Below are 72,089 nucleotides of genomic sequence, written 5' to 3'. Positions count from 1 at the left end.
TGTCTTTGCCCTCAAAATACTTAATATGAGTTACAACTTAATATGCTTGCAAGTCAATTTTATCTCCACCCATTACCCACCGGTTGCATAAAGACTCGGACTAAGGGTTTGCTGAGGCTTAGGTTTGTGTGCGGATTAGGCATATTTAGTGACTCAGGTGGATGAAACTCAGTTAAACAACCCAATATACAGACTCATAGCTACAAACGAACTATTTACACAATAGACCGCTATTTACAACTGAATACAGAACTGATAACTTCTTTTTGGCTTTTTGCTGATTTTATTTTTTGATTTTTATTTTTTTTACTATCAATAAAACAACTAATACATATGACTCTGACATTTACGTATTTACAACTCATCTGACTAAATACAACTCGACCTATATGCAACTCGATAACAAATGAATTTCATCACACGGGTGAAAATATAAGTAAAGGCCAAGGCTGAATCGGTGTGTAATGTTGATTCAGTAAGTGAAAAGGTAAAAGGTTCAAATAGGCTACTAAAGGATAATGTCGGTTAAGGAATTTTATTTAGTAGGGAATTATGTACGAAACGGGTTTCTAAAGTCCTAATCTTCATACATGTGGTGGTAATAAGCTCTCAATAAGCATATAACAAGCAAGTTCTAATTCTATAAAACATACCGGTTTCCCTCAAATAATGACAAGACATATTTTATATCTATTATAGAATATGTGCATTAAGTATGGGGCTAATCTCTCAATATGTTTGGAAATAAGGGCTGCCGATATGAAACATGTATACCCGTCCCTTGACTCGTTATCCCTGCCTAAACGATTCCATTTTCAACTTCTCATTTTAAAAACATTTGTCGAGAAAACTATTGAGAAGCTGAAAAACCAACCATGAACAAAAACCTCTAACTTGGCATTAATAGCAATAATTAACAGTTAATAACTTAGGTTTCTGAATATTCTTCGAGATACTATCGGGCTAAAAATTTCAATTTTCCCCCATCCCCACACTTAAGGTTGACATTGTCCTCCATTTTAAAATTTTAAAACAATTAATGAACATTTGAGAGACGGGGTTGAAATTGACTGTTTAACAACTGAAAACTAGGGGCACTAATATGATGGACTTAAAGCAAAATTATACAATTATAATTCTAACAGCCAAACAAAAAAAATTACAAAATAATCTTTGAAACTGAAATCACCTGATAATAATGGCAATGCAATGCTAATCTCGGCTCACAAACCCTCAACACACTCGCGATACACGTCTCCACCAATGACCAATACCGACTAACCAAATCTGCACAAATCTCGAGACATGTTTAAGAAACCACTCAAAAGTGCAAGACATAGGTCTTTTAAAAGTTATAAATAATATAGAAAATTATTACCAAACTGAATTAGTTAGTTTCATAAAAAATTTTGTTAAACAAATTAAAAGTGATTAAAGACCTAACTCACTTTCGCTGGAATCACGGTTGCATTTAGCTTATGCAACAAGCCCTTTAAACCCCCCGGTAGCCTGGGTGGACGAGTAAGGTCTCGTGCGTGTTTATAGTGAACAACACCCACAAAGTTCCAAATGCAACACAACTATATACAAATATAATAAACCAAACACATCAGACATTCATCACAAGATATTTATACAAATTTTACCCAACCGGTTACCCATACACGTGTTCCCAAGTGCAATATAAATAATACAGACAATGCTTATAAAAACAAAATAAAAGGAAAAAAACCCAAAACTGTAACGGGCGTCTGTATTCAGCTACTCCTCCATCTGAGCAATCACACCTGCTAGCTGCTTCGCCTGTGGCTCTCCACCTACAGGGCCAAGATGATCAGCTGCGTGCCCCGCACCTCCTGCCTCTGGTCCTCCAGCCTGCTGATGCTGTAATGAGGATGGGATCCGTACCTGCAGATGAGTAAATAGAATGCGAAAATAATCATCCTAGCGGGCCATGTGGGCATGCATCTCTGTTTGCATCGCCATCTACTGCTGATGTAGAATCTCGAGTGTGACTGGTGGCTGTTGTGGCTGGTGGAAGGGTACTGCTGCTGGGGTCTCATGATATGGGGGACAAAGGTGGGCAATCGATGAGTAGGTATGCCCATCTGAAGCGCGACAGCCGCGTCTGTCCCCGGAGGTGGTGGTGCATGAGGGCCCCGTCGGTATAAATGGTATAAAAGTTCATAAAAACAAAGTTCATAAAAACAAGGCTTGGGTTTTCGAGAATTTAAGCGTTATTTAACAAAATACGGTTAAATAAAGTAAGCATAACATGAAATGGGTTTTACATGAAACCAGACCTTTGATGCTTAGTTTTACTCAAACTTTTTTATGTTTTACATAGGGGAGTTGGTTTAGTGCTAGTGTGCACGATCCCGCTGATGTAAGCATCAAGATCCGAGTTTTAAGATTTGTTCAGTTTAGTCGGTTCGGGACTTGATAAAGTAGCAAATCCACGTCCAACTTACCAAACATTTTAAATATATGAATAACTTTAATAAAATCAGTAGCTTAAACAAGTTTGATGATTTTTATCAATTAAAGTCCCAAACTTGGGTTTAAGTGAGTGTAAGTTGGCCCGATATCGGTATAAAACCAAGTTTGGTTCCGACACACCATAATCTTAGAAATATAAATTATATAAAGTGCAACATGAGTTAAAAAGGTTTGGAAAGATTTTTGTGATTTGAACGGTGACTGGCTCGTTAAGACGAGTAGTTCGACTTTTACTCGGTTTTTACCCGAAACTTGGTTTAAGCCATGTTTTGTTCGAACACTTCCAAAATCTTAAGTAACACGAGTAATATAAAATAAAACATAACAAAAAAAAAATAAGTTGAACTTTTGGTGGTTTGAACATTAACTAACTTGTTAAAACAAGTGTTCGGTTTTACTCGAAACTTGGGTTCAAGCTAAGGTTTGTTCTGCGCTTCCATATCAAACATATAATGAATAAAATATGAATAAAAAACTTAGATCTAAAGTGTTCACGCAATATGGTTGCTTAAAAGTTAATTAAAGTGCTTAAACGAGTGTTTGGTTTGGTTCTGTCCATGACTCGGTATGAAACCGAGGATGGTTACCACATGTCCAACACTATCGAACTAAAATATAAAGGAAATCAGATGTAGAAGGTTTCATGCAATATGGTTGCTTAAAAGTTAATTAAAGTGTTTAAATGAGTGTTCGGTTTGGTTCGGTCATTGACTCGTTATGAGACTGAGGATGGTTGCCACATGTCCAAAACCATAGAACTAAAATAACTTAAAATTTTCAGATCTAAACTCAAACAAGAAAGTTAAGCGAGTAAACTCCTAAAAAACAACCCAAACGGGCCTAAAATGCATACATACGTGTTTGAAGGTCCAAAAATCTTAAACAAAGATGAAAATGATTTTTTTTAACATAAATTAACTTAGAATAATTGAAAATATCAAAAACATATACCGTAAACGGGTTGAAATGCAAGAATCGGTTCCGTTAACTTTTAAAGTCAAACTTAAGCACATCTAGTTAGAACAACTTGCATGATCAAACACTTTGGGAGAAGGAGATGAAAATGAGTAGGAGAAAATGGATGAGATAGCGGGTATTTATGGGGGAGGATTAAGGTTTTAGGGGGTTGGATAAAACCTTTACCCAATGAATAACTGATACACTTTGATGCTTTATTAAAAGAAACTAGTTTTTTTACCTGCGCGATGCGGCAGGTTCACATCATTAGTTCTTAATGAATCTAGTTAATAAGAAAAGATCAAATGCATAATGCAGACGATAATACAAACACGGTTTTCTGTTTCCAGAAACGAATAAGCTTTTGCTCCCTCTCATCATAAGTTACCTTTCCAAGTTGTACTAAAAGAAATATAGCTGCTATCATTTGTGATCACCAATGTCATCCTTTACGTTTATTCTTCTTTCAATGTATTAAAACCATGAACCATAAACTCCATTTAACATTGCAAAACAAAACCGGCCTTCCAAAATGAATATTTTCCTTTTATCAAAAAAATACGGATAATATGAGCCTAAGCTAACCTTTTAAATCATAACTGTTCATTGCGACCTAGTTAACATGAAGATGGCGACACATATTGGCATGGAAGAAAGAGATCGAGTGGCCCGACTTTGTGAACCAAAAGCCATTGATTTGATGCAGTCACCGCATTTAAGATCTTACCTAAGTTTATGTCGATTAGATTATAGCTATGCCTGACTAAAACTTGTGACGGGAAAATCCACTAAATAACCTCCAAGAATATAAACACAACAGAAGACGTCAGTCGAATCAACTAAAACTGGTGAAGAAGGTAATCTAAATTTTACATTAATTGCATTCTCAGAAACTGGATTTGAACACTTAGACTGAGTTTAGTTTAGCATAAAACATCCGGGATAACAACAAAAGCTAGTACAATTAAAGAGTGATTATGCTAATCTGCAAGAGAAGATGAATCATCAATTTGTTACCCGGAAAGCTTGTAAAAATTAGTAGAATACTTTGATCACCAAGCAATTTCTTACACATCTAAATCAAAATAAAAATCATAGAAATTCGAGGTATTTTTTTTTTAATTTTCTGGTATTATCTAACTTGATTTAAAGCAAAGAAGCAGAGAATATAGTAATAAAACTGTAGCCATAACGTCAATTGGAGAATCTAAAGCAGTAGCGTGCAGAAATAGGGTCATGAATGAACCTGGAGTGTTCAGAAGCCCTAATCAGAGTAAAGTTACACCCTTCAAAAAAAGAGCCTCGGCAAGAGCGAGACACCTACAACGTCTCCTTTGGAGACCACCGTGAAACACCAACCGCAATCTACCAAATAACGAAAGGAAGAAGACGATTTCAATCACTGAAGATTAAGAGAGAAGAGAATAATCAACCAAGAAGATCAAGAAGAATATAGATGGCTGTTTCAGAAAGATCTCGAGAAAGAAACGTGGCATTACTGATAAAATGAAAAGACACCTAACATCATTGCAATGAGCACTTGTACCAAAAGCTCTTTAACTTGTAAAAAGGATGAATAGTAAGTTTTGTGAGAGCCACCGACATCACATCTTAAATATATATATATAATGAGTTTTGATTTAAATAAATTATAACAAGAGATAAAACATGTTTGGAGGGTTCTAGAATAATTATAAGTTGAGTCTTGGTAGGTTTGGATGGTTACAACACGAGTTCGGGCCTTAAACGAACCAAAAACCATTAAAAAAACTGATATTTTTTGCTGAAACAAGCTGGGGCTGCTGCACTGTGGGCTGAGGCTAGCCCTTTGTGCCACGTGAGGTGGGGGTTCTTGGCCAAAATTTGTTTTTTTGGCAATTTTAGTCCCTGTAGTTTGTTTTAGGTCGTTTTGAGCATAAAATAAGCATTTTAAACACCGTTAAAGACTTTGGAACTAAACGACAAGTATGAAACATGATTATAACAAAAAATTCTTTGTTTTATTATTATCCAATGATCCGAAAGCTAAAACGGGTCGGGTTTACAATACAAAACGAGTACAAATGTGCACCGAAAATAACGAATGTCACATCCTGTATCTCCATCGCCATCCCCCCTTTTCCAATAATAACAATCCATGCACTCACAACTCCCCATGCACCCTTTGTCCATATACTACACAAAATTCCACTTTCCAAAGCTTGTGTGACCCTCAAATACCTAACTCTCAAACCCCACTTTCACCTATTTTATATACGTCTCCTGGTCCACATATTCCATCTAGCCCAACACATTCACATTTAGACCCACAACACTCACCCCACTCGAGTCCATCAACTAAAAAACCACTACTATCAGCCCAAGTGCCAACACCGCCCCAATTCATCCCATTCTGCCATCAACCTCGCAATCTCAATCAAACAATTTTTCATCCCAACCCACTGCCTCCACTCATCACATGCATACCCGATCAAAGTCTGGAATTTACAAAACCAAACATTTTTCTGATTTCACAGAACTCTCTCATAATACCCTACGCCATGCTCTTCTCACCACTCACATACCTAAGGGTGTTAAAATGGCCTTCAAAAACAACAACTGGGTCTCGGCCATGAAGGATGAATTAAAGGCCCTTCAGACCAATGACACATGGGAACTCATTAAACATCCTATCAATTCAAATGTTGTTAGATAAAAGTGGATTTATCGAATCAAGTATAAAGCCTATGGTTCTCTTGACATTTACAAAGCCCGCCTAGTTGCTCAAGGTTTTACACAGGTTCCCGGTCTTGATTTTTCACACACTTTTAGTCCAGTTGTAAAGGCATCCACAATTCATGTGGTTCTTAGTGTCGCCACAATCTACAATTGGCCACTTCACCAAGTTGATGTAAATAATGCTTTCCTAAAGGAGCATCTAACCGAAACCATCAACATGAAACAACCACCGGGTTTTGTGGACTCGAACTTTCCGAATCACGTGTGTCGGCTCAAACGAGCCTTATATGGTCTCAAACAAGCATCGCGAGCTTGGTTTCAACGGTTAAGCACTTTTCTCATTACCCTCGAATTTCAATGTAGTCGAGCCGATCCGTCGCTTTTTGTTCAAAAAGTTTTAATCTATCTACTTGTTTATGTAGATGATATAACAATTACTGGAAATAACTCAACAGTTATCACCAACTTCACAACCAGACTACACCAAAAATTTAAAATAAAGGACTTGGGCATTTTGAACTACTTTCTTGGCTTTGAAGTTATCTCCAACTCATCCGGACTTTTTCATAGTCAAGCCAAGTATGCATATGATATTCTCCTTCGAGCAAGTCTCCTTGATGCTAAACCCATCTTCACACCTCTTTCAACAACCAATATGTTTATCTATACTGGTACACCTTTTCATGATCCTACACTTTAGCGTTCACTAGTTGGTGCTCTTCGCTACCTCACTATTACTCGACCGGACCTATCATATGCTGTAAACCAAGCCAGTTAGTTTCTACAAAACCCGACTATCGCACACTCCCAACTCGTTAAAAGAATCCTTCGCTATGTTAAAGGAACTCTTTCCTATGGCCTAACGTTTGATCGCCCGATAAAAACATCATTAGTTGGTTACTCCGATGCTGATTGGGCTCGATGTAATGAAACGAGAAAATCTACTTATGGGTACTCAGTTTATCTAGGGGCAACTTGGTCTCTTGGAGTGCTAAGAAACAACCAACAGTTGCTTGGTCCAGCTGTGAATCTAAGTATCATTTTTGTGGCTTACATCGTAGCTGAAATCATCTGGTTAACTCACTTACTTCGTGAGCTGCATGCACTTCCGCCTAATCGACCAACTCTCTTGTGTGACAATAAGAGTGCTTCATTTCTAAGTCAAAATCTAGTGTCACACAAACGTGCTAAACACATTAATATTGACTATCATTTCATTAGGGAATTGGTCTCCGCCGGTCGTTTACACACCAAATTTATACCTACCAGTTCCAAGTAGCCGACATATTCACCAAAAGTTTACCACGACCACTGTATGAACACTTCTGAACTAAACTTCCTATTGGACCGCTACCTGTTCGTTTGAAAGGGGGGGGGGGGGGGGTAACAGACGCTAAAGTTAAAGTTCAAAATTCAAATGTTGTTGACTAGTTATTTTAGTTAGTTCTTGGATTTTTGTAAAGGAGTAATTCGCTCCTATTATTTTGGGATCTCTTGTGTATAATCAGTATATTTTTAATGAGAATAATCAAGCCTTTTGACTCTTTCACTAACTGATCCTGATTGACTAATATTGGCACTAATTGCTCTAATTGATCTTGATTGTTGATTATTGATAGCATTGGGCATAACTATCCATATTTCCTTCGATTGAAATTATTTGGTGTTTTTAACTGATATTGTCCCTAACTCGCACTTACTAGAACAAATTACCCATGACAGACCGTTATCGATCCGAATTAATCATCATCGACCTCATTGACTAGTATGCCATGTTTATCTAATGAGACGTATTGTGTGATACATTGTGTTAATGTGCATATTAGATGAGAGCCCTTGTATGTGGTTTGGTGTTAGGTTCTTGAAGTCATTGTGGGTTGGGAATATGTGGACTTTCAGGAGTGGATTTGTAGAATGGTAGTTGTTGAGTCAGATATTTACAAAGAAAGATTGGAATCTTTTCAACCTCCTCAAAGAATCGGCTAAGTATGGACTACGAGAAGCTTGGACCATCGAACATGGTTTTACTACCTCGAGCACGATGTCTTATGGCTATAAGACTATCTTCTGAAAATTCTTCTAAGTGTTGAAGGCTTCGAGTAAGCTACACTTCATCAAGCAAGAATGTTTTTCATCGAGTAAGGATTGCCAATCGAGCAAACATCTTGATCAATCCAGCTTAAACCAAGTGTTCCGAGCACAGTTGTGGGTCGAGTATGGATTCAATAAAGAATGATATCAAATTTTCTAAGTATAGATGATATAAGGCTAAATATATATAAATTCCTTGAATATTTAATATAATATTTTATTAGTTTTTGTATATTACTTATTCATTTGAATATTTTAGGTTCCGGGTTACAATCATGTCGAAAAGAGGGCGAAAATAAGCAAAATGGGAGAAGGCCTGTCGCGCGGCACTTTGGGCTCAGTTTTCTAGAATCTTCTACAAATATTAAGTCTATAGGTTAAGATTTCAAGAATCTTCTACTAGTTTTAAGTTTATGGGCCTTGAAAGCCTATATAAACACCCATAAACATAACCCTAATCATAACCTGAATAACCTAAAAGCCACATCCAATTTTGGGGAGTTCCAAAGCCTAGGAGTGCATGTTTTGGACGTTTTGGAGGCTTGGAATCATTCGGTGGCGTGCTTATCGATCAAGAACGAAGACCCCTTGTTTTATGACCTTTAATCTTTCGTTTCTTTTGTTTTCCACCATGATTTCATTTTTTATTATTTTGGTTTACTTTAACATGCTAGGATAAACTTTATAGACTGCCTAGGCTTATGATGAACCTTTGTTGATGTTTGATTTTGACTTGGGATTTATTTATCGTTATATTTTTATAAACTAGTAAAAGGTTTAAGTATATTAAATTGATGCATATGTGTGCTTAGGATTGTATGTTGAGTTTTATTATTCCATAGTTGCCTTGATTATTGTTTGTCATTATGATAGGTTGCTATTAGGTCATCTACTTTGTGTTTTTAACTATTTTTTGATTGATTTCGAATAAGAGCATAGGAATAATATTATTTAATTAAATAAGCCTAAGTGTGCCGCTAACTTAAATAGCAGTAAGGTGCTAGGTTATTGATAGGTCTTTGTTGATCAGGATTGCAAGATTTAGTTCTTCTTAAGGAGTCCGTCTAGGTTTGAATGATAAACTTTGTCTATCGAGTCAATTGAATATATTATACTACCTTTGATTTCCGCGCTGTAAGGTAGGATTTCGTATAAAGGAACTAAGTCATAAATAATTAGTGACCGTAAGGAAACTTGATTTTTAATATTGGCATGCGTTAAAACTTATTAGAAATCCATAGGTGTCTCTTGAGAAGGGTCAGGGGTCCTGTTCGGGTTTTCTCTTAAGCGTCTATTTTACGATCCCAGTTCCATAACTAAATTTTTTCTCGGTTAATTGATAATTGAAACTTAGGGGATTCTAGCCTAGGTGGTTGTTTGTCATCATCTGAATTAAGTCCAAGTTCTAACTTTAGTCGTCTTTAGTTTTCTTAAGTAGTTTAAATTAGTTTATTAGTAAAACCCCCCTTAAACAAATAATAAATAAATAGTCGTGTCTGTAATTGAGTCTAATTTAGCTAGTTTACGTAATTAAAAGAGTCTCATGGGTTCGATATCCGGACTTACTTAGCTATACTAGATTCGATCGGTTCACTTGCCGGTTAGTAGTTTAGTTAAGTTTAAGAGTCTAAAATTTATTACTTAGTGTCTAGACTAGCGTAATTTTAGTTAATAATATTAAACTCCTTTTAGCACATCAAGTTTTTTGCGCCGTTGCCAGGGACTCTTGGCTATTGCGTTATTGGCTTTGATTAGATTTGTCTGCTACATACGTACTACTTGTTTTGTTTTGTTTTGTTTTTGAGTCATAGGAGTCTAATTAATTTTAAGTCTAGTTTATTTTATTTATTCTTAGTTTTTATTTTCATATTTGCATATAGTCTATTGATTTGGTCTTGTGTGTTTTTCAGGTTTATGCCACATCTTCGTTCGCAAGGACCATCTCCATTAAAGTCAAAAGCCAGTTCATCATCACCGATCATCATAGATTCTCCACCAAAGTCATCACCAGACAGTTCACCGCCGTCGAGTCCCAGAACCATTTCCGATATTCAAATGGCCGACTACCAAACCGTTTACCAAGAAGCTTTCGAGGGTTTCGCTGGAGATCACTCGCCCATCATCACCCTCGTAATCGAAACCCTAATTCCTGGCAGGTTCCATCTTATGTCATAACCAATCTCACCCAGAATAACCTATTCCATGGCCGTGACGATGAGGATGCACCAGCACACATCAACCGTCTTTCCCATGTGCTCAGAACGTTCAATTTGCAAGGTGCTAATGAAGACGCCATTTTTCTCCATTTGTTCCCATTTTCACTTGCATGTCATGTCGCCACTTGGCTCGATTCGCAACCTGCTGGAGCATTCACTACTTGGGAGGCGTTGCGTACCGCTTTCTTGAAGAAATACTTCCCGCCTGCCAAAGCATCTCTTCTCCGAGATCAGATTCATTCTTTCCATATGGAGCCGGACGCGCCGTACTATCAAGCTTGGGAGTGTTTTCAGGGATTACTGGCTCGTTGTTCACATCATGGTCTTACTCTGTGGGCCCTTGTTGAGAAGTTTTACAATGGACTGACATATGAGATTCAGGCTCGTTTCGACACTGCTGCTGGAGGTAATTTAATGGATAAGAAAAGTGTAGTTGAGTGTAATGAGTTGTTTAAGAGTTTTGCCCAATTCGAGTTTGCTAAAAAGCCACGTAACGGGAATCCAAATCCCATCACTAGTACACCCTCATTCGTCCGAGGTGTGCACTAGGTTAATCTGGATACTAGTGTGGCGACTGCCTTAGAGAGTCTAGCCAGTGAGATTAAAAAACTTAAGGCTAAGATAGATATGTATGAGTGGTGTAGAGGAGGGCATGGAACTTTAGATTGTCTGTTGATGAGTCAGGAGCAGGTAGAGTTCATAGGAGGGTAGAATAGGGTTCCTAATGCATTTAATAGAAATAATAATTCAAACAACTATAAAAAGAATAACTATAATTTGCATTCCTCCGGTGCACCCCCTAGTTTCCAATCAAATTCAAATCTTAACCAGGGACAGGATCAGTCATTTAGTGGGGATCAATGTAGTTATGGTGGGAATAATGGACAGGACTTCGGTGGTAGTATGGGTAGGTTATAAGAAATGATGAAACAAATACTAGTTAGAGCTCAAGAAACTTATAAGAGAATTGTCGATCATGATTTAATAATTAGGAATCACCAGTCCACAATTCTAGATCTTCAGAGAACCATAGGTGATATAGCCCGATGTTTAGATGAGAGAACCCCAGGTCAGTTTTCGGGTTCCATTCAGAAAAATCCGGCAGCCCAGATAAATGCCATTTCTACTCCTAGTGGTAGGGTTTTAGGTCCGAAGAGAGAGAGAGAGATTGAGGTAGAGGAGAGTGATGAGTTAGTGGATGAGCAGATAGTGATGGATACTCCTAGGAGGGTGCAACCTAGGCTAGGCCCAACAAGTACCACACCTACCAGTGAGCCCATAGTTAGAGGGAGTGAGGAGAATAAACCGAGAGAGGTTAGGCCTTCACCGCTTATAGATCATGCTCGTGTCCCGTATCCAGCCCGTCTTAAGAATCAGAAATTTAGTAGAGAGTACGCGAATTTCTTAGATATGTTTAGGCAGCTTAGAATTAATCTTTCGTTTATCGAGGCCCTGCAACATATGCCAAAATGTGCCAAGTTTTTGAAAGATCGTTTTAAACGAAAGGAAAGTCTGGAGGGGCTTCAACTGTTCCACTAAATGGAGAGTGTTCGGCAGTAGTTCTCAATAAGGTACCTGAAAAATTACCCGATCCCGGTGTTTTCACTGTTCCATGTTTGTTCGGTAGGGATACCTCGTGCCAAGCGTTAGCGGACCTAGGAGCTGGCATAAACTTAATGTCATATTCGTTGTTTGAGAAGCTAGGCCTAGGAGAACTCACCCCAACCCGTATGTCGTTATCATTAGCTGACCGTTCAGTAAAGTACCCTAGGGGATCGTAGAAAACTTGCTCGTGAAGGTTGATAATTTAGTTTTCCCGTAGATTTTGTGGTTTTAGATATGGAGGCCGATAAGAGAGTTCCTATTATTTTAGGTCGTCCATTCTTGCGTACTGCTAGGGCACTTGTAGACGTTTTTGATGGTAAGATCACTCTTAGAGCTGGCGACGATAGTGTCACTTATGTTGCTAAATCCATGAGACACCCGAGTGGTCAAGATGGTCTCATTGATCCGTGTCGTCCCATTTATGCGATTGTGTCTTTTATTCCAGACATGGATCCATGTCTTGAGCACCCCCATCCGGTCAGAGTTCGTTTGGAGGTGAGAAAGGTCACGAGTTCTTGAGAGTCGATGGAGTTTAATAGAGAGAGAGGTGGTGGTATGCAAAAGTTTGTGGAGTTTGGAAAAGTTGGAGATAAGAGGAATAAGATTGAAGAATGGTCGTATCGTGATGCAGTTTCTTGAAGAACCATGGAGTTTGACCGAGGTGGAGGAAGCTCCACTTGGGCAGCTGATTAGATCACACAGTAGAGTGTCTTGAGTGAAAACTCAAGTGTAGAGTTTGTATAGTTATTCCATCTTTATTTTTGAGTCTTGTCGTGTCACTAACGTAGTTTTTTGTAGTTCTTCTTTGTTTTTGTTTTTAAGTTTTTGCAGGATTGAGAGAGCTAGAAAAATGACCCCTATAATGTATAATGCAAAATTCAAGTGTGGGGATGGAGCAACCGAACTGTATACCTTTTATTATTTGCTGCTATTTATTCATGTTTTATTTCTTGGTTGGGTTGGTTGGTCTGGTGAAATACTTTGAATGTTTAACATCTATCAAATTGATAAGATATTTTTAGGTAATGTTTGTTGTTTTTTGCCGCTTCCGTTCGTGTGTGAGAGAAGCAGATACCGTTTGATGAGCATGTTCCAATGTGGAGGGCATTCATGGATGAGGACTTTGGCATCATATTTCCATGCGCATATTACCAGCTATGTCTTTTCCATTATCTATCTTGCTTATTTATTTTTGTTTATTTATTTATTTATTTTAGGTTTTTAGTTTTTTGTATTTTGATTTCATTTTATTTTTCGTCCTTATCCTTGCATTGAGGACAATGCAAAATTTAAGTGTGGGGATAGGACATTTGAGTTAGGACATTTGATTCATAGTTAAACAAAAAAAATGTTTTGAAAAATGTTCCTTGATCTCTTTTTGCACATAAATGGGAGATGAGGATAATTATCGGGAATCGGTTTTTTTAAACAACTAATAATATGAGATAATATTAAAGAAAGCGTAATTAGCTTGGGATGTGTCGGTAGGCCCAAATAGTCTTGAAAGGTTTCCTATTGCATATTCTTAATAAACCTAAATAAATCTTAGATTTTGTGGGTTCTCATCCTAGGGGGACAGTGAAGCTGAAATTCGATAAGGTATAGAGAGTATTACCATAAGCTGATTACCCTAAGGTGGTGATAATTGAATGCACTTTAAAATTAGTACGCCACTCCGTTTTATGAAAATAAATAAAGAGTGGTGGCACCCCGCAAATGTCCAATTTTATACGAGCTTTAGTCTTTAATTATATATATCTATAGGTTAAAGATGCCTAAGTGCACAATGAATAAATAAATAAATAAAAAAGAAAAGAAAACGTGTGAAAAGTTATGTAATGAAAAATGCTAAAGAAGCATTCTCAAAAATAGAAAAAGAGGCCAAAGTGCACATACTAGACGAGACTGAGAGTTTACGTGTTACCAAGGGGATGACGACTCTGAGGATACACTATTGGGGCTCGAAAGTTTCCAGTCAATAAATATTTTCTTAGGGCATATATAGGACAAAGTCCAATAATATTTAGAGCATGCTCGTACGACCTCACGTGACCTATCGTCCATAATTCCATCTAAGTGTATTTTCTTCTTACCATTAAGGGGGTTATTATCTTACGGTGATATGTTGAACCAGTTTGTTTCAACTCGATTATTTTAATTATCTTTACTATTCTTGAGATGGGGTAGGTGGATCTTAACTCCAAAGGTGTGAGAGCCACAGGTTTTTGATATCACATGAACTTATATGCTTAATGTGCGTGGGGGCTTGATAGGCTGGTGTGCGTCAGAACTTATATGTTTAAGTGGACAACAATATCGGCAATCGCGGTTTTTACGTTTATCTGAACTTTAAGATAACCTAATATGTTTTTAAGATCGTGTTTCTTCGATTCTAATCCCATTGCAATTAGACTTTTTCAGGGACGAAAAAGAGATAAGCGTGGGGATATTTGATATAAGGCTAAATATATATAAATCCCTTGTATATTTAATATAATATTTTATTAGTTTTCATTTGGTTTTTATTAGAATTTGTATATTACTAATTCATTTGAATATTTTAGGTTCCGGGTTACAATCATGTCGAAAAGAAGGCGAAAATAAGCAAAATGGGAGAAGGCCCGTCGCGCGGCACTTTGGGCTCAGTTTTCTAGAATCTTCTACAAATATTAAGTCTATAGGCTAAGATTTCTAGAATCTTCTGCTAGTTTTAAGTTTATGGGCCTTGAAAGTCTATATAAACACCCATAAACTTAACACTAATCATAACCTGAATAACCTGAAAGCCACATCCAATTTTGGGGAGTTCCAAGGCCTAGGAGTGCATCTTTTGGACGTTTTGGAGGCTTGGAATCATTCAGTGGCGTGCTTATCGATTAAGAATGAAGACCCCGGGTTTTATCACCTTTAATCTTTCGTTTCTTTTGTTTTCCACCATGATTTCGTTTTTTATTGTTTTGTTTTACTTTAACATGCTAGGCTAAACTTTATAGACTGCCTAGGTTTATGATGAACCTTTGTTGATGTTTGATTTTGACTTGGGATTTATTTATCGTTATGGTTTTATGAACTAGTAAAAGGTTTAAGTATATTAAATTGATGTATATGTGTGCTTAGGATTGTATGTTGAGTTTTATTATTCCATAGTTGCCTTGATTATTGTTTGTCATTATGATAGGTTGCTATTAGGTCATCTACTTTGTGTTTTTGACTATTTTATGATTTATTTCGAATAAGATCATAGGAATAATATTATTTAATTAAATAAACCTAAGTGTGCTGCTAACTTAAATAGCTGTAAGGTGCTAGGTTATTGATAGGTTTTTGTTGATCAGGATTGCTAGATATAGTTCTTCATAAGGGGTCTGTGTAGGTTTGATTGATTAACTTTGTCTATCGAGTCAATTGAATATATTAGAGTGCCTTTGATTTCTGCGCTGTAAAGTAGGATTTCGTATTAAGGAACTAAGTCACAAATAATTAGGTGACCGTAAGGAAACTTGATTTTTAATACTGGTGTGCGTCAAAACTTATTAGAAATCCATAGGTGTCTCTTGAGAAGGGTCAGGGGTCCTGTTCGGGTTTTCTCTTAAGCGTCTATTTTACGATCCCAGTTCTATAACTAAATATTTTCCCGGTTAATTGATAACTGAATCTTAGGGGATTCTAGCCTAGGTGGTTGTTTATCATCATCTGAATTAAGTCCAAGTTCTAACTTTAGTCATCTTAGTTTTCTTATGTAGTTTAAATTAGTTTAAAATTAGTTTATTAGTAAAACCCCCCTTAAACAAATAATAAATAAATAGTCGTGTCTGTAATTGAGTCTAATTTAGCTAGTTTACGTAATTAAAAGAGTCTCGTGGGTTCAATATCCCGACTTACTTATCTGTACTAGAGTCGACCGGTTCACTTGCCGGTTAGTAGTTTAGTTAAGTTTAAGAGTCGAGAATTTATTACTTAGTGTCTAGACTAGCGTAATTTTAGTTAATAATATTAAACTACTTTTAGCACATCAATAGACTTCGAGCATGGTTCAGTCCCGAGCAAGCTTTACATCCGAGTATGTTGAAGATTGTTCTCAATAAGTCACTAAGGCAGGATTGAAGATATCTAGAAGAACACGCTTGCTCAAGGGACTTATTCGAGCAAACCAAGGATTAGTCAAGAATATTTAAGTCTACTGGAGGAGAATATTTTCAATCTGAAAATATTCTAAGTAAAGTCTGCTCGAAGACTTGCATCAAGCATGCTGTGCATATCAAGTCTGCTCGACCAAGACATGTCATACTCGAAGACTTGTTTACACTTGTATTTATTTTGTCATTCATTGTGTAATCATTAGGGTATTCTAGAAGAAATGTCAGTGCCTACAAATAGTGTCCTTTGTTTGCATTTTATAAAAAATGCGTGGATAAGGAACAGAATACGAGAGCACAAACACCTGAGCGAATATTCCTTTGTGTATTCTCGTACCGCTGGTGCCTTCACGAAACCATAGACATTCCTTTCACTAAATCACTGTTCCATTAAGGATGTATTTAATATAGTGAATCTTTGTCTTTGATTATTTTTTTACTGATTATTTATTACCGTTCAAACCTTCATTCCCATCCCTTGAATATACTGATTCCGCTGGGATATTGAAGAGGCCTTTAAGTTTATTAGATATGGTGCATTCTTTTCAGCCTACATAGGTTTGCACCAGGTCCCCTGACAAGTGGTATCGTAGCCATTAAGATTTGAACATTTACAAATCTTTACAATATTTGAACTTAGCTGGAGAACCATTAAGATTGCAAGATCCAAACATTTACAAAAGAATAAAGGTAGAAAGGAGTTAGTTTAATGAAAATGAAGAATGGGATATTCTTCCCTGGTTATTGAATGCTGATATTGAAATAATGGAAGTACATCCGTCCACAGGACAAAGCGATGTTGAATCTGAGGAGAGTGACAGTGATGAAGAATCTGAAGATGATGATGATCAAAATGATGGTAATGATGGTGCTGGTAATGAAAATGTGTTGTTGAACCACAGGCAGATCAGGTGATACATGATCCAGATGTTGCACAGATTGGCAATGAAGCACATATTGATGTAGAAATGGGTCATGGAGTGGAAGTAAATGAACCAATTGTTGAACCAATAGTCATGAGATGGTGGTGTTTGTTAATCTAAAACTAGAAGTGAAAATTGAAAATATTGAGGTTAATGATGAATCAAATGCACGGGCTGAAGAACCAAATGAAGAACTGATGTTCGGGTATTTTGTATATATATTAGTGTGTTAATTATGTAGTTTTGTTTAGTATATTGTTAGAACTTTGGTACTTCGTACGTGCTTGAATCCCCGGGTGTGACTTGTCTTTGTTAATTGTTTGAAAGTTGTTTACTTGTTTAATCAATATTAAAACCAAACTGTTTGCTAGTGTGATCAGCACTTCGTTAATTGAATCACTTCATAATGTTAGGAATCATTTTCACTGCACACTGACCATATACTCCTCGTGGTTCGACACCCTACTTACCCTAGCTTGCGTAGGTGATTAGGACACTGATTTACTTGTGTTTTACTAGATAGCGACAGTCTAGCATCAAAATGGCGTCGTTTCCGGGGAGTTAGTGCGCTTAGTGTTTTTGTGATTAATTGATTTCTTAGTTAATTTAGTTTAATTTAGTTGTTATTTTTATTTTTAGTTTAGTTTTATTTTCCCATTTTACGCGGGGTGTGTTGTTTGTGCAGGTAACAGGTTTATGCACACCCGCTGTTCAGCAAGAGGTTCTCCACTAATTTACGAGCTAGAAATTGAACGTGTAGCTCGGCAGAACCGAGCTCAGATCAAACAACCAGAGATGGAAGTTCGAAACAAGAACCATAATCAAAACCAAAACTCACCACCCGAGATCAATGTTTTCCAACCCGAACAAAATCCACAAAATAACCAAAACCTACCTAATACCCAAAATCCACCAAACAATGACCAGATGCTACCTATCAATACAAACCAACAACCATAAAATTCAACCCGACAATCCAGAAACCGAAACCGAAACTATGACAGACCCGGTCCATCAGCCCCGAACAATACCCCTCGCCACTAACAGCCGATTATTCAAGATTATGATCACGTTAGTATTCATACTGAAGATGAAGAAGAGGGAGATGAGGAAGAACAAGAACCGAGGAATGATGGTAGTAATGGGGATGATTGGAGGATTAGAAGGAATGACGGGTTTGGGCCGAGAAATTCAGATAAAGGTATACGGATTGAGGAGGTTGAAGAGGTGGAAGAACCGGTTAGGGTGAGAGGTAACAGGTGCAGAAACAAAAACACAGACAGAGGTGGTATTGGAAGATATCGGGAGGAACGAAGACAGCCGATTCAGGTTAACCGGGGAGGTTTTGAGGAGCCAAGGGTCAGACGAAGGAATTATGGGCTGCCGGCTCAGGGTGTTAATAGTCGGTTCAGACCGGCTATTTCAGATGGTGCCTCACCGATTGTCCCACAGGCTCATGTACAGGGACAACTGACATTCAAATCCCGTCCGTCTTACATTAACATAGTTCCTCATTTTCACGGACTGGGATATGAAAACCCGTATTCACACTTGTCAGATTTTTCAGCTATTTGCGGGTCTATCGGTGACGGTACATACGATCAGGATGAGGTTCGGTTGCGGTTGTTCCAGTTTTCATTAAAAGACAAAGCCAAACATTGGTTCAACTCACTACCGATGCACAGTATTGAGAACTGGGGTGAGATGCAGTAGGTTTTCCTTAACGAGTATTATTCGCAGTCGAAGACAAACGAAGCCCGGATCGAGATTCGTCAATTTTCATAGTTACCGGGTGAGTTATTTCATGAGACATTTACTCGTTTTAAGGAAATGATTAGAAAGTGCCCGCACCATCAGATAGAGTTGTGGGAGTTAGTTAAGAGTTTTGTTGACGGGTTGACATATGAGGATAGGAAGTATTTGAAGGCATCATGTAATGGTCAACTGTTAAACCAACCCGAGGAAGATGATTGGGATTTCCTCGAATTTATGTGCCAAGATTCAAAAGCCGAAGCCTCTGCTGAAAGAAGAAGAAAACACTTGACAACCAAATCAGTAACATCAACAGCGAGTGAATCTGAACGTATAGCAGCTTTGGAACGAGAATTGGCAATGTTGAAGAATGATAAGGGTAAAAAGGAGGTTGGTAAAGTCAGGGTAAATTTCCCAGTTTGTGAAGATTGTGGGGAACTGGGACACATAGCAGATGATTGCCCCGAGTATAAAGACGAAGAAGAGCCCGAAGAAGTTAATTATGCTTGTAGGGATTTCAAAGGTCAGTGGTTTAATTCAAACACCTATCACCCCCGCCTGAGGAACCACCCGAATTTCAGATACGGGAACGCCTCGAGTCAGTCGAACCCGAACTTTCAGGGCTCCAGTCAGAACCGACAGCAGAACAACTATCGCCAGGACGGTTATCAGCAGGGTTCATACATTCAGAATAGCAGTTGGGGTATAACAGAGACGGTTACCAGGGTAACAGTCTATTGGGTAATCAGAATCAGGACCAGCAAAAGGGTAATTCAGGTAATTCAGATGAGTCGGTACACTCGAAGTTAGATGCGTTGTTGAAGTTGGTGACAGATAATCAGAAAGAGACGCAGAAACGGTTCGAGTTGAGAGATAAGTCTTCAGAGGCGATGTCGAAGCAGATTAGTCAACTCACAGCAGATGTGGTGAGATTTCAGAAAAACGCGGGTCAGTTACCGAGCGATACCACAGTAAACCCACAGCACTTCAGTTCAAGTTCAAAAAAGGGAAACAATGTGCACATCAATGCGGTAAGTATTTTACCTCATTTTGAAATTACTTGTGTTGAATTTCATTCACCACCACAGTTTATTGAGGCGGTGGTGAAAGATGTTAGTGATGAGAATGATTGTGTTGGTCAAAATGAAACAATTTTTCAAAATGAATTGAAACTAAATACAGATGAATTGTCTTTTTGTGAAAATTTCACTTGTGAAAAATGTTTAAATAGTAAATTGACCAACAGGAGAGATGAGGAGGTGGAGGATAATACCACCTCAAGTAAACTCCAAGACCCGGGAGTGCCATTTTTATTAATTCAAATTTGGGAATTTAAAACTGATCGAGCACTTCTAGATCTTGGAGCATGTGTTAGTATCATGCCCGGTAGTTTATATGATTAGTATGAATTTGGCCCGCTAGAAAGGGTGAACACCACCGTGGTGTTGGCGGATCAAACTCATACAGTTCCTCGGGGCATGGTTACTAATGTAATGGTTCAGGTGGATGAATTTTGCTACCCAGTTGACTTTCTTGTACTTGATTATGCTAAAGGAAATAATACACAATCTGCAGTCATACTGGGTAGGCCATTCCTTGCCACAACACATGCGGTAATTGATTGTGCTAAGGGAGTTTTGGGAATTAAGTGTGGAGACCGTGATAAACGGTTACCATTGTTTGAAAATGCTACTAACCCTTTTATTCACAAGTATGAATCTTTGAGCAAGGATCACACACAAGAGAAATATTTTGTGATTGATAGGAATGAGCTAAATGGTAGCATGGAGGTGAAAGGACAGAATGAGATATTGCATGGAGTTAGAGATGGTGAGGAAGTAACAACAAGAAAGGGAAAGAAAACGAAAATGAAAGAGGTAAAGAAACCACCTGACTGTGATGCGAAATAGAGGTTGGCAAGGTTTGGGCCAGATTATGGCGTGCCAAAAAGTTGGAAGCAACCTCTTGAGGAGGAGCTTTTATGTAACGAGAAAGATGCAAGGAAATGGGCCAGCCGCCCACCTTGAATGTCATAAAGTTGTCAAAAGGGTGGTAATTGTGCATTTTGTATATTTTTAGTTTGTATTTGTTTTTTGTTTTTACATTACTAATTGTATTTCAAGCGTACCATCATAGCAAAAGATAAGTGTGGGGATACCGCAAGGAAAAAGTTGGGATTTTGATGTGTGCGGTAAAGTTATGTCACAAAACGAGGTTCCATTTAAGCTACCCAAAGTGCTTTCGTGTTATTTTTTGCTGTGGTTAATCCAGGTACGTCTATATTTTGTTGTATTGGAACTTTGTGGGTGTAGTTCACTAGAAACCCTCACGAGACCTCACTCGTCCACCCGAGCTACCGGGGGGTTTAAAGGGCTTGTTTCATACGCTAAATGCAACCGTGATTCCTACGAAAGTGAGTTAGATCTTTTAACATTTTAACTCATTTAACAAAATTTATTATGAAACTTAACTAATTCTGCTTGGTAATAATTTTAATGAACTAATACTTCATTTTTTTCAAAACTCTTAAAAGACCTATGTCTTACACATGGTGAGAAGCTTGCTTCTACACTTTTTGAGATTTTGCAGATTCAGTTTTAGTCTTTGGAGAAGACGAGTTTTCACGAGGGTTTGCGAGCCATTTTTTTTAGTATTGCCTTATCAGCCATATCAGGTGATTTCAGTTTCATAATCTATTTTGTTATTTTAGTTTACGTGTTGAGAGTGTAATTGTAGATTTTTGTGTTAGAACTATCACAATAGAGCCCGATTTTTAAATTGTTAAACATTAATTTCAACCTCGTCCCTCAAATGTTCGTTAATTGTTTTAAAATTTTAACATTGAGGACAATGTCAACCTCAAGTGTGGGGATGGGGAAAATTGAAAAATTTTAGCCCGATAGTACCTCGAACAGTATTCAGAAACTTAAGTTATTAACTGTCACTTATTGCTATTAATGCCAAGTTAGAGGTTTTTGGTCATGGTTGGTTTTTCAGCTTCTCGATAGTTTTCCCGACAAATGTTTTTAAAATGAGAAGTTGAAAATGGAATCGTTTGGTCAGGGATAACGAGTCAAGGGGACAGGTATACATGTTTCATATCGGCAGCCCTTATTTCTAGACATATTGTGAGATTAGCCCTTATACTTAATACACATATTATATAGTAAATATAAAACATGTCTTGTCATTTATTGAGGGAACCCGGTATGCTTTACAGAATTAGAACTTGCTTGTCACATGCTTTTCGAGATCTTAATACCACCACCTGCATGGAGATTAGGACTTTAGAAAACCCGTTCCATACATATTTTCCTCACTAAATAAACTCCTTACTTGACATTAACCCCTAGGAGCCCGTTTGGACCTTATCCTTGTTCGTTTGCTAAACTGAACATTACACACCATTGCAGCCTTGGCCTTTATTTTATTTTAACCCGTGTGATGAAATCTAGTTCCTTATCGAGTCGTATATATATATCGAGTTGTATTTAGTTAGACGAATTGTAAAGCTGTAAAGTTCTGAGCTGTAATTATCAATTATTGGTACAAAAAAAAAGAAAAAAAATTGAAAAATCAGCAAAAAGACAAAAAGAAGTTATCTGTTTAGTTTATTCAGTTGTAAATAGCAGTGATTGTGTAATTAGTTCGTTTGTATTCGTGAGTCTGTTTATTGGTTTGTTTAACTGGTTTCATCCACCTGAGTCACTAAATAAGACTGATCCGCACCCGAACCTAAGCCTCAGCAAAACCTTAGTCCGAGTCTTTATACAACCGGTGGTTAATGGGTGGAGATAAGACTGACCTGTAAGCGTATTAAGTTGTAACTCATATTAGGTATTTTGAGAGGAGAGACATATACTAGCACATCTTTTGCTAGTCCAGATATTAAACCGAGTGGAGTGTTGATAGTGTGAGTGGTATGAACATGTATGCCATAACCGAAAACAAAGTACACTTGTCTGGGCGATTCTAGAGTTTTATTGTAGCATTAACTTTATTTGTGGGTTGTCAATCTAGAAAGTGTCAGTCTGAGAAACTGGGTATGACCTTAAACCTTGCTAGTATTAATGGTGATAATTGATATACCTATGATGGAGGTTGATGTTTGCTTTAGAGTTTTGCTTGAGGGCAAGCAAAATATAAGTGTGGGGATGTGATGTTCTGGTATTTTGTATATATATTAGTGTGCTAATTATGTAGTTTTTTTTGTATATTGTTAGAACTTTGGTACTTCATACGTGCTTTTGTATTTCAGGTCATTGATCGTTAAAGATGCTAAATTGGAGACTTGTACAAGCATGGAATGATATCTCGGGATGGCCAGAGCATAACTTGAAGTCTTAGGAAGTGTTAGAAAGATTCAGGAAGAGTTTGGATGAGAAACCTAAAGCCGATGCTAAAACTGAACAAGATGGGTTCACAAAAAGCGACCAGGAAGTAAAACGAGCATATCCTGGGCTAGAAAAGAGTTACGGGACCCATAATCTCTGAATTTTGGGTTTCTCGACGAGAGGAATCCAAATATGAGGTTATCTTCCATTGCGTAGCGCGATGGAATGGTCATATGGCCATCGCGCTACGCGATGGTCCCCATAGTCGGGAAAGTTAGGGTTTGATGTTTTATTTCGTTTTGACGACCCTAGAGAGGGGAATTCACTTTCCATGCGATTTTTAGAGCAGCAAGGAGGGCCACCATCACTTCCAATCATCTCAGGGCATCATACATGTTCTACCACATCATAACCGAAGCCCCAGAGATGCCGAGACGCGGCTAGATCCTTCGAGTCATGCCTGGGATGTAGAGTATTGTATCTTTCAGTTTTTCTCATGTTAAGAACGAATTATTTGTAACCATCTTTGATTAATCTATGAGTATTGATATCTAGTATTATTGTGAACTCATTCAGTTTAGGTTTATTTCGATCAAAACGATTATTGTGCTAGTTGCTATGATAATTGCTTATAGGATTGTTTTGACTAGTTGAATATGATGAAGCATACGTTTACCCTTAATTGAGTCACACTGGCAGGGACCGTTTGATAACCAGTGTCGTGTGTTAGCGAGCGTGGATGCCTAAGGTTTATCTAGTTAGTCAGTCTGTGTTGATCATTGATTGTTAATCTGTTAAGTTGCATGAGATAGCTGTTTGCTTACTTGCTTGAATCCCTGGGTGTGACTTGTCTTTGTTAATTGTTTGAAAGTTGTTTACTTGTTTAATCAATATTAAAACCAAACTGTTTGCTAGTGTGATCAGCACTTTGTTAATTGAATCACTTCATAATGTTAGGAATCATTCTCACTGCACACTGGCCATATACTCCTCGTGGTTCGACACCCTACTTTCCCTAGCTTGCTTAGGTGATTAGGACACTGATTTACTTGTTTTTTTACTAGATAGCGATAGTCTAGCATCAAGAACCAAGTATGAGTGCTAGTGATGTGGCAAACGTGCAAATGGATGATGACGTTTTTATTGATAATGTGATCTTTGATGTAACTGGAAACATCCAAAGGTTCACACCACCAGATTCCCTAGATCCACTTGCAGACAAAGATGATACATCCTAACAAGGGTCGGAACCAGCCCATGATTCGGTGCAATCATCCCTAGCCACTACTAAACCACTTCTCTCAAGCCCTGGACCTATTCAAGATACAACAATCACAACACCTCCAATCTAACCAATCCAGGAACCCATAGAAGAAAAATATTTACCAACACCTTCAATTTCACCAAACCATGAACCTATTCAAGATGCATCTATACCTACACCTCCCACATCACCAATCACAGTACAAATTCAATCCCCATCACAAACATACAAATTTCCATCACCTGAAACATCTTCTAACCAACCGTAATCTGACCTTGAATTTAGATCTACACAAGAAACACTCACATCCTCTCCAACACACTTACATGAATACATTTTAGTTGGAACTTTCGAGCTTGAACTTGAGAACATTATGTTGAAGGAGAAGAATACCTACTAGGAATTGAGGAACAAATCTAAGAAGCTACTCTGCAACAAGCCCTATTGAAGACTCAATCCCTGGAGCACTCTGAGGTTGAGAAGACCTCAGATGCACCAAAATAGGGGAGAATGATAAGAAGCAGATGCTATAGAGTTGATTGGAAAGACATATGATGTTACAAGCAGTGAGAGTGTAGAAGTAGGAACCTCAAATGCTTTGAATTTAATAAATGAAGAATATGAGAAAGATGTGGAAGAAAGGGATGCTATAGAAGAGGGGGAGTCTGAAGAAGAAGAATAAGAAGAAGAAGAAGAAGAAGAAGAAGAAGAAGAAGAAGAAACCCCTGAACAGATTGAGAAAGAAGAAGAAACCCCTGAACAGATTGAGAAAAGAAAACAAAAAGGAAAAGGGGTTGCTCAAAATGAAGAAGATTTGCACCCAAAAGCTACTCCAAGAGTAGTATCTGGAGATGAAATATTAGAGAAAAATGATGTGATTGATCAAGATGTAGCTGAAGCAAAATCTGTTAGAATAGTAATAGAGATCATAAATGAAAAAAGGGCTAAAATGGATGTTGAAGAAGAAGAGGAGACACATCAGAAAGTTCTTGAAACGTTGATAAACTTGAAGAGAAAAGAGTAAGAAGATGAGAAATTAAGGAAAATGTCTGATGAAAGCATAGGGGCTGCCATGGAACAAGTAAAGAAGAGTCATTCTGAAGTCCCTCAAACTGAAACAAGTCCTGCAATACCAGAACAACAAGAAAAATCAGGAGGACTTAGTTTTGGATTACTGAAAAAGTTGGCCGTTTTGAATATTTACAACATTTTGAAGAATCCAGAAAGACATGCTCCTGAACTTGTGGCTACTGCAAGGAAAACCCAAAAGGAGATACAAAACAGAAGCAGTGAGCCTTAAGCTGAAAATATATCAAAGCCAAGAATTGAAGAAATAGTTGATGATGAGCCTTCTAAAGAAGTCACTGAACCAACTGTCACTGAACCATGTGTGATTGAAGAACATGAGCCTAAGGCTAGAGAGTCAGTTAAAAGAAAAGAAACTTCAGAGAAAGAGACTCCTAGGGACAAAAGACAGAAAACAATCAAGAAGGTTAAAGGTATATACAAGGAGAGAAAAACCAAAAGTTATTAATGAGCCTCAGGTTATTCAGATTGAAGAACCTATGACTGGGGCTCTACAAGACTTAGATGAACATGCAGAGATTGAGGAAGATGAGGACAGACTGAAAACTAATCCTAAAATCTTATTTTTGATGCAATGTTGTTTGAGATTTGAAAATCTCAAGGAGATGACTGAAGATGAAATTGAATAGATGGCAAAATTGAAGGTTAAGGAGAAGAAAGAAGGGCTAGAAAGGGAAGAGAAAAGAGATGAAGAAAACAAAGACTATATTTTAAGCCTGAATTATGAAGAAAGACATATAGAGATGATGACAAGGGAAAGTAGAACAACAGTAGCAGAGGAATGGAGAAGAGACACACAAAGAGCCTTCCTTCTGAATGCTGGACATCCTCCTTCTTACCTAAATCGTCAACCGTTTGAAGATTTTGACAGAATGTACAGACAAGCTATAGTTGATGATACTGCAAAATTTGTACAGAAGTAAGAAGAAAAGATGCACAAGGAAAGAAAGAATATGAAGATCTGAAAAAAAGAAGCACAAAGATATCAAGTTCCTACAATTGCATGGATATAAGTATGACCACATCAAGGACTTAACAATTGATAAATTGAAAGAAGTTGTAAAGAAAGTAAAAGAGTCTCACAAGCATGAGAAATGTGCCATGGACTGTGATAGAAAGAAGAATGAAAAAGGAGAAACAAGAAAAGGAGAGAGTAGCGGCTGAGAAGAGGAAAGAATAAGCAATTGAACGGTTCGATGACCCTAACAGAGTAAAGACTTTGAAGGATATTCTATTAAAGAAGGGGATGACAGAAACTAAGTTTGACAGCCTGCCTCATGAACAACTACTAGATATTTATCATAGAGAGCAGAGGCTGTATCTGGAGATTGAAAGGAAATTACTGGAAGAAAGGAGAAGAAGAGAAGAAATGGAGAAGGTTGAAATGATAAGTATTCTATGCAGAAGAGGTGCACAAATGGGAGATCTAATATTGCAAAATGAAGAAGTGATCAGAAGATTATATGAAGAATCTGAAAGAAAGCATGGGAAGATGATATCTACAACAAGGTCTAGTGGACTTGTTGTTAGATATGGTGTTGAGAGGCAGAAAGCTCCACAGAGAAATCTAAATCTGCCAACACACTTGTACTTTGACATAATATCAAGAACTCTGAGAGTCATAACTGAAGATGGTCAAGAGACATAGATAATATTCAGGAGTGACTTCAGAAGTTTCACAAGAGAACAATTAGAAAAGATGGCTCAGCTGGAATTACATGACAATCAACACAGGAGTAGAATAGCTGGCCAACAAAGAAATGATCTCTCTAAGTACTTAAAGGAACAATTTGAAAAAGGATTTCCACTCCTTACCAAAAACAAAGAGAATCATAACAGAAGCTGAGAAGGAAATGAGGAAGAGAAGAGTTAGAGATGTCAGACTATCAAAACTCTCCCTCGAGGAAACCAAAAAGAAGATAACACAAATGGATAGTAGCTCGAGCTCTGTTAGAAGAACATTGAAAGAAATCCTAGAAATGGGGAGAGAGATGGAGGTGCCTAATTCTGATGTGCAACAAGATGGGTAAATTGTTCATCTTACTTACAATAGGCAGAGTGATTCAGTGTCACTCAAAAACTCTCTGGGAAGAACAATTGCTATTGTTAAATATAATGAGAAGTTAGAGTTCATGCACATCCAAGATCTGTAGGACATAGTGAATATAAATGTGCCTATACATTCTGAGGATGGTGTGGAGTTGGAAATGTTCCAACAAAGGGCTGCAGTAGTAAGACTTGGCAAGATAAATGAAGCTGAAAGGAGCCAAGGCAGAAGATAGCAGGAATGGGAGTCAAAAGGATGATCTGATCACCCTTGTTTATCTTTTGCATTTTACGTTTTATGTATTTTGATTTTGGTTTGTAATTTGAATAAAATGTAAATTTGATGTGTAATGCCCGAGTGGCAAAATTCCCATTATGTAATGTAATGACTTTTTCTTAAATTGACTATCTTTAGAAAATTGATACATTTGTAACTATATGCAGGTATGTTTTGGTGCATCTAAGCTTGTTCCAATCTATGGGGAGATTGTTGAGTCGGATATGTACAAATGAACATTGGAATCTTCTCAACCTCCTCAAAGAGTCGGCTAAGTATGGACTACGAGCAAGCTTGGACTATCGAGTATGGTTTTACTACCTCGAGCACGATGTCTTATGGCTGGCTATAAGACTATCTTCTGAAAATTCTTCTAAGTGTTGAAGGCTTCGAGCAAGCTACACTTCATCAAGCAAGAATGTTCTTCATCGAGTATGGATTGCCAATCTGATGTGCGTCGGATAACCCTATAACAATGACCCTCACAACTAAGCTTTAAATATAAAACGAAAACCCTAAAACCACACACAACCGACAAGTGTACCGATCGCAAGTAGTATAGACCTAGGATTAAAGTCTAAATCAAACTTTACTATAACAATTAAAGTCTATCAATCAAACAATCCAATAAACTAATCAAACACTAACAATAATCATCATTCCTAGGTAGAACCGACAAGTTTAGCCTAGCATACTTTTTGGACAGCAGCAAATACTCAATAAAAACATCATATAACTCATCTCAATAATCAATTCAAGCATTCAATGATCAACAATAATCATAAACAAGTTAATCCTTAAAGCAATTTCAAAATAATTCAACAATTGATCAAGAACAATGAAAGTGATGAACAAAGTTTAACAAGAAAGGATATAAGATGGTTTTCGGGCTGCTCCTTGGCTGTGAAATTGATGATGAACGATCCCGAGGCTTGGTTCTTGTGTCTTCTTCCTTCCCTAGCCGCCAAAACACTCAAACCCTAGCCGACAAAAAGCTTTTTTTCTTTCTTCTTCCTGATCACTGTTCCGATCGGACCAGGTCTCCACCTTAGGGTTTTATTTTTTTTTTATATTATAATTGGTAAAAAACTTGGGCTTGTCTAACATGTAATCGGGCCGGGCCTTGTGTTGTTTCATGAAATCTCATGCGTATAAGGCTCGTAAACTGCTCAAGAAGCTCGGTTTCTTCAATCTTTCACCCATAGCCTACAAGATATAGATTAATATGTAAAACCTATATAAAACAAGTAAAAACACATAAAATATAATATAAAAACATGGATAAAGAGTGCGGAGAATACGTGTGTTTTACAACACATCAAATATCCCCACACTTAAGACTTTTTTGTCCCCGAAAAAAAATACTACACAGGATCATAACCGAGTTTAACCGACCACTCTTGGTTTTATCTATTTATTATTATTATTATTCATATATATATATATTTTTTCTTTTAAAAGTAATAGAGCAAGTGACTATTTTTTTCAAAAATTTCAAGGGACTATTTTTTTCAAAATTTTTATTTTTTTTTTTCAAAATTTTCTTCAACTAAGTAAAATAAATCCCATCCCCACACTTAGAATGAAATCGTCCTCGATGAGAACAAGGAAAAGAAATAAAATAAAATAAAAATAAAACAGAAAATAGAAAGATAGTATACAAGACTAAAACAAAGAACGGGTTACTCCCCTGGTTTGTGTGCAGAATCTTCAATAGCTGAGTAGTAAACAAGCGACCGTATAGCATTTCATTCGCAGCAGCAACCTCGGGAGAACCTGTTCCAAGACGCCATCGTAGCTACCATGCGCATAATATAACCTGCAAAAGCTCAAAATCGCTCGCATGTAGCGGCGTACACAATGGAAAGCAGAAACATAAAGAAATAAACGTATTTTTGTGTTTTTGGTTTTTTTATAAATTTATTATTATTATTATTATTATTTTATTTTTATTTTTTAATAAAGGAACACCCCTTAAATCGACCGACTGGAATGGAGATTGAGTACGAGCGGTTTCATTTTGGAATATCCTGAAAAAGACAAAAAACATATAAAACAGATAGCACACACAAATACATAAATACAAACTCTACAACTCGTGTAGTGTCCCGAGTGATGCATCCAGCACGTCTAAGTCTCGGTGAGCAAGTCAAGGTAGAATACCTCGACAGTCTGATCAGCCATCGCCTCGCCAATGTAGTGCTTCAGTCTATGACTGTTCACCTTAAATTTCCCGCCTTTATCCTCTATCTCGACAGCGCCATACGGGTAAACCTCAGTGACCGTGAACGGTCCCGACCATCGGGATCTCAACTTTCCCGGGAATAACCTCAACCGGGAGTTATACAATAAAACCAAATCCCTACACTTGAACTGCTTGTTACCCTTCAACTTCCTATCGTGCAGTTCCTTCCTCCGCTCCTTATACCTAAATAACTGCGCGTAAGCGTGATCTCTCAGCTCCTCTAACTCGTGCAACTGGTGGAAACGAGTGCTCTCAGCGGCAGACATATCAAAATTGACCCTCTGTAGGGCCCACGAAGCACGGTGCTCCAACTCAACAGGCAGGTGGCAGGCCTTCCCATAAATCATCTAAAACGGTGTGGAACCGGTTGGAGTTTTGTAGGCTATACGGAAGGCCCACAACGCATCATCCAACTTGTCGGACCAATCCCGACGATTCAAACCAACCATTTTCTCAAGAATACGTTTGATCCCCCGGTTACTCACTTCTACCTGCCCACTAGTCTGTGGGTGGTAGGCGGTTGCAAGCCGATGGGTGACCCCATAGCATCGCAACGCCTTCTCCATCTACGCATTGCAAAAATGAGTACCTCTATCACTGATCAATGCCTTCGGGACACCAAAACGAGCAAAAAGGCTCTTGAGAAAACAGAGTACAACTCGGGCATCATTAGTGGGTAAGGCTTTGGCCTCAACCCACTTCGAAACATAATCAACCACCACGAGTATGTACTTATTTCCATGAGAAGATGGAAACGGTCCCATGAAATCAATGCCCCAAACATCGAAAACCTCACAAACCTGAATGGCATTTTGGGGCATTTCATTTCGCGACGAAATGTTGCCGACACGCTGGCAACTATCACAACTCCTCACAAACGCGTGCGCATCCTTAAAAATCGAAGGCCAATAAAAACCGCAATCAAATACCTTTTTCGCTGTCAAACTCGCACCGTGGTGACCTCCTGTCGGTCCAACATAGCAATGGCTCAAAATCTGCCATCCCTCCTTAACGTCCACGCACCTCCTGATCAACTGGTCAGCACTTATACGGAAAAGATACGGGTCGTCCCAAAGGTAAAACTTAACATCAACAAAGAATTTCTTCTTTTGCTGGTAAGACATCTTCGGGTAGTACCCGTCCGCAAGATTGTTCGCGAAGTCAGCGAACCATGGAAAACCCTCATCCTAAGCCGAAACAAACATGAGACTCTCTGTCGGAAAGTGGTCATTAATCCTGACCCCCGGCTCTCCTAACTCAGCCCCCTCAAGACGTGAAAGATGATCGGCCGCCACATTCTCGGCCCCCTTTTTATCACGGATTTCGATATCAAACTCTTGAAGCAAAAGGATCCATCGGATAAGACGTGGCTTAGCATCCGGTTTGCTAAAGAGATAGCGAATGGCAGAATGATCCGTGTACACAATCGTCTTGGACAAATCAAGATAGGACCTGAATTTATCGAATGCAAACACAACAGCTAAAAGCTCTTTCTCGGTGGTGGTGTAACTCTCCTGCGCACCATTCAAGGTCCAACTAGCATAGTAAATCGGATGGAAGTGTTTATCCTTCCGCTATCCAAGAACCGCTCCTATTGCGAAGTCGCTCGCATCACACATCAACTCAAAGGGAAGCGACCAGTCGGGAGCAATCATGATCGGGGCGTTAACGAGTTTGTCTTTTAAAAGATCAAACTCCTCGATACACTGCTCAGAAAACAAAAATGGGGCATCCTTCTCCAAAAGTTTGGTCATGGGTCTCGCAATCTTAGAAAAATCTTTGATGAACCGACGGTAGAACCCAGCGTGACCCAAGAAACTCCGGACGGATCTCACAGAAGTGGGTGGGGGAAGATTAGAAATGGTCTTGACCTTCGCTCGGTCGACCTCTATTCCCGCACTTGAAATACGATGCCCAAAACAATGCCCTCACGTACCATGAAGTGACACTTCTCCCAGTTAAGGACTAGGTTGGGGTCAACGCATCAGGCCAACATCCTCTCAAGGTTGGAGAGACACTGATCGAAAGAGCTCCCAAACACAGAAAAATCATCCATGAACATCTCCATGGAGTCTTCGATCATGTCATGAAATATAGCCACCATGCACCTCTGAAATGTGGCTGGAGCGTTACACAGTCCGAACAGCATACGTCTATAGGCAAACGTGCCGTATGGGCAAGTAAACGTGGTTTTCTCCAGGTCATCGGGAGCAATCGGAATCTGAAAGTACCCGAAGAAAACATCCAAGAAGCATTAGTACTGCTGACCTGCCAAACGCTCCAATATCTGATCGATGAAAGGTAAAGGAAAGTGGTCTTTCCTTATGGCATCATTCAGTCTGCGGTAATCAATGCAGACTCTCCAACCAGTCACAGTCCTAGTGGGAATGTGCTCGTTCCTCTCATTGGTGACGACAGTCATGCCACCCTTTTTAGGAACCACTTGGACTGGACTAACCCACGAACTATCAGAAATGGGGAAGATGATCCCTGCGTCAAGGAGTTTGATAATCTCCTTCTTCACGACCTCCTGCATCTTCGGATTACGCCGCCGCTTCAGCTAAATGACAATCCTAAAATTATCCTCCATGAGGATTTTATGCGTGCAAAATGAAGGGTTGATACCCTTAATGTCAATAATCTTCAATGCAATGGCCTCCTTGTGCTCTCGAAGCACCCTCAACAATCTCTCTCTCTCGACCTCCGTCAAAGCAGATGCAATAATAACCGGAAACTTCCTCTCCTCATCCAAAAACACATAATCCAAATGGGCGGGCAAATCCTTAAGCTCTAAGGAAGGAGGGAGGCTCTCAACAGAAGGTCGATCCATTAGATCGTCTCGTACGATCCCAGCAGACACTTCAGACTCAAGGGTATGTGACTCGGTGTCCTCTTCCGTTGACTGATAGGTCATGGCAACCATTTCAATCTCCGGAATGTACCTATCGAGAATCTGAGTGTCGGAGGCAGATCCTCCACACATCTCGCTGAAAAACTCCCCAACATGCTCCATGATGGTATCAATAAAGTACAAGGAGTCATCAGCAGCCTTGGGGTGTTTAAGTGACTATCGAACGTCAAAGGTGATGTTCTCATCCCCAACTCCCAAAATCAACTTAACCTCGCAGACGTCGATCAACGCCTGTGCAGTGGCAAGGAATGGTCGGCCAATAATAAGCGGTACACTATCATCGTCGTTCATGTCCAGAATGACAAAGTCCACCGGGAAGATGAACTTGTCGACACGAACAAGCAAGTTCTCGACCACCCCTCAAGGGTATTTAACAGAATGATCAGCAAGCTGGATACTCATCCTGGTAGGCCTCAGTTCGCCTAAGCCCAGCTTGCGATACACAGAATACGGCATGAGATTAATGCTGGCACCAAGATCAGTCAGCGCATGAATAACCGTATCATCACTCAAGATGCAGGGAATCGTGAAACTCCCTGGATCGGCCATCTTCTCTGGTAACTTCCTCTGTAAGACAGTAGAACAACGAGCACTCAAAGGGATGGAAGCTACCTCAGCCAACTTCTACTTATTCGAAAGAATATCCTTAAGGAACTTCGCGTGTTTCGGCATCTGAGTCAGTGCCTCAAGGAATGGAATATTAAGGTGAAGCTGATTCAAAAGATCAAGGAATTTGGAGTTCTGCTCCTCATCTCTATCTCTACGGAGTCTCCCGGGGTATGGTACTCTAGGTTTGTAGACTCTCGGCGGCTCGCTCGGTAGCTGCTGTCTCTCGGCCTGTGCTGAACTCCCTGGGCTGCTCCTCTAATGCACCTAGGCCGGCGGAGACTCCATCTGAATCTCCTAATCCACCTGCTCCTCTGTATCAACAACTGCAGGCTCCTCGACTATTCTCCATCTAGACCTCTCCTGAATCACGGGCTCATCTCGTGCCCCTGCACCGCTCCTCATTGTCACAGCTTTCGCGAATCCCTTCGGGTTTTGCCCGGTGTTATTCGGTAGCGTACCCTGCGGCCTCTCGTTGAACCGACTAGCTATCTCTCCCATCTGCCGCTCGTGCTCCCGAAACTTCTCCTGAGTCTCCATATGTCAGGAATCCTCTCGCGTCATAAGCTGTGATAACATCTGCGTCTAATGCGCCATGATGTCCTCCAAAGTGGGCTTCTTCTCCCCACTGCTCGCTCCCTCACCGGCATCCTGGAATAAACTCTGACGCTGCTGAAAACCGGACTGATTACCGCCCCTCCAGTTGGAATGTTGGTTGCCTCTCCATCCCGAATTATAAGAATTGAAAGAATTTTGATTTCGGTTTGGATTTCCTATAAAGTCTATGGCCTCCTCCTGCGAACTGACTTGGCACTGAACAGTATCATGCCCTCCTCTGCATATCTCGCACAGCTTGCTCTTCGTCTGCAAGTCCTTCACAATCTGCGCTAACGCCTCTACCTGTGCCGTGAGTGCGGTGGTCGTGTCCACCGAATGCATGCCGCATGAAATAGAATCGACGGTCTTGCCACCCTTTGCGGGTGGTCGCTGGTATCCACTCATAGCTAACCTATTAAACAAAGCGATGCATTCATCCGGGTCCTTCGTCGTTAGCAAATTTCCTCCCGCCGCCGTGTCAAGCATGTTTTGCATCACGTACGACACTCCATTGTAGAACTTCTCGACAACCGCCCAATCTTGCAAGCGGTGGTTCGGGCACAACGCTAACAGATTCTTAAAATGCTCCCATGCCTCGTAGAAACTCTCGGTGTCCTCCATCTGAAAAGAATGAATCTGATTACGCAGACGAGCGGCCCTAGCCGGAGGATCGTATTTCTCAAGAAATTGGGTCCGCATGGCAGCCCAAGTAGCTATAGAGCCCTGTGGGAGGGACTTGAGCCACAGACTCGCTTTATCGATGAGCGAGAACGGAAAAGCGCGGAGTTTCACGGTGTCTTTGGATATGCCGACAAGATAGAAGGTGTCGCAGATACGCGCGATGCGAGTGAAATGATGATGCAGGTTTTCGTGAAGTAACCCGTGTAACTGAGCAGAATGAGAAATGGTATTCAGAATGTTCGACGGAATCTGCCAGTTCGCGTTAACTCCAATGGCGGGTGGTGCGATGCTGGATCTCGCGCCAGCATTGGCCGGTCGGGCCCGGTCTGCAACTGTCCTCCTCGATGGTGGATTGTCGCCCATGATCCTATCCCTATCGTCGAAGTCGGAAAACGTAGGAGAAGAGGATAAACTACCAACGGATGATGAAGTAGATGATGGTGAAACGGTGCAACGTCTCTCACGAAACTCTCTCTCAGGCTCGGGAAATGATTCAGTGTCGGGTGGTCCACGAGATCGAGTATGTCGCATACAATTATACAACTCAATAAAAGAAGCCAAAACTATCCTAACAAATAAACAAAACAAAAATAATTACAAGTAGCACACAAGGTAAGTCCTAACTCGGATCGCTCTCAAAACGCCTAAAACCGTGTCCCCGGCAACGGAGCCAAAAACTTGATGTGCGTCGGATAACCCTATAACAATGACCCTCACAACTAAGCTTTAAATGTAAAACGAAAATCCTAAAACCACACACAACCGGCAAGTGTACCGATCGCAAGTAGTATAGACCTAGGAAGTCCAAGTATCGAACACATAGACACGTAAGGACGCTAACGATCACTAACCCTAGACAAGACCTACCTAATAATAATATTTAATTGATTTTTAATGACTTAACTGGGCTAACTAGACTGACTAACAAAAGTTACCAAAAATAGAAAACTTAACGACAAACTAACTGTGTTGACTTTGGATGGAGAAAAACGTCTACCTAGGTCTGAATCAAACTATAGGCCTAACAAGCTAATGGATTGAATGAAATCAAGACACCAGTCCCTAAAGATGACACGACTAAGGATCGCTAGAGCTCACTGGATTACCTCTTGGTCCACTCAACAAGCCTTAACTACTCAAAATCGGTTAAAACGACCAAACCGGGAAACAATTGCTAACGTGTTCTAATGTTGACTCACCTCTCAGTCTCAACAACACTCGACCCTAATGGTAATGAATACTACACAACCAAGGATAGAGGAACAATTCAACTTAAACCAAATAGATCAACTAGTCGCTCAAAACACCTAAACCGGACAAGAAACGAACTCGCTCTCGCGCAATTCTTATTCTAGCATGCAAAGGTAATGAGACGACCCTACTTCTTATCACCTCTCGGTCTCTAAGACGGTGCCTAACCGCTGTTCTTTAACCACAAATTCAAGCAACAAAACCCTACGATTGTACCTACCCCAAACATTGTGTTATAATCAAACAATGCACCGATCATTCAACACAAAATTAATCAACCAACGCAAGGGGGTTTAAGCAATAAAATTGATAATATTTCCAGCCACTAAACACAACCTATTTCAAGTCTAAATCAAACTTTATAATAACAATTAAAGTCTATCAATCAAACAATCCAATAAACTAATCAAACACTAACAATAATCATCATTCCTAGGTAGAACCGACAAGTTTAGCCTAGCATACTTTTTGGACAGCAGCAAATACTCAATAAAAACATCATATAATTCATCTCAATAATCAATTCAAGCATTCAATGATCAGAAATAATCATAAACAAGTTAATCCTTAAAGCAAATTGCAAAACAATTCAACAATTGATCAAGAACAATGAAAGTGATGAACAAGGTTTAACAAGAAAGGATATAAGATGGTTTTTGGGCTGCTCCTTGGCTGTAAATTGATGATGAACGATCCCGAGGCTTGGTTCTTGTGTCTTCTTCCTTCCCTTGCCGCCAAACACTCAAACCCTAGCCGACCAAAAGCTTTTTTTCTTTCTTCTTCCTGCTCACTGTTCTGATCGGACCAGGTCTTCACCTTAGGGTTTTATTTTTTTTTTATATTATAATTGGTATAAAACTTGGGCTTGTCTAACATGTAATCGGGCCGGTCCTTGAGTTGTTTCATGAAATCTCATGCGTATAAGGCTTGTAAACTGCTCAAGAAGCTTGGTTTCTTCAATCTTTCACCCATAGCCTACAAGATATAGATTAATATGTAAAAGCTATATAAAACAAGTAAAAACACATAAAATATAATATAAAAACATGGATAAAGAGTGCGGAGAATACGTTTGTTTTACAACACATCACAATCGAGCAAAACAGTCATGCATTAATTGGGCCGGATTGCGTGGATGTGTCGAGTATGAAGGGTGATGGGAATCGGAAAAGATGCACATGATGGAAACCTATAAAAATGAGATGAAGATTTATGAAAGACGTAAAAGAGAAGTTTCCTTATGTGAAAATGATTTTGAATAACAAACGGTAAAGAACACTAGGGGTTGCTAAATGATGATAACTTGTTTTAGGTAGTTGTTGCTTTTAATCTGTGTGGTTGATAAGTTTGATGAGTGTTGGAAGTAATTTCAGACTTCAAGTCACAAGTCGGTGAACTTGATGGACCAATGTTGACAAGCTGATCATAGTTGGTTATGTTTCCTAATTGTATTGTAATTATAATAGATAATCTCTTGGCTAACAAGTTAGGTTAGTATATATAAACCAAGGTAGGTTAGACATTATAGATTGTGGAGTGTGAGATGCAACCGAGTTAGGGTTCATCTAGAGACAACGAGATGTAACCGAGTTAGAGCTCATCTAGATGCAACCGAGTTAGGGTTCATCGAGAGTTAAACCGAGTTAGGGTTTGAGAGTTGTTTCAGTTTTTGAGTTATATTTTCTGATTATTATAAACGAGAGTCAGTCGTTCTATTCGTATTGATTATCGATCTGTGACTTGAATGAGTACATATTCATTGGCAAATGAGATGGTTATCTGTGGGAGTATGATATTCATGGAAAAATGATTTTTAAAAGTAATATTCAAATTTGATTCCAACTCTAATGCTATTATAATGAATTCACTAGTATGTTTTCAAGGATGAGTTAGATGGATAAGGAGGTGAGGTCTCAGGCTATCTACTAAGGACAAGGACATCCAATGATAGAAAACTTGGAATTTTTTTAAGGTTTTCTGAATGAAAATTGTCCATTGGTTTTCAATTAATAGTGTTATTTAAATAAGTACAATCAAAAAAATTCACTAGTCACCCCACCCCACCGCTGTATATCCAACGAGAGCCAAAACGCATCTAGGGGCGGTGTGTCCGATACGTTTTGGGTTCGTTTTCACCTTCAAAACTTTACCACTATGTATGGTCTAATTGATGAAGACACATATATAAGTGTAGGGCTAATATTCTATATTATTATTAGGATTGTGTATGTCTTTCAGTTTGCTTATAGTCGGTTTATTACGTACTCAATACGTTTATTTTGTACGGTAAAAGGTCATTGGGTAAGCCCACTTGGGCCATGAAATGAAAAACTAGAAGAAATAAGGACCCTATAAAAGGGTCACTTTCACCCATTTCTCCTAATAATTTCTTACAAAACTTGATTTTTTTCTCTCTTTGTGTGTTTGCAAACTAAGATACGAGTTCCAAGTGTTGTTAGTGATTTCCGCTAACTAACAACACGAATTGGTCTGAATAAGTTGTGAGATCCATTATCTAGAACTTATATATATTCATTCACTAGGTTTGTTACCCGTGTAGCACACAGGTTGGAATAAATAAATTTATTTAAATAAGTACAATCAAAAAAATTCAGGTAATGACTTACCATACGTATTTCATATGATTAAATCAAGTGCAATCAAAAAAATTCACTTCACGACAATTACTAATTCGAGACCAAAAAAAAAGGAGAGGGACATAAGAATAAAACTGCCTTGTGATCACAACTTGTGATGCCGTTTATGGGTTAAATTTGACCGTTAAAAAATGAAAATTGATCATGTTTATTGACTAAATTTGAGTAAATACTAAAACTTAAACGGGTTAAATTTACCCATTAACCGAATAAATAAATGATCCGGTAACCGGGTTAAACTTGACCATTCGTAAAACTTAAAAAAACTTATTTATTATTAATCGAAACTTTATTACAGACATGCATGATAATATTATGATCATCAAACAGAGCCTAATCAAAATGTGATCAATGCTGATGCTTAAATTTTTGGTTGTAATTACTCACGTCTTGAGTTAGTAAATGGACCTTATAACTCGATCAAGATATTATAAACGGACATATTAACAATGATAAAAACATATTAAAGTTGAACATGTCGTTGATATCTTATTATTTGAGTATTAAAGACACAAATCGAAACCAATGAGGAAAACTGAACTTTATTATACATAGAATATTGAACATTTATCCATCAAATTTTCAAAATGGAAGTGATAAGTACAACTGGGAAACTTCATTCCAGATAACTTACTAATTCAAGATAAAGGATAGCAACATAAGAATAAAATAAAATTAAATTGCCATGTGCCTTGTGATCACAACTTATGATACCAGTATACACCACTGTGCTTGCTATCTTCATCAGGCTCAATGTACATGCATTCCTTAGCCTCTCTCCACATTGCTTTAAAGATTGGAGTCCTGTCGATCTTATAGTAGTCACCCAAAACCGGTTTGATTGCGTCCCTTGCTTCCTTTGCGTGATAGTGTGGAATATATGAGATGAGATGATGCAATACATGAGTGTGTGTAACGTCATGGAACACCCTGTTTAGAAGTCCAAAATCTCTATCGATTGTGGATAATGCTCCTTTGATCCAGTTCCACTCGGTGGAGTCATAATGTGGCAAGGACAGATGGGTGTGGTGCAAATAAGTGATCAAAACGAAAAAAGCATGCACGCCCAGTACAGGAACTAGATACATGCACATAACCCAAGTGAACCCTTTCGCTGCTACAAGCTGCTGAACAGCATAAAGAACTGCAAGAATACCAAGATCCGATAGCAGAACCTGAATTCTTTCACGCTCGGTGAAAATGGGGCTTAATGGATCAAAGTGGTTAGCAAATCTTGGGTATTTCTTCCCAGAAACGTTAGTTAGGAGGTACAAAGGAAACCCTAGGGTCAACCTGAATACCAAAGTGAACACTCGACCGGGTGGGTTGTTAAGAACTTTCGAATAAATCATGACTTTGGACTTACGTTTAGGGATGTAAACTTCATCATTATCAAGTGAGTTTGTGTTGGCATGGTGGCTCCGATGGCTGTACTTCCACGAGAAATAAGGGGTAAAGAGAGCAGAATGGAGGATGAATCCAACAGTGTCATCAACCCACTGGTGTTCGCTAAACGCGTGGTGACCGCATTCATGACCAATAACCCACAAGCCCGTCAGGATGCTAGCTTGGCAAAACCAGTAAACGGGCCATGCTAAGTAAGCTAAAGGAGCGGGAAGAAGGGGAATGTAAGTGTTTGCTAGGAAGTAAAAGGCGTAGGTAATAATAAGATCATGAACAGCATAGTATGATGAGCGGATGGCTGATCGCTCGAAGCAATGGGCTGGAATTGCTTTTTTGAGATCACTCAACGAGAATGGTGGGTCAATCGGGACGCGTTGTAGCACATCTTTCACCAGATCAGATGAATCCGACATCCGGCCACCTGCTCCCATATTTCTGCAGATATATATTTAGTAATACAACATAAACCTCAAGGAAGAATGGCCTTGATGAGAATGTGTGTTTCTGTTCTCTTTGCCTGGTGACTAGTGTTCGACATGTCTGATATTTATAGTGATAAGTAGTCAAAGCCGACGGCTCAAATGAATATCTTGTTCCAACGAATACACTTAATATCACTCACGTTTGGAGGCTGTGAAATTTCTTAGTCTTTCCCTAACTTATCAAGCATATTTTTAATTGTTCCAAGCAACTACTTGGTTTCTGTCTTTTTGTAGAAATCACTTGGACTTTTGATTCTTTTCGGTTGAGTCAAATTAAATAGGACAAATTGTTTGATCAATATATATACATAGATACTCATACAAATGAAAATAATAAAATTATAATGGATGTTAAAATTACATATTAATTATTTATTAAATGTGTTAGTAGAAACATTATTTTTAGTTGTGTTTATCTTACATTAATGTGTTTTAATACTTTAGTCTACAATATCATATATGTTGGGTTTGGCACTCCATTATGCATGAATTAAACCTACGAACTTGAACACACGTTTGTAACGGGTTGGATGCACAATTATTCTTAGTGGGTCGAACAAATACATATAGCGGTGACGAGTTCAGAAATTTTCACTAGGAAGGCAAATGAATGGCCGGATGATAAATGAGCTAGGTCACATAAACAGAAAATAATGATAAAATAACATAAAACAATTTATTATAATTAATTTAAACACTTTCACTTTTTCAATTCATGGACATTTAAGTACATGTTTACCGGTAACTTTGTCTAGACAATCTATTTTAGGACGCAATTAGGGGTGCAAAAGAGCCGAGCTGCTCGTGAGCTATTCGAGATCGGCTCGTTAAAAAGTTCGATCGAGCCGAGCTTAATTGAGCCCAAGCTCGAGCCTAAAAGTAAACTCGTTTAATAATCGAGCCCGAGCCTAAGCTTCACGTATCGAGCTCGATCCGGCACGCGAGCCTAAACGTGCTTGTCATTTATATAATTTTTTAAAACATATATTTAATAATTATTAATTAATATATATAATGCTATGAAAAAATAAATAAAAATAACTAAATAATATACGTTTTTTATACATTAAATTATTAATAGAAACAAAATAAATAAAAATAATCATAATTATATAAAAAAATGATTGATAAATAGTAAACGAGTCGAGCCTGGGTTGAACTCGAGCTTGAGAATCTACTCACGAGCCAAACTCGAGCTTTGAAAATAGAGCTCTAAACTAGCCGAGCTCGAGCTCAAGCTCTGTGTAATTTAAACGAGCCGAGCTCGAGCCTAGTCGAGTCCGGGCTGGACTCGACCCGTTTGCGCCCTAGACACAATCTACACAAAGCTGTTATGCAATTGGATCCTTGATGGGACCACCTAGTTAACAGAGTGCCTTTCATTATAGCTAAGAATAGTCAAAATTTTAAACTAGTCAATCAAATAAGAATTAAATTTACACGTTGAGAAACAAAACTAGATAAGAATTAAATATTGAATTCTCGACTAAATACTTTGCCAGCATGTATTTAAACTATTAATAAAAGAAATTGGAAATTGTAATTTTAAACAAAACTTTTAACTGGAAATTGTTAGTACCATTCAATAATTAAATCAATGGGGATAATGGGCTTTTACAAACTAAATGTTACAAAATTTAAGAAGGCTAGTTTAAAAAAAATGACGTAGTGGTAAAATGCCTCATAAAACCTTTCAGTTGTTACATAATTATTATATTTTTTATATTAATAAAAATATAAATATGAAAGAAAAAACCTGATTGTCCAAGTCACCCCACCCCACCGCTGTATATCCAACGAGAGCCAAAACGCATCTAGGGGCGGTGTGCCCGATACGTTTTGGGTTCGTTTTCACCTTCAAAACTTTACCACTATGTATGGTCTAATTGATGAAGACACATATATAAGTGTAGGGCTAATATTCTATATTATTATTAGGATTGTGTATGTCTTTCAGTTTGCTTATAGTCGGTTTATTACGTACTCAATACGTTTATTTTGTACGGTAAAAGGTCATTGGGTAAGCCCACTTGGGCCATGAAATGAAAAACTAGAAGAAATAAGGACCCTATAAAAGGGTCACTTTCACCCATTTCTCCTAATAATTTCTTACAAAACTTGATTTTTTTCTCTCTTTGTGTGTTTGCAAACTAAGATACGAGTTCCAAGTGTTGTTAGTGATTTCCGCTAACTAACAACACGAATTGGTCTGAATAAGTTGTGAGATCCATTATCTAGGACTTATATATATTCATTCACTAGGTTAGTTACCCGTGTAGCACACAGGTTGGAATAAATAAATTTATTTAAATAAGTACAATCAAAAAAATTCAGGTAATGACTTACCATACGTATTTCATATGATTAAATCAAGTACAATCAAAAAAATTTACTTCACGACAATTACTAATTCGAGACCAAAAAAAAAGGAGAGGGACATAAGAATAAAACTGCCTTGTGATCACAACTTGTGATGCCGTTTATGGGTTAAATTTGACCGTTAAAAAATGAAAATTGATCATGTTTATTGACTAAATTTGAGTAAATACTAAAACTTAAACGGGTTAAATTTACCCATTAACCGAATAAATAAATGATCCGGTAACCGGGTTAAACTTGACCATTCGTAAAACTTAAAAAAACTTATTTATTATTAATCGAAACTTTATTACAGACATGCATGATAATATTATGATCATCAAACAGAGCCTAATCAAAATGTGATCAATGCTGATGCTTAAATTTTTGGTTGTAATTACTCACGTCTTGAGTTAGTAAATGGACCTTATAACTCGATCAAGATATTATAAACGGACATATTAACAATGATAAAAACATATTAAAGTTGAACATGTCGTTGATATCTTATTATTTGAGTATTAAAGACACAAATCGAAACCAATGAGGAAAACTGAACTTTATTATACATAGAATATTGAACATTTATCCATCAAATTTTCAAAATGGAAGTGATAAGTACAACTGGGAAACTTCATTCCAGATAACTTACTAATTCAAGATAAAGGATAGCAACATAAGAATAAAATTAAATTAAATTGCCATGTGCCTTGTGATCACAACTTATGATACCAGTATACACCACTGTGCTTGCTATCTTCATCAGGCTCAATGTACATGCATTCCTTAGCCTCTCTCCACATTGCTTTAAAGATTGGAGTCCTGTCGATCTTATAGTAGTCACCCAAAACCGGTTTGATTGCGTCCCTTGCTTCCTTTGCGTGATAGTGTGGAATATATGAGATGAGATGATGCAATACATGAGTGTGTGTAACGTCATGGAACACCCTGTTTAGAAGTCCAAAATCTCTATCGATTGTGGATAATGCTCCTTTGATCCAGTTCCACTCGGTGGAGTCATAATGTGGCAAGGACAGATGGGTGTGGTGCAAATAAGTGATCAAAACGAAAAAAGCATGCACGCCCAGTACAGGAACTAGATACATGCACATAACCCAAGTGAACCCTTTCGCTGCTACAAGCTGCTGAACAGCATAAAGAACTGCAAGAATACCAAGATCCGATAGCAGAACCTGAATTCTTTCACGCTCGGTGAAAATGGGGCTTAATGGATCAAAGTGGTTAGCAAATCTTGGGTATTTCTTCCCAGAAACGTTAGTTAGGAGGTACAAAGGAAACCCTAGGGTCAACCTGAATACCAAAGTGAACACTCGACCGGGTGGGTTGTTAAGAACTTTCGAATAAATCATGACTTTGGACTTACGTTTAGGGATGTAAACTTCATCATTATCAAGTGAGTTTGTGTTGGCATGGTGGCTCCGATGGCTGTACTTCCACGAGAAATAAGGGGTAAAGAGAGCAGAATGGAGGATGAATCCAACAGTGTCATCAACCCACTGGTGTTCGCTAAACGCGTGGTGACCGCATTCATGACCAATAACCCACAAGCCCGTCAGGATGCTAGCTTGGCAAAACCAGTAAACGGGCCATGCTAAGTAAGCTAAAGGAGCGGGAAGAAGGGGAATGTAAGTGTTTGCTAGGAAGTAAAAGGCGTAGGTAATAATAAGATCATGAACAGCATAGTATGATGAGCGGATGGCTGATCGCTCGAAGCAATGGGCTGGAATTGCTTTTTTGAGATCACTCAACGAGAATGGTGGGTCAATCGGGACGCGTTGTAGCACATCTTTCACCAGATCAGATGAATCCGACATCCGGCCACCTGCTCCCATATTTCTGCAGATATATATTTAGTAATACAACATAAACCTCAAGGAAGAATGGCCTTGATGAGAATGTGTGTTTCTGTTCTCTTTGCCTGGTGACTAGTGTTCGACATGTCTGATATTTATAGTGATAAGTAGTCAAAGCCGACGGCTCAAATGAATATCTTGTTCCAACGAATACACTTAATATCACTCACGTTTGGAGGCTGTGAAATTTCTTAGTCTTTCCCTAACTTATCAAGCATATTTTTAATTGTTCCAAGCAACTACTTGGTTTCTGTCTTTTTGTAGAAATCACTTGGACTTTTGATTCTTTTCGGTTGAGTCAAATTAAATAGGACAAATTGTTTGATCAATATATATACATAGATACTCATACAAATGAAAATAATAAAATTATAATGGATGTTAAAATTACATATTAATTATTTATTAAATGTGTTAGTAGAAACATTATTTTTAGTTGTGTTTATCTTACATTAATGTGTTTTAATACTTTAGTCTACAATATCATATATGTTGGGTTTGGCACTCCATTATGCATGAATTAAACCTACGAACTTGAACACACGTTTGTAACGGGTTGGATGCACAATTATTCTTAGTGGGTCGAACAAATACATATAGCGGTGACGAGTTCAGAAATTTTCACTAGGAAGGCAAATGAATGGCCGGATGATAAATGAGCTAGGTCACGTAAACAGAAAATAATGATAAAATAACATAAAACAATTTATTATAATTAATTTAAACACTTTCACTTTTTCAATTCATGGACATTTAAGTACATGTTTACCGTTAACTTTGTCTAGCCAATCTATTTTAGGACGCAATTAAGGGTGCAAAAGGGCCGAGCTGCTCGTGAGCTATTCGAGATCGGCTCGTTAAAAAGTTCGATCGAGCCGAGCTTAATTGAGCCCAAGCTCGAGCCTAAAAGTAAACTCGTTTAATAATCGAGCCCGAGCCTAAGCTTCACGTATCGAGCTCGATCCGGCACACGAGCCTAAACGTACTTGTCATTTATATAATTTTTTAAAACATATATTTAATAATTATTAATTAATATATATAATGCTATGAAAAAATAAATAAAAATAACTAAATAATATACGTTTTTTATACATTAAATTATTAATAGAAACAAAATATATAAAAATAATCATAATTATATAAAAAAATGATTGATAAATATTAAACGAGTCGAGCCTGGGTTGAACTCGAGCTTGAGAATCTACTCACGAGCCAAACTCGAGCTTTGAAAATAGAGCTCTAAACTAGCCGAGCTCGAGCTCAAGCTCTGTGTAATTTAAACAAGCCGAGCTCGAGCCTAGTCGAGTCCGGGCTGGACTCGACCCGTTTGCGCCCTAGACACAATCTACACAAAGCTGTTATGCAATTGGATCCTTGATGGGACCACCTAGTTAACAGAGTGCCTTTCATTATAGCTAAGAATAGTCAAAATTTTAAACTAGTCAATCAAATAAGAATTAAATTTACACGTGGAGAAACAAAACTAGATAAGAATTAAATATTGAATTCTCGACTAAATACTTTGCCAGCATGTATTTAAACTATTAATAAAAGAAATTGGAAATTGTAATTTTAAACAAAACTTTTAACTGGAAATTGTTAGTACCATTCAATAATTAAATCAATGGGGATAATGGGCTTTTACAAACTAAATGTTACAAAATTTAAGAAGGCTAGTTTAAAAAAAATGACGTAGTGGTAAAATGCCTCATAAAACCTTTCAGTTGTTACATAATTATTATATTTTTTATATTAATAAAAATATAAATATGAAAGAAAAAACCTGATTGTCCAAGTCACCCCACCCCACCGCTGTATATCCAACGAGAGCCAAAACGCATCTAGGGGCGGTGTGCCCGATACGTTTTGGGTTCGTTTTCACCTTCAAAACTTTACCACTATGTATGGTCTAATTGATGAAGACACATATATAAGTGTAGGGCTAATATTCTATATTATTATTAAGATTGTGTATGTCTTTCAGTTTGTTATAGTCGGTTTATTACGTACTCAATACGTTTATTTTGTACGGTAAAAGGTCATTGGGTAAGCCCACTTGGGCCATGAAATGAAAAACTAGAAGAAATAAGGACCCTATAAAAGGGTCACTTTCACCCATTTCTCCTAATAATTTCTTACAAAACTTGATTTTTTTCTCTCTTTGTGTGTTTGCAAACTAAGATACGAGTTCCAAGTGTTGTTAGTGATTTCCGCTAACTAACAACACGAATTGGTCTGAATAAGTTGTGAGATCCATTATCTAGGACTTATATATATTCATTCACTAGGTTAGTTACCCGTGTAGCACACAGGTTGGAATAAATAAATTTATTTAAATAAGTACAATCAAAAAAATTCAGGTAATGACTTACCATACGTATTTCATATGATTAAATCAAGTACAATCAAAAAAATTCACTTCACGACAATTACTAATTCGAGACCAAAAAAAAAGGAGAGGGACATAAGAATAAAACTGCCTTGTGATCACAACTTGTGATGCCGTTTATGGGTTAAATTTGACCGTTAAAAAATGAAAATTGATCATGTTTATTGACTAAATTTGAGTAAATACTAAAACTTAAACGGGTTAAATTTACCCATTAACCGAATAAATAAATGATCCGGTAACCGGGTTAAACTTGACCATTCGTAAAACTTAAAAAAACTTATTTATTATTAATCGAAACTTTATTACAGACATGCATGATAATATTATGATCATCAAACAGAGCCTAATCAAAATGTGATCAATGCTGATGCTTAAATTTTTGGTTGTAATTACTCACGTCTTGAGTTAGTAAATGGACCTTATAACTCGATTAAGATATTATAAACGGACATATTAACAATGATAAAAACATATTAAAGTTGAACATGTCGTTGATATCTTATTATTTGAGTATTAAAGACACAAATCGAAACCAATGAGGAAAACTGAACTTTATTATACATAGAATATTGAACTTTTATCCATCAAATTTTCAAAATGGAAGTGATAAGTACAACTGGGAAACTTCATTCCAGATAACTTACTAATTCAAGATAAAGGATAGCAACATAAGAATAAAATAAAATTAAATTGCCATGTGCCTTGTGATCACAACTTATGATACCAGTATACACCACTGTGCTTGCTATCTTCATCAGGCTCAATGTACATGCATTCCTTAGCCTCTCTCCACATTGCTTTAAAGATTGGAGTCCTGTCGATCTTATAGTAGTCACCCAAAACCGGTTTGATTGCGTCCCTTGCTTCCTTTGCGTGATAGTGTGGAATATATGAGATGAGATGATGCAATACATGAGTGTGTGTAACGTCATGGAACACCCTGTTTAGAAGTCCAAAATCTCTATCGATTGTGGATAATGCTCCTTTGATCCAGTTCCACTCGGTGGAGTCATAATGTGGCAAGGACAGATGGGTGTGGTGCAAATAAGTGATCAAAACGAAAAAAGCATGCACGCCCAGTACAGGAACTAGATACATGCACATAACCCAAGTGAACCCTTTCGCTGCTACAAGCTGCTGAACAGCATAAAGAACTGCAAGAATACCAAGATCCGATAGCAGAACCTGAATTCTTTCACGCTCGGTGAAAATGGGGCTTAATGGATCAAAGTGGTTAGCAAATCTTGGGTATTTCTTCCCAGAAACGTTAGTTAGGAGGTACAAAGGAAACCCTAGGGTCAACCTGAATACCAAAGTGAACACTCGACCGGGTGGGTTGTTAAGAACTTTCGAATAAATCATGACTTTGGACTTACGTTTAGGGATGTAAACTTCATCATTATCAAGTGAGTTTGTGTTGGCATGGTGGCTCCGATGGCTGTACTTCCACGAGAAATAAGGGGTAAAGAGAGCAGAATGGAGGATGAATCCAACAGTGTCATCAACCCACTGGTGTTCGCTAAACGCGTGGTGACCGCATTCATGACCAATAACCCACAAGCCCGTCAGGATGCTAGCTTGGCAAAACCAGTAAACGGGCCATGCTAAGTAAGCTAAAGGAGCGGGAAGAAGGGGAATGTAAGTGTTTGCTAGGAAGTAAAAGGCGTAGGTAATAATAAGATCATGAACAGCATAGTATGATGAGCGGATGGCTGATCGCTCGAAGCAATGGGCTGGAATTGCTTTTTTGAGATCACTCAACGAGAATGGTGGGTCAATCGGGACGCGTTGTAGCACATCTTTCACCAGATCAGATGAATCCGACATCCGGCCACCTGCTCCCATATTTCTGCAGATATATATTTAGTAATACAACATAAACCTCAAGGAAGAATGGCCTTGATGAGAATGTGTGTTTCTGTTCTCTTTGCCTGGTGACTAGTGTTCGACATGTCTGATATTTATAGTGATAAGTAGTCAAAGCCGACGGCTCAAATGAATATCTTGTTCCAACGAATACACTTAATATCACTCACGTTTGGAGGCTGTGAAATTTCTTAGTCTTTCCCTAACTTATCAAGCATATTTTTAATTGTTCCAAGCAACTACTTGGTTTCTGTCTTTTTGTAGAAATCACTTGGACTTTTGATTCTTTTCGGTTGAGTCAAATTAAATAGGACAAATTGTTTGATCAATATATATACATAGATACTCATACAAATGAAAATAATAAAATTATAATGGATGTTAAAATTACATATTAATTATTTATTAAATGTGTTAGTAGAAACATTATTTTTAGTTGTGTTTATCTTACATTAATGTGTTTTAATACTTTAGTCTACAATATCATATATGTTGGGTTTGGCACTCCATTATGCATGAATTAAACCTACGAACTTGAACACACGTTTGTAACGGGTTGGATGCACAATTATTCTTAGTGGGTCGAACAAATACATATAGCGGTGACGAGTTCAGAAATTTTCACTAGGAAGGCAAATGAATGGCCGGATGCTAAATGAGCTAGGTCACGTAAACAGAAAATAATGATAAAATAACATAAAACAATTTATTATAATTAATTTAAACACTTTCACTTTTTCAATTCATGGACATTTAAGTACATGTTTACCGGTAACTTTGTCTAGCCAATCTATTTTAGGACGCAATTAAGGGTGCAAAAGGGCCGAGCTGCTCGTGAGCTATTCGAGATCGGCTCGTTAAAAAGTTCGATCGAGCCGAGCTTAATTGAGCCCAAGCTCGAGCCTAAAAGTAAACTCGTTTAATAATCGAGCCCGAGCCTAAGCTTCACGTATCGAGCTCGATCCGGCACGCGAGCCTAAACGTACTTGTCATTTATATAATTTTTTAAAACATATATTTAATAATTATTAATTAATATATATAATGCTATGAAAAAATAAATAAAAATAACTAAATAATATACGTTTTTTATACATTAAATTATTAATAGAAACAAAATATATAAAAATAATCATAATTATATAAAAAAATGATTGATAAATATTAAACGAGTCGAGCCTGGGTTGAACTCGAGCTTGAGAATCTACTCACGAGCCAAACTCGAGCTTTGAAAATAGAGCTCTAAACTAGCCGAGCTCGAGCTCAAGCTCTGTGTAATTTAAACGAGCCGAGCTCGAGCCTAGTCGAGTCCGGGCTGGACTCGACCCGTTTGCGCCCTAGACACAATCTACACAAAGCTGTTATGCAATTGGATCCTTGATGGGACCACCTAGTTAACAGAGTGCCTTTCATTATAGCTAAGAATAGTCAAAATTTTAAACTAGTCAATCAAATAAGAATTAAATTTACACGTGGAGAAACAAAACTAGATAAGAATTAAATATTGAATTCTCGACTAAATACTTTGCCAGCATGTATTTAAACTATTAATAAAAGAAATTGGAAATTGTAATTTTAAACAAAACTTTTAACTGGAAATTGTTAGTACCATTCAATAATTAAATCAATGGGGATAATGGGCTTTTACAAACTAAATGTTACAAAATTTAAGAAGGCTAGTTTAAAAAAAATGACGTAGTGGTAAAATGCCTCATAAAACCTTTCAGTTGTTACATAATTATTATATTTTTTATATTAATAAAAATATAAATATGAAAGAAAAAACCTGATTGTCCAAGTCACCCCACCCCACCGCTGTATATCCAACGAGAGCCAAAACGCATCTAGGGGCGGTGTGCCCGATACGTTTTGGGTTCGTTTTCACCTTCAAAACTTTACCACTATGTATGGTCTAATTGATGAAGACACATATATAAGTGTAGGGCTAATATTCTATATTATTATTAGGATTTTGTATGTCTTTCAGTTTGCTTATAGTCGGTTTATTACGTACTCAATACGTTTATTTTGTACGGTAAAAGGTCATTGGGTAAGCCCACTTGGGCCATGAAATGAAAAACTAGAAGAAATAAGGACCCTATAAAAGGGTCACTTTCACCCATTTCTCTTAATAATTTCTTACAAAACTTGATTTTTTTCTCTCTTTGTGTGTTTGCAAACTAAGATACGAGTTCCAAGTGTTGTTAGTGATTTCCGCTAACTAACAACACGAATTGGTCTGAATAAGTTGTGAGATCCATTATCTAGGACTTATATATATTCATTCACTAGGTTAGTTACCCGTGTAGCACACAGGTTGGAATAAATAAATTTATTTAAATAAGTACAATCAAAAAAATTCAGGTAATGACTTACCATACGTATTTCATATGATTAAATCAAGTACAATCAAAAAAATTCACTTCACGACAATTACTAATTCGAGACCAAAAAAAAAGGAGAGGGACATAAGAATAAAACTGCCTTGTGATCACAACTTGTGATGCCGTTTATGGGTTAAATTTGACCGTTAAAAAATGAAAATTGATCATGTTTATTGACTAAATTTGAGTAAATACTAAAACTTAAACGGGTTAAATTTACCCATTAACCGAATAAATAAATAATCCGGTAACCGGGTTAAACTTGACCATTCGTAAAACTTAAAAAAACTTATTTATTATTAATCGAAACTTTATTACAGACATGCATGATAATATTATGATCATCAAACAGAGCCTAATCAAAATGTGATCAATGCTGATGCTTAAATTTTTGGTTGTAATTACTCACGTCTTGAGTTAGTAAATGGACCTTATAACTCGATCAAGATATTATAAACGGACATATTAACAATGATAAAAACATATTAAAGTTGAACATGTCGTTGATATCTTATTATTTGAGTATTAAAGACACAAATCGAAACCAATGAGGAAAACTGAACTTTATTATACATAGAATATTGAACATTTATCCATCAAATTTTCAAAATGGAAGTGATAAGTACAACTGGGAAACTTCATTCCAGATAACTTACTAATTCAAGATAAAGGATAGCAACATAAGAATAAAATTAAATTAAATTGCCATGTGCCTTGTGATCACAACTTATGATACCAGTATACACCACTGTGCTTGCTATCTTCATCAGGCTCAATGTACATGCATTCCTTAGCCTCTCTCCACATTGCTTTAAAGATTGGAGTCCTGTCGATCTTATAGTAGTCACCCAAAACCGGTTTGATTGCGTCCCTTGCTTCCTTTGCGTGATAGTGTGGAATATATGAGATGAGATGATGCAATACATGAGTGTGTGTAACGTCATGGAACACCCTGTTTAGAAGTCCAAAATCTCTATCGATTGTGGATAATGCTCCTTTGATCCAGTTCCACTCGGTGGAGTCATAATGTGGCAAGGACAGATGGGTGTGGTGCAAATAAGTGATCAAAACGAAAAAAGCATGCACGCCCAGTACAGGAACTAGATACATGCACATAACCCAAGTGAACCCTTTCGCTGCTACAAGCTGCTGAACAGCATAAAGAACTGCAAGAATACCAAGATCCGATAGCAGAACCTGAATTCTTTCACGCTCGGTGAAAATGGGGCTTAATGGATCAAAGTGGTTAGCAAATCTTGGGTATTTCTTCCCAGAAACGTTAGTTAGGAGGTACAAAGGAAACCCTAGGGTCAACCTGAATACCAAAGTGAACACTCGACCGGGTGGGTTGTTAAGAACTTTCGAATAAATCATGACTTTGGACTTACGTTTAGGGATGTAAACTTCATCATTATCAAGTGAGTTTGTGTTGGCATGGTGGCTCCGATGGCTGTACTTCCACGAGAAATAAGGGGTAAAGAGAGCAGAATGGAGGATGAATCCAACAGTGTCATCAACCCACTGGTGTTCGCTAAACGCGTGGTGACCGCATTCATGACCAATAACCCACAAGCCCGTCAGGATGCTAGCTTGGCAAAACCAGTAAACGGGCCATGCTAAGTAAGCTAAAGGAGCGGGAAGAAGGGGAATGTAAGTGTTTGCTAGGAAGTAAAAGGCGTAGGTAATAATAAGATCATGAACAGCATAGTATGATGAGCGGATGGCTGATCGCTCGAAGCAATGGGCTGGAATTGCTTTTTTGAGATCACTCAACGAGAATGGTGGGTCAATCGGGACGCGTTGTAGCACATCTTTCACCAGATCAGATGAATCCGACATCCGGCCACCTGCTCCCATATTTCTGCAGATATATATTTAGTAATACAACATAAACCTCAAGGAAGAATGGCCTTGATGAGAATGTGTGTTTCTGTTCTCTTTGCCTGGTGACTAGTGTTCGACATGTCTGATATTTATAGTGATAAGTAGTCAAAGCCGACGGCTCAAATGAATATCTTGTTCCAACGAATACACTTAATATCACTCACGTTTGGAGGCTGTGAAATTTCTTAGTCTTTCCCTAACTTATCAAGCATATTTTTAATTGTTCCAAGCAACTACTTGGTTTCTGTCTTTTTGTAGAAATCACTTGGACTTTTGATTCTTTTCGGTTGAGTCAAATTAAATAGGACAAATTGTTTGATCAATATATATACATAGATACTCATACAAATGAAAATAATAAAATTATAATGGATGTTAAAATTACATATTAATTATTTATTAAATGTGTTAGTAGAAACATTATTTTTAGTTGTGTTTATCTTACATTAATGTGTTTTAATACTTTAGTCTACAATATCATATATGTTGGGTTTGGCACTCCATTATGCATGAATTAAACCTACGAACTTGAACACACGTTTGTAACGGGTTGGATGCACAATTATTCTTAGTGGGTCGAACAAATACATATAGCGGTGACGAGTTCAGAAATTTTCACTAGGAAGGCAAATGAATGGCCGGATGATAAATGAGCTAGGTCACGTAAACAGAAAATAATGATAAAATAACATAAAACAATTTATTATAATTAATTTAAACACTTTCACTTTTTCAATTCATGGACATTTAAGTACATGTTTACCGGTAACTTTGTCTAGCCAATCTATTTTAGGACGCAATTAAGGGTGCAAAAGAGCCGAGCTGCTCGTGAGCTATTCGAGATCGGCTCGTTAAAAAGTTCGATCGAGCCGAGCTTAATTGAGCCCAAGCTCGAGCCTAAAAGTAAACTCGTTTAATAATCGAGCCCGAGCCTAAGCTTCACGTATCGAGCTCGATCCGGCACGCGAGCCTAAACGTACTTGTCATTTATATAATTTTTTAAAACATATATTTAATAATTATTAATTAATATATATAATGCTATGAAAAAATAAATAAAAATAACTAAATAATATACGTTTTTTATACATTAAATTATTAATAGAAACAAAATATATAAAAATAATCATAATTATATAAAAAAATGATTGATAAATAGTAAACGAGTCGAGCCTGGGTTGAACTCGAGCTTGAGAATCTACTCACGAGCCAAACTCGAGCTTTGAAAATAGAGCTCTAAACTAGCCGAGCTCGAGCTCAAGCTCTGTGTAATTTAAACGAGCCGAGCTCGAGCCTAGTCGAGTCCGGGCTGGACTCGACCCGTTTGCGCCCTAGACACAATCTACACAAAGCTGTTATGCAATTGGATCCTTGATGGGACCACCTAGTTAACAGAGTGCCTTTCATTATAGCTAAGAATAGTCAAAATTTTAAACTAGTCAATCAAATAAGAATTAAATTTACACGTTGAGAAACAAAACTAGATAAGAATTAAATATTGAATTCTCGACTAAATACTTTGCCAGCATGTATTTAAACTATTAATAAAAGAAATTGGAAATTGTAATTTTAAACAAAACTTTTAACTGGAAATTGTTAGTACCATTCAATAATTAAATCAATGGGGATAATGGGCTTTTACAAACTAAATGTTACAAAATTTAAGAAGGCTAGTTTAAAAAAAATGACGTAGTGGTAAAATGCCTCATAAAACCTTTCAGTTGTTACATAATTATTATATTTTTTATATTAATAAAAATATAAATATGAAAGAAAAAACCTGATTGTCCAAGTCACCCCACCCCACCGCTGTATATCCAACGAGAGCCAAAACGCATCTAGGGGCGGTGTGCCCGATACGTTTTGGGTTCGTTTTCACCTTCAAAACTTTACCACTATGTATGGTCTAATTGATGAAGACACATATATAAGTGTAGGGCTAATATTCTATATTATTATTAGGATTTTGTATGTCTTTCAGTTTGCTTATAGTCGGTTTATTACGTACTCAATACGTTTATTTTGTACGGTAAAAGGTCATTGGGTAAGCCCACTTGGGCCATGAAATGAAAAACTAGAAGAAATAAGGACCCTATAAAAGGGTCACTTTCACCCATTTCTCTTAATAATTTCTTACAAAACTTGATTTTTTTCTCTCTTTGTGTGTTTGCAAACTAAGATACGAGTTCCAAGTGTTGTTAGTGATTTCCGCTAACTAACAACACGAATTGGTCTGAATAAGTTGTGAGATCCATTATCTAGGACTTATATATATTCATTCACTAGGTTAGTTACCCGTGTAGCACACAGGTTGGAATAAATAAATTTATTTAAATAAGTACAATCAAAAAAATTCAGGTAATGACTTACCATACGTATTTCATATGATTAAATCAAGTACAATCAAAAAAATTCACTTCACGACAATTACTAATTCGAGACCAAAAAAAAAGGAGAGGGACATAAGAATAAAACTGCCTTGTGATCACAACTTGTGATGCCGTTTATGGGTTAAATTTGACCGTTAAAAAATGAAAATTGATCATGTTTATTGACTAAATTTGAGTAAATACTAAAACTTAAACGGGTTAAATTTACCCATTAACCGAATAAATAAATGATCCGGTAACCGGGTTAAACTTGACCATTCGTAAAACTTAAAAAAACTTATTTATTATTAATCGAAACTTTATTACAGACATGCATGATAATATTATGATCATCAAACAGAGCCTAATCAAAATGTGATCAATGCTGATGCTTAAATTTTTGGTTGTAATTACTCACGTCTTGAGTTAGTAAATGGACCTTATAACTCGATCAAGATATTATAAACGGACATATTAACAATGATAAAAACATATTAAAGTTGAACATGTCGTTGATATCTTATTATTTGAGTATTAAAGACACAAATCGAAACCAATGAGGAAAACTGAACTTTATTATACATAGAATATTGAACATTTATCCATCAAATTTTCAAAATGGAAGTGATAAGTACAACTGGGAAACTTCATTCCAGATAACTTACTAATTCAAGATAAAGGATAGCAACATAAGAATAAAATTAAATTAAATTGCCATGTGCCTTGTGATCACAACTTATGATACCAGTATACACCACTGTGCTTGCTATCTTCATCAGGCTCAATGTACATGCATTCCTTAGCCTCTCTCCACATTGCTTTAAAGATTGGAGTCCTGTCGATCTTATAGTAGTCACCCAAAACCGGTTTGATTGCGTCCCTTGCTTCCTTTGCGTGATAGTGTGGAATATATGAGATGAGATGATGCAATACATGAGTGTGTGTAACGTCATGGAACACCCTGTTTAGAAGTCCAAAATCTCTATCGATTGTGGATAATGCTCCTTTGATCCAGTTCCACTCGGTGGAGTCATAATGTGGCAAGGACAGATGGGTGTGGTGCAAATAAGTGATCAAAACGAAAAAAGCATGCACGCCCAGTACAGGAACTAGATACATGCACATAACCCAAGTGAACCCTTTCGCTGCTACAAGCTGCTGAACAGCATAAAGAACTGCAAGAATACCAAGATCCGATAGCAGAACCTGAATTCTTTCACGCTCGGTGAAAATGGGGCTTAATGGATCAAAGTGGTTAGCAAATCTTGGGTATTTCTTCCCAGAAACGTTAGTTAGGAGGTACAAAGGAAACCCTAGGGTCAACCTGAATACCAAAGTGAACACTCGACCGGGTGGGTTGTTAAGAACTTTCGAATAAATCATGACTTTGGACTTACGTTTAGGGATGTAAACTTCATCATTATCAAGTGAGTTTGTGTTGGCATGGTGGCTCCGATGGCTGTACTTCCACGAGAAATAAGGGGTAAAGAGAGCAGAATGGAGGATGAATCCAACAGTGTCATCAACCCACTGGTGTTCGCTAAACGCGTGGTGACCGCATTCATGACCAATAACCCACAAGCCCGTCAGGATGCTAGCTTGGCAAAACCAGTAAACGGGCCATGCTAAGTAAGCTAAAGGAGCGGGAAGAAGGGGAATGTAAGTGTTTGCTAGGAAGTAAAAGGCGTAGGTAATAATAAGATCATGAACAGCATAGTATGATGAGCGGATGGCTGATCGCTCGAAGCAATGGGCTGGAATTGCTTTTTTGAGATCACTCAACGAGAATGGTGGGTCAATCGGGACGCGTTGTAGCACATCTTTCACCAGATCAGATGAATCCGACATCCGGCCACCTGCTCCCATATTTCTGCAGATATATATTTAGTAATACAACATAAACCTCAAGGAAGAATGGCCTTGATGAGAATGTGTGTTTCTGTTCTCTTTGCCTGGTGACTAGTGTTCGACATGTCTGATATTTATAGTGATAAGTAGTCAAAGCCGACGGCTCAAATGAATATCTTGTTCCAACGAATACACTTAATATCACTCACGTTTGGAGGCTGTGAAATTTCTTAGTCTTTCCCTAACTTATCAAGCATATTTTTAATTGTTCCAAGCAACTACTTGGTTTCTGTCTTTTTGTAGAAATCACTTGGACTTTTGATTCTTTTCGGTTGAGTCAAATTAAATAGGACAAATTGTTTGATCAATATATATACATAGATACTCATACAAATGAAAATAATAAAATTATAATGGATGTTAAAATTACATATTAATTATTTATTAAATGTGTTAGTAGAAACATTATTTTTAGTTGTGTTTATCTTACATTAATGTGTTTTAATACTTTAGTCTACAATATCATATATGTTGGGTTTGGCACTCCATTATGCATGAATTAAACCTACGAACTTGAACACACGTTTGTAACGGGTTGGATGCACAATTATTCTTAGTGGGTCGAACAAATACATATAGCGGTGACGAGTTCAGAAATTTTCACTAGGAAGGCAAATGAATGGCCGGATGATAAATGAGCTAGGTCACGTAAACAGAAAATAATGATAAAATAACATAAAACAATTTATTATAATTAATTTAAACACTTTCACTTTTTCAATTCATGGACATTTAAGTACATGTTTACCGGTAACTTTGTCTAGCCAATCTATTTTAGGACGCAATTAAGGGTGCAAAAGAGCCGAGCTGCTCGTGAGCTATTCGAGATCGGCTCGTTAAAAAGTTCGATCGAGCCGAGCTTAATTGAGCCCAAGCTCGAGCCTAAAAGTAAACTCGTTTAATAATCGAGCCCGAGCCTAAGCTTCACGTATCGAGCTCGATCCGGCACGCGAGCCTAAACGTACTTGTCATTTATATAATTTTTTAAAACATATATTTAATAATTATTAATTAATATATATAATGCTATGAAAAAATAAATAAAAATAACTAAATAATATACGTTTTTTATACATTAAATTATTAATAGAAACAAAATATATAAAAATAATCATAATTATATAAAAAAATGATTGATAAATAGTAAACGAGTCGAGCCTGGGTTGAACTCGAGCTTGAGAATCTACTCACGAGCCAAACTCGAGCTTTGAAAATAGAGCTCTAAACTAGCCGAGCTCGAGCTCAAGCTCTGTGTAATTTAAACGAGCCGAGCTCGAGCCTAGTCGAGTCCGGGCTGGACTCGACCCGTTTGCGCCCTAGACACAATCTACACAAAGCTGTTATGCAATTGGATCCTTGATGGGACCACCTAGTTAACAGAGTGCCTTTCATTATAGCTAAGAATAGTCAAAATTTTAAACTAGTCAATCAAATAAGAATTAAATTTACACGTTGAGAAACAAAACTAGATAAGAATTAAATATTGAATTCTCGACTAAATACTTTGCCAGCATGTATTTAAACTATTAATAAAAGAAATTGGAAATTGTAATTTTAAACAAAACTTTTAACTGGAAATTGTTAGTACCATTCAATAATTAAATCAATGGGGATAATGGGCTTTTACAAACTAAATGTTACAAAATTTAAGAAGGCTAGTTTAAAAAAAATGACGTAGTGGTAAAATGCCTCATAAAACCTTTCAGTTGTTACATAATTATTATATTTTTTATATTAATAAAAATATAAATATGAAAGAAAAAACCTGATTGTCCAAGTCACCCCACCCCACCGCTGTATATCCAACGAGAGCCAAAACGCATCTAGGGGCGGTGTGCCCGATACGTTTTGGGTTCGTTTTCACCTTCAAAACTTTACCACTATGTATGGTCTAATTGATGAAGACACATATATAAGTGTAGGGCTAATATTCTATATTATTATTAGGATTGTGTATGTCTTTCAGTTTGCTTATAGTCGGTTTATTACGTACTCAATACGTTTATTTTGTACGGTAAAAGGTCATTGGGTAAGCCCACTTGGGCCATGAAATGAAAAACTAGAAAAAATAAGGACCCTATAAAAGGGTCACTTTCACCCATTTCTCCTAATAATTTCTTACAAAACTTGATTTTTTTCTCTCTTTGTGTGTTTGCAAACTAAGATACGAGTTCCAAGTGTTGTTAGTGATTTCCGCTAACTAACAACACGAATTGGTCTGAATAAGTTGTGAGATCCATTATCTAGGACTTATATATATTCATTCACTAGGTTAGTTACCCGTGTAGCACACAGGTTGGAATAAATAAATTTATTTAAATAAGTACAATCAAAAAAATTCAGGTAATGACTTACCATACGTATTTCATATGATCCATCATCAGCAGCAGCTACTTCGTCCACCTTTTCCACCACTGGATGCGGGAAGGCGGCGTATTGGTTCAATGCTTGGTCATAAATGGCTTCGGTATCCACATCGAACAAAGGGAAGTTGGAAGGCGGGACGCCTTTCTCAACAAACCCTAGACCAAGCAGGAAGCCGGCCTTTTCCCCATCCTCATGAGAAGCGTTGAGGGCTGCGCTCATAGCATAATCGTAAGAGGTCTCTGAAAAGACCCGACGCACAACCTACAAAGAAAAAATACAAGTATTAAAACCTTTTCTTACAAAAGAAAAGCGTGAAGATAAAGCTAAACATACCTGAGGCAACGCTTCTCGAAAAGCCATTGGAGGGCAGCTTGAGCTTCGTTATGGGCGCGTTCGGCTTCGCTCTTGTTAAGGTTGGCAAGTAAAACTTCCTTTGCGGCAGCCTCTTCGACGCCCTTAAGCTTCCGCTCGGTGTGGTCAAGCACCCCCCTCTGGTCCAGGATTTCTGGAGTTTCTTGGCATCTTCCATTGCCAAGGCATCATGAGCGCGTTGGAGAGCCTCTAATTTGGCCTTGAGCTCCTCATTCTCCACACGCAAAGGCTCAGCAACGGCTTCAGCCTTGGCAGCCCTCTCGGTTGCGTTTCGCGCAGTCTCCCTGGCCAGCCGAAGCTGTTCATTCACAGCTTGGGCAGCCTTGGAGCGGGCCTCGAGTCGCGCCTGAACTTCAACCTCGAGGGCCTTGAAGGCCTTCTCCTTGTCGGCGGCAGCTGCCGCCAGCTGTTGGTTCTCCTCCCGAAGAGCACGCGCCTCAGATACGTCCTTGGCGCGAGCTGCTTTCAACTTGTCGTTTTCACGACAAAGCAGCTCGACGCGCGGCTGCATCCGGGCCTGGAGAACCCGAAGCTCATTGGTTAGCCTACCCTCCTGGTAGCTAACCATGGCTTCCCCCAACGCACCCGGGGAGCAGCGTGGCGAGCCCAATCCACGCACTCCACAGGTGTGCGAAGGGTTGTTCCTCGGCGGATGTTCCATCGTGGAACATACACTTCATTGGAATCCGACACTGCAAAAGAAACAAGAGCAGTAAGGAAAAGATAATAAAAAAACATAAGGGAAAAAGAAAGGAACCCTACGCACCTGTAGGGTCAATGACAGGCCGATAGCCGCCAAACCCATCACCTGAACCTAAAGGAAATCCATCCAACAGGTCAGGCAGACGGGAAGGTGGCAAAGATCGGCGGGAAGCCCTGCGCGTACCTGATGGTCCGGCCGTCGGTGCCGGTGGCGCGGGCATGGTGGCAGCCGCCGTGGTCGCCGTTGTGGTCGCCGCCGCGGTCGCCGCCTCGTCAGCAGCAGCAGTAACCGCCGGCTCCGTGAAGGATGCCGTAAATATCGCACTCACGGCCGGCAATGACGTCATCTCGGCTGGAACAGTCTGCTCAGAGGGAGCAACTGAACCAGCGGAAGCAGGCGCAGGCACCTGGGTCGACGCCTCAGGTAGGCTGACCAAGCCTATCGTCATGGGCGGAAGGGTACCCCTCTGCGCTTCACCCCAGAATGCGTCAACATCCACGCCTGCACAAAGAGTGTTAAATTTATGAAGTGATAAATTTACAAAGACATTATGATTGTACTTACGGGTTTTCTTGACCCTGAACGTACGGACGGGCGGGGAGGAACCCGATGGAGCCGGCCTCTTGGTACCGGTCACCGTCGTCGTCGCTGGTTCTCCGGAGGTAACAGTCGTAGCCTCCGTAGCAGTGGTCTTCTCACCACCGGGGTTCCCCGCCACCTCTTCATTATCTGACTCGGAGTCAGATAGAACCACCGGATCAGCTGTGGAGGCCTTCTCCTTCCCTTTCCCGCCGGCAACCCTCTTCTTCCGCACCAACGGAGGAGCATCTGAGGATTCCTCAGAAGAAGACAGGTCAGGAATTCCAGCAGCGGGTACAGCATTGAGGGATTGAGGAAAGAATATCGCCTTACCTGGCCGCCGGTGGCTCAGGATCTCGTGGCCCAGCGGATAGACCTCCACAAACCGATCCGCCGTTTGCTCCAAGATGGGCAACTCGCCCTCGTCCAGAGCACGAGTACCCATCCGCGCGGGACCGTCGGCCTCCCGCGGGTACAGAAGCGACTCTAAATCATTTCCCTCTGAAAGAAAAGAAACAGTTAGAAGACAAACTCGTATCAAAAAGAAAAGACAAGACATACCATAGGGAATAGAGTTCAAACCGTATTCGAGAAGGATGGGAACCTGAGACGCATCCTTCCACACCCGGCTCATCCCTAACATGACCATCCCGGACTCCACAAACCGGTAAACCGGAGATTGGACCCGGGATATCTTCGAAAACCATTCCGCCTCCTGGTAATTGGGGGCGTGAAGGCTCGGTATCGCTTGGCCATTTTTAAACTTCATGGCAAGGGGGATGGCGCGGGCAGAAATGTAGAAGAATTCCTGCTTCCACGCGCGAAGACTGCGCTCGGTGTCGCAAATCTTCAGACCCTTAATACGGGTCGTCAGGGTGTACCACCCCTGGATGCACCTCCAGGTATAGAAGGTCATCAGGCGGTCCACATGGGGCTCGATGCCCAAAATCCGGCACACCCACTCAAAATGGCGAATCTTGGCGATCGCCATGGGGTGCAGCTCGGTCAAATGAACACCGTGCCTCTCAAGGACACGGTAAACAAATTTTGTCAATGGGAATCTAAGATTCCCATAGACAAAAAATGCAGCATAAACCCCGATCTTGCCTCTGGGGGCATCGTACACGGTCTGGTGGGATTCAGGAAACTCAGGCTCGAGATGATCGAGCATGAACTTCCTGACAACATACCGGTACTGATCGCCGGGCAGAGCACACTGGCACTCGCCAGCAGTACCCCTGTCGTCAGCTATAGCTTCAGCATCACGAGAAGACATCTTGCAGAGGAAGAAAAGAACGATTTCGAGAGAATGCTCGATTGAATAAAGGAGTATTCGCCGGAAATCGCCTTAAAGATGAAGAGAAGAGTGAAAAGTATGGATTACAAATAACCCTCTCCCCCTTTATATAGTAATCGCAATTAATGCGGTGAATTTAATGCGGAGGAGAGAGAAATCGAAGGTGCAATGAAACTATGACACGTGGCAAAAAGCAAGCTGGCAACAGCTGTTGACAGGATGCGTGCCAGTAATTTCGCGGCCACGCGCCCGAAAAATCGTGCCCCACGCGCCAGAAAAAGCGACTGGAATGACCATGTTCTGTCACGTCACCATAACTTCCTGCACGTCCTGACAGTCAGAAGAAACCGTCGCACGACGTTTCAGAGGTTTGGACTGTTCTTATCCTTTCACCAACTCTTCGAATTTCAAAATTCAAAATTCGAAAATATTAAAAAGTAAGCGGGAAAATACCCCTTACCCCTTGGCAAACAAGTAACCGTAAGACGGATGCGGGTACAGTGTAAAGGCAAAACCCTTCACATACCTAGCACCCGCAGGGAATTGAAGTCAAGAACCTTGGCAAATAAGTAACCGTAAGACGGATGCGGGTACAGTGTAAAGGCAAAACCCTTCACATACCTAGCACCCGCAGGGAATTGACGCCAAGTAAACCTTGGTGAACAAGTAACCGAAAGACGGATGCGGGTACAGTGTTAAGGCAAAACCCTTCACATACCTAGCACCCGCAGGGAATTGAAGCCAAGTACCTCGGCAACCAAGTAACTATAAGACGGCTATGGGTACAGTGTTAAGGCAAAACCCTTCACATACCTAGCACCCGCAGGGAATTGACGCCAGGAATACCTTGGAAGTAAAGTAACCGTAAGACGAGCGCTGGTACAGTGTTAAGGCAAAACCCTTCACATACCTAGCGCTCCGCTGGGAATTGAAACCAGGAAGGATCTTCTGGGCAATGCTTGCGGAAACGGAAATAACATCCCCGCATAGCAGGAACGTCGAGAACTACGTTGTTTGAAGCTCCAGAATGGAATTGGTGGTTTTAACATAATTGATCACTATGTTCAAAACTACCAAAACCTCATGGAAAATACATACAACTAGGACTCAATGCTCCTGACTTGCGAGGAGGTTACAGACCTACCCGCATCATACCCAAAGACCAAGCAGGAAACTCGGGCATTTCTGCAAGTGACAAGGACTTCCGCGGAAAGAATCCCCATGGAAAACCTTACAAAACCCTTTTCAAAACCCTTTGCTCAAGTCCAAAAGTTCACCTCACTTTATTAAACACGCATGAGAAGAACATTGGACTGGGGGGACTTGAAGAGGTAGGTCCCAGCAGAGCCCAGTTGGACCCGCAAGACTCACCTTAAACAGGGACGTCTGCGCAGAGACCAACTGGATCCGCAGGACCAACCATGCTCAGAGACGTGACGTCCTTACGCGCAGTACGCAAGCTGGTCCTGCAGGAAAAGCCTCCCAATGGTGAAGGACTCCGCCTGTCCCCGCAGCCTCGGATACAAGCCATTAGGGAAGGCCACCCGCGCAGCATGGCTACACGCACAAGGCACTTAGCTCTCGATCACAGTGTCACCTGAAGGAATGAGCAAAGCCGGGAGCAATCCCGCACAGAGGCGGGAGGGGGAATACTCCCGCCCAAATAAGCCAGTCTGTATACTGAAGGATCTTTTACTGTACCTGACGAGGTATGGGCGAAAGATCTGATCAGAGATACGACAGCTCACTGATACAGTATGGCGAGCAGCATGCTCCTGTACTGTATCACTATTAGCCGCTGCCTACTCACCAAATACTGTCATACCACGTGCGTAGCCGGCAGTTGGTGGAAAGGGAATAGTATACAGCAGGCCTGGTCACTATCAGCCGCTGCCTACCCACCAACTACCAGCAGGGCACGTGCGTAGGCTACTGTTGATGAACAGGAACACTGTTGCAGCCGGCCATACCTCCTTGGAAACCTACCTTCGGCTATAAATACCCCAAATGGTATGATCATCTGGACACATTACATTATCTTATATCATCATAATATACCTGATATCTGCTCTAGCAATCTCTTAATATACTTTTATATTTAAAGAGCAATCTAGTCTGATTCTCACGCCGGAGGGTGGTCACAAGGAGGAACCCCCCCCCCCTTCTCAGTGACGAGCTCACGGTGTCTGTTTTGCAGGTTATCAGAAGAACCATCTTCCAAGGGTCTAACCCCTCGTGGGAAACAGCTATCCAACCCCCAGGTTACCAGTAATCTGCCCGGGGTCCGGTTAGTGTTTCTTCAATGATTGTTCCAAGAAACACATAATAACCAATGTAGTTAATAGCGGTGGGATAGCACTGGATAGCGGTTAGTGGGTCTTTGCTAAAATAGCAGTGCCAATAGCGGTCTAGAATAGAAGCGCTATTAGCGGCACTGCTGGCCGCTATTTGGCTGACTTTTTATTCCTAGATAGCGGTTATAACACCGATTTACAAGATTGTTATATTTGGGCTAAATTAAGAAAATGCCATAATAGCTCAAACTTCAAATTTAATATTTTATTTGTTTATAAATGGTTTTTATCCAAGCCCTAGAAAAGTCATGTTCTCGCTCTTTCATCTACCAATGATTCCTTGGTTGATGTGGACTCGGAGGAATATTCCATTGCTTATAATTGAATCATGTTTCAGTTAATGCGGTGGCGGCCCAACCATTTTGAAGGCCTAAAGCAAAGTAAAAAAACAGGGGTCTTTTGCATTGTTATTATTCAGTTTTAAGCTTAAAGTTATTCAATTTACCTTACCCATTAGCTATAAAAAAAATAACTCAAACCAATTTATTTATGCTCAACTATAATATATTAAACTCCAACAGTTATTTTCGATTCCTTTGATACAAAAATGCCACAAGAAACAATATAATATATATCCAGTTTTAGATTGGGTGTGAAAGGACGATCTACAAAACAAAGTAACAAACAAATAAGAATATGCCTAACAATTAAAATGTGTAACCTTTAATTGCAATTTTTCCAAGTTCAAGAATCTTCAACTATTTTATTTTTTCACATGAATTTGAACTCAAGTTTCTATTAGAATGTCAAGAGTATTTAGGTCCAAAAGACAAATTACAAATCATATGGCTAAAATAAATGATAGCTCCTTAAAAAATCTACAGTTGGAGCATAAAGATAATTCATAATTGAACTTTTTTCAGAGTCTAAATGGGCATGTCACCCATAAACAGAAAGATATGCACTCATACAATTGCAAGAAGAAGAAGAAAAGAAGAAGCTGCTAAGATTCGAACCCAAACATTCATGCTACTAACAAATTAATCTTACCAGCAGATTACACAATTAAATGTGAATGGAAGCAAAGTACAAATTATATATATTATGAATATAATTAATTTTTTAAACGGAGGTCCAAAATAATTGGAGGCCTAAAGCCCTAGCTTTACTCATTTACCATATTGGGGCAGCCCTGAGTTATTAATACATTAGTGTGTTTTTCTTTTTATATTACTATTAACATATATATGTGTGTGTGTATGTGTGTGTGAGAGAGAGAGACGCATGATATTAACATTATTGCTTTTTCACCGCTATTCACCATGATAATCTATATCTTAAATAGCGGCCTCTAACCGCTTTCCGATATTTTACCGCGTTAACTACATAGATAATAACATGTGCTGGAATAGCGGTCACCCTTTAGGTACTAAAGAGTGCTATTGGCCATGATCCAATGGTGGGTAGTGAGTTTCTTAAAAAACTATAAAATATTATGGATAACATATGCAATTGTTAGAACAATTTAAGACAAAATTATGTGAAGCCTCAATTGTGTTTTCGATAAAATCATGGATCCTATAAAAACACGCTAGAGTAGCAAAAAGGTTGTCATACATTTATTATTAAAACTAGGGTTCTGGGTTTTGTCAAGCCGGTTATTAAATAATATTATTACGCATAACGTTCTTTCATTTTTTCTTTATAAATATTAATAATTAGAAGTATCATTGACTTGGGGAAAGTTAATGTATAAATAAAATTAGCATACTAATTGTGAGAATCAAATAGAGTAATTATAAATGCAAGTAGAGTAATTATATGATTTATATAATTACTCTATTTATATATATAATTACTTTATTTGATTATCTTATATAATTACTCTACTTATATATATATAATTACTTTATTTGATTCTCACAATTAGCACGTTACTTTCATTTGTATTTGATCAAAACCCCGTTGAACTTTACTATATGGGCCCTGTTGTAACTTTACTATAATATTGTCTTTCCTTTACTTCATAGCTAGATTACTATAGTAAATCATGTACCACCTCTTATGTATTTGTAGTCTTGTATCAGTGTAAATTAATTAAGAAAACCAGAGAACATTTTCTTCATCGTTAAACTTAATACCAATCTTATGATGGTATCAGAGCAAAACACGATCCTATTGAATTACGCCTTCTCAGCCATTTCATTCAAACACCACACCATGACCGATAACAATACAACCTCGAGCAGCGCTCAAAACGACAAGACAAAATCCCCATTGTACTTACACCCATTTGATTGTTCGTGACATGTCAATATCACATAATGGTAACTTGGTAAGTCTAATGATACTCTAATTTTAATATTATCAATGTCAAATTCTATCTCACATCCTTACTATAAAGTCTAAATCATCTATAATTGATCTTGATACATAATTCAGGCGGATGTGTGTGTGAAATTGATCAAACAACTACAAACAAGAAGAATATGTACGTGTGTGGATAATTGAGAAATTGTTTCATGATTGAAAGATTACGTGGTATATACACACACACATAGATCGTATAAGCCACACTAACCATAGGTGAGCTCCCCTAAGGCTGTGATCTCACACTACAAAAACAAATATAACATGGACATTAAAGCCCTTAATTATAGTGAGGCAAACATAAAATGGACATTAAGCCCTTATTTATAGTGAGGGCTGAGGACCATGAGAACCCACAAAGTTCTCACATGCACTTCCCCATTCTTAATGTTTTTGCATGTTATAATGTTTCACTAAAGTCTGTCCATGAAGATAACTTTTCGCATTTGGTGAAGCTATAACAACTTTTCGCCATGGTATTGTATGTTATAATTAAGTCCTTACAATCTCGCCTCATGTTGTGATATGAACTTTGCTTAACCTTGTCGCCCATATTCCGGTTTCAATTTTGAACTACCAAAATTAATGTTGTAAACAAAGAATCTCGAACTTGATCAAACATTTGCAAAAACTCGACCGTTTTAGCCCATTTTTCGTATAATCTAGCTTGGTTAGAATCAAATTATCCAATATATATCTAATCCGCTTTCCTTGTTAAACCCTCCTAATTAGGGTGTCTATCCGTATTCTGACTGAATCCTGAATAAGAAATCGAACCACTTCTCCGACCTTTTTATACATAAAATTTTGCAAAGAAACACATTGAACTTTTAAATTACTCGTTCTCTTTTGCCAAATTTGGCCCGTTTCACTTTTCATGGGTGAAACCAACATCAATTTTCACAAATACCGAAATCGCCCTCGTGGGCAATAGCAAATCTGGTCAAGTCCAAGTAGGCCCCGTAAACATATCTTTGATTTTCATTTGCCAAAGAAAATAAATTTTTAGCTCAAATCGTGTCTGGAAAAAAAAGCCCTTGCAAAACTGTAGTTTAACATTTAATTGAATTTGGCATTACTTTATATCTGATAATACGCCATTTATTCCAAATCATGATCAACAAACACATAAATATACATCAGCTTCCGATAATGCCCCTCTCTGTGTATCTCTTTCCCTTAGTTGACATAGTAGCAGCAATTAGTGTGTTAAAAAAATCAAATATCCAAATCTTGGATATCAAAATTTTTAATTACTAAATAATAAATATTATTTATAACTTTCAGATAATTTTGGACATTTAGAATAATTTAGGATATTTTAGATAATTTTCGAATATTTCATATAATTTTCCAGATTTATCGGATAATTTTGGACAATTCGGATAATCTTTCGGATATGTCGGATATTTAAAATATTTTTAAAAGTAGTTCAATTTTTTTATAATTATTTTTTTTCAAAAGAATCCGAAGTCAAAATTTCGGATATCCCAAGTTCAGATGTCCGAAACTTCGGATACGGCTCACTATCCAAAATGTTCGGATACTCGAAACTCTAGATATCTGACTTTGAACACCCCAAGCAGCAATTACAAAATCAAATCAACTTTAACATCAAATTAAAATCAAATAATCACTTATATAAGCATCGATCAAAAACTATATCACTTCAGGGCGTATTGGTTGCTTTTTCTAGAAAAAACCACAAATTTTGTCTTATTATGTTTTTTGTCTTATTATCAGGAGGGGCGTATAGCCTTATACGCCACCTCTGATATATTTTTTTTAATTTATTATTTCTTATTATTATTATTATTATTATTTATTGTTGTTATTAACATAACTGGGGTTCTAAACATCCGTTTTGATCGATCTAGCGGCATTAAGTTCGTTTTTACTTATATTATCATATCTCAAAGTTTCAGGTTCTAAAATGTCGCTGGAATCGATCCAAACGGATGTTTAGAACGCCGGTTATGTTAAATTAAACGTTTAAGCGAGCTGGTATTGACCAAAATCTGAACAGCGAATCGGAAGTTGGGTTTTGATCAGTAGCCTTAAAATTTTGTTACAAAAATAAAATTCTTCTAGACCGAAAGTCGGTTTTGACCAGGAGCATGAGAAATTGACTAGTCAAAGATGTTTGACTTTAGACTATAGTTCCCGAAAATGCGATTTTTAGTCTTTTTAAGCGATTTTAAAGGTTTCTAAGGGACATTTGGCATAATTGAAAGTTATGAAATTATAAAATAAGTTATACCAAGTTAAATACCAATAAATACAAGTTTTAAATAGTTCGAAAGATCCGAATTACGATCCCGAATCGGTTTAATGAATACAAATACGAAAAATCCGAAATGTTACAGCACCCTCATCGGAATAATAACAGTAATAATAATAATAACAATAATAATAATAATAAATAATAATAATAATAACAATAATAATAATAAATTAAAAAAAATATATCAGAGGCGGCGTATAGGCGGCGTATAAGGCTCTACGCGCCCCTTCTGATAATAAGACAAAAAAAATAATAAGACAAATTTAGTGATTTTTTCTAGAAAAACCAACCAATACGCCTCGTATAGGACTATACGGGACGTATTGATGGATGTTTTAGCAAAAAGTAAGGTGTCCCTAGCAGGACCCAAAGAAAAACTACTACCCTTAGGGGCTAAAGACTATAGTGATAATGATAGTTCAAGTCAGTAATAAAAGTCAAATATCTAATTAAAATTAAATTTTTATTCTTTATAAATTAATAAAAAGAATTTCTAATTTTGTTTCATCTGGTTCTTTCACTTTTTATTATATTTCAATTAATTTGTTTATATATTTGGAATGAAATTTTATATCACATGAAGATAGTTTTCTACATAGCGTCGTTTAAAAAAAAGAAAAAAAATAGCATTTTAACGAAAAGTAAAATTATTCTATCAGACAGTAGAATGCAGTGAATGTATTGTATTATCCATTCAGCATACAAGACACTATTTATATTTCAAATATTATACTTTTTATTGGATTTATAGCCCATGGCTTTTACCTTTAAAAAACATGGTTTTTCTTTCCAATTTTCCATCCATCTCTCTCTTACTTCAAATTCAATTTGGTTTTTGTAAAAAACCTTTTGTTTTGTTTCAAACTTCACTTCTCTCTCTTCCTATTCAAACACTACCACCATTATTATCATCGTTATTACATGAAGTAATTTTCTCAATTTTGCTTTTGAATAATTTGATTGGGCTTCAACTACTTCGTTGAAATCAGAAGTCGATCTGGAAACTGAAAGACGCCGAATCATGTTGTAACTTCCAACTTATTATTATTAACAGACTTAAGTGTTTGCTCCTGAGCTTCAACTGCTTCGCTGATACTTTTATAATTAGATAATTTGAAAATCAGAATTCGATTTGGACGAAGCATTCGGTCTTCAGGTTTCTGCCAAGTTTTCACTAGCCGAAGACCGACCCGACCTGAGACCGAGTATAGTAGGATTTTAAGAACCGAAATGTGTAAAATTAGGGTCGGTCCGAGTTCGGGTAATTTAGGTCTGGTTCTTCGGGTTTTTTCGAGTCGACCCTAATTCTGCGCATCCCCTGCTCTTTTGTACCGCCAAGATCTTGAATTCCCTATAACACTCTCAACTCTTCAATTTTAATCATTGGTTCATCTTTATCCTTTCTTTTCAGTTGTTTGTAACAAACCTATTTAACAGGTTCTTCACACTCATCATTCAAACCATCCACATTGATCCCAGATACAACTTCATTCTCAACGTTCTTCTAGCTTTCTCACTTTTCTTTTCTTTTTTTATACATCAAAACTTGTAGATGAGTTATCCTTTCTTTCTTTACCAGACCCTGTTGGCCCTTTCATTCTGTTAATTCATCTCAAGCTTTCATTCAGTTTTGACTTTTCATCAACAAATGCATGATTGTTGACTTCTACACACAATTCTAAATCTGCAGATTTGTTAGCCGCATCATTCCTTTCATTCACTACTATATCCTTGGTCGACGAAAACAATAAAAAGGAACCCTCCATCTTGGTCGACAAAAAGAATAAAAAGGAATCAACCTCTTCAATGTGTGATGTAGACGAGAGGTTGTAACTTGTTTCCTCTAAACAAGCGATTCCTGCAAACCTTCGAAAGGGAAACTCACGAACTTCTACGAACAACGAGCCAAATCTCTGATACCAATTGTTGGCCTAGACGGATCAAACAAACGAACAAACAAACAAACACGAGATATTGGTGTCAAAGCTTGTTATAATCTAGACCTATATTCATAGTCTTACTAAACTTGTTCTCCAAGCCAATCACT

The 72,089-nt window shown here is 38.1% G+C and overlaps 5 pseudogenes; all 5 read right to left on the bottom strand.

Moving 5' to 3' along the window:
- Nucleotides 1-39,542: 39,542 nt before the first annotated feature.
- On the bottom strand, nt 39,543-40,757 carry LOC143596300 (delta(12) fatty acid desaturase DES8.11 pseudogene; annotated as a pseudogene).
- Nucleotides 40,758-43,771: 3,014 nt separating this feature from the next.
- On the bottom strand, nt 43,772-45,019 carry LOC143596299 (delta(12) fatty acid desaturase DES8.11 pseudogene; annotated as a pseudogene).
- Nucleotides 45,020-48,065: 3,046 nt separating this feature from the next.
- LOC143596297 (delta(12) fatty acid desaturase DES8.11 pseudogene) lies at nt 48,066-49,280 on the bottom strand (annotated as a pseudogene).
- A 3,014-nt stretch (nt 49,281-52,294) lies between these two features.
- On the bottom strand, nt 52,295-53,542 carry LOC143596296 (delta(12) fatty acid desaturase DES8.11 pseudogene; annotated as a pseudogene).
- Nucleotides 53,543-56,556: 3,014 nt separating this feature from the next.
- Nucleotides 56,557-57,804, bottom strand: LOC143596295 (delta(12) fatty acid desaturase DES8.11 pseudogene; annotated as a pseudogene).
- Between the last annotated feature and the right edge of the window lie 14,285 nt (nt 57,805-72,089).

Source organism: Bidens hawaiensis, unplaced genomic scaffold (genome assembly GCF_021521415.1).
Source record: "Bidens hawaiensis isolate Kalapana, Puna unplaced genomic scaffold, B.hawaiensis_p1.1 tig00046214_1, whole genome shotgun sequence".
Taxonomy (NCBI): domain Eukaryota; kingdom Viridiplantae; phylum Streptophyta; class Magnoliopsida; order Asterales; family Asteraceae; genus Bidens; species Bidens hawaiensis.
This window is presented reverse-complemented; position numbering and strand designations above follow the sequence as displayed.